Source organism: Mirounga angustirostris, unplaced genomic scaffold, assembly GCF_029215605.1.
Source record: "Mirounga angustirostris isolate CCGP_5_RB_7025 unplaced genomic scaffold, mMirAng1.0.hap1 SCAF_13, whole genome shotgun sequence".
In the NCBI taxonomy this organism is placed as follows: Eukaryota; Metazoa; Chordata; class Mammalia; order Carnivora; family Phocidae; genus Mirounga; species Mirounga angustirostris.
This window is the reverse complement of record NW_026991721.1, coordinates 13,187,827-13,259,915: the sequence shown is the minus strand read 5'-3', so window position 1 is coordinate 13,259,915 and position 72,089 is coordinate 13,187,827. Positions and strand designations below refer to the sequence as shown.

At 37.0% G+C, this 72,089-nt stretch overlaps 5 protein-coding genes and 1 pseudogene across 5 annotated transcripts; all 6 read right to left on the bottom strand.

Moving 5' to 3' along the window:
• Nucleotides 1–6,569: 6,569 nt before the first annotated feature.
• LOC123856412 (olfactory receptor-like protein OLF2) lies at nt 6,570–7,502 on the bottom strand. The gene is given in 3 exon segments (XM_045892614.1): nt 6,570–6,688; nt 6,691–6,878; nt 6,880–7,502. Coding segments are annotated over 3 exon segments (930 nt in total).
• A 6,374-nt stretch (nt 7,503–13,876) lies between these two features.
• LOC123856410 (olfactory receptor 5W2-like) lies at nt 13,877–14,812 on the bottom strand. Its single transcript, XM_045892613.1, has one exon. The coding sequence runs from the start codon at nt 14,807–14,809 to the stop codon at nt 13,877–13,879; it is 933 nt and encodes a 310-aa protein (XP_045748569.1). The 5' UTR covers nt 14,810–14,812.
• Nucleotides 14,813–23,900: 9,088 nt separating this feature from the next.
• Nucleotides 23,901–26,937, bottom strand: LOC123857981 (olfactory receptor-like protein OLF2; annotated as a pseudogene).
• A 3,698-nt stretch (nt 26,938–30,635) lies between these two features.
• LOC123856409 (tetraspanin-6-like) lies at nt 30,636–31,670 on the bottom strand. Its single transcript, XM_045892612.3, has one exon. The coding sequence runs from the start codon at nt 31,643–31,645 to the stop codon at nt 30,908–30,910; it is 738 nt and encodes a 245-aa protein (XP_045748568.1). The 5' UTR covers nt 31,646–31,670; the 3' UTR covers nt 30,636–30,907.
• A 7,811-nt stretch (nt 31,671–39,481) lies between these two features.
• Nucleotides 39,482–41,796, bottom strand: LOC123857980 (olfactory receptor 5W2-like). Its single transcript, XM_045895263.1, has 2 exons — nt 41,792–41,796; nt 39,482–40,418 (listed from the first exon to the last, which is right to left on the bottom strand). Exons 1-2 carry the CDS (start codon nt 41,794–41,796, stop codon nt 39,482–39,484), a joined length of 942 nt encoding a protein of 313 aa, XP_045751219.1.
• A 4,586-nt stretch (nt 41,797–46,382) lies between these two features.
• On the bottom strand, nt 46,383–47,283 carry LOC123856408 (olfactory receptor-like protein OLF1). The gene is given in 4 exon segments (XM_045892611.1): nt 46,383–46,789; nt 46,792–46,949; nt 46,951–47,162; nt 47,164–47,283. Coding segments are annotated over 4 exon segments (897 nt in total).
• Nucleotides 47,284–72,089: the final 24,806 nt, after the last annotated feature.

The window sequence follows — 72,089 nt, the reverse complement described above, 5'->3', positions numbered from 1 at the left end:
AGTTGTAGGTTGCTAACATTTCTATTCTATAAGCAAGCAACCCATTTTTAGTAACATATAGGACAATTATTTAATGAAATATTTTCTTTTTTTTTTTTTAAAGATTTTATTTATTTATTTGAGAGAGAGAGAGAGTGAGAGAGCACGAGAGGGGGGAGGGCCAGAGGGAGAAGCAGACTCCCTGCCGAGCAGGGAGCCTGATGCGGGACTCGATCCAGGGACTCCAGGATCATGACCTGAGCCGAAGGCAGTCGCTTAACCAACTGAGCCACCCAGGCGCCCTATATATATATATATATATATATTTTTTTTTTAAGATTTTATTTGTTTATTTGAGACAGAGAGAATGAGAGAGACAGAGAGCACATGGGGGGGGGAGGGTTAGAGGGAGAAGTAGACTCCCTGCTGAGCAGGGAGCCCGATGCGGGACTCAATCCAGGGACTCCAGGATCATGACCTGAGCCTAAGGCAGTCGCTTAACCAACTGAACCACCCAGGCGCCCTATATATATATATATATATATATATATATTTTTAAGATTTTATTTGTTTATTTGAGACAGAGAGAATGAGAGAGACAGAGAGCACATGGGGGGGGGAGGGTTAGAGGGAGAAGCAGACTCCCTGCTGAGCAGGGAGCCCGATGCGGAACTCAATCCAGGGACTCCAGGATCATGACCTGAGCCGAAGGCGGTCGCTTAACCAACTGAGCCACCCAGGCGCCCTAATGAAATATTTTCTAAAAGTTGCATGTTTTATTAATTTTACAGAAATATCTTGAAAACGTATAAAATAAACTGCTAGAGATTTTAAAAATTAATATGAAATTCTGCAGCTGTCTATAATCTGGTAGTAAATATCTTTAATTTTAGAATGAGTTTTGAAGTTGTGTATATGTGTATTATTAAAAAAAAATAGCTAGTGACTTTTCAGAAATAAAAACATCCCTGCACACATAACCTAGACCAAAACACGAACATAACAGCATTCAGAGACTATGAGCCTTAACACCAATTGATGTCCAATATGATAGTTTAGTATTTTTTTTCATATTTTGAAGTGAAATCATTTGGTCTGTAACCTTGTATGTCTTACACTCATTGTTCTGTATATGATTCCCTCATGCTGTTGCACCTGGTGATCGTTTATTCACTCTCTTCACTGTTTGGTATCCCAATGAACAAACATACCCTATGTTATTGTCAATTTCTAAATAATGCTACTACGATCATTTTTGTACAAGCTTGGGATGTCCATAGTCACTCATTTGTATTGGATGTAGAGGTAGGGATAGAATTTTGGGTCCAACTGTAGTAGATCCTGCCACACAGTTTTCCAAGGTTGTGCGTCAGTTCTGATCTCTGTTGTCGATGTCTGAGAGCTATTATTGTTTCACATCCACACAAGTACTTGATGTTAAGATCGTGAATCACTTTCATTTTGGCCATTATTTAGGTGGGTCAAGGTACAGCACTGAGGTTTTAATTTTTATCTACCTGAATACTAATAATGTTGTATCACCATTTCTGTGAAGTGTCTGTTAGATCCTGAATGCAGAATAGGAGGTCAGGAAAGAAGCCGTGTTTACAAGGACTCAGCCTTCTACTGCTCCTACTTTCTAGCCGATATCATTGCCATTCATGTCAAATCAGCCTTGAGACATAATGCCATTCCTTTGTATGAAGAGAAAGCCACTTGTTTGGTTTATTTACTTACCTTTTTAAAAAATATTTCCAATAGTGCAGATAGGTTTACACAGCAGAAGAACTAGAAGTGAGAGAAATCCTCTTTCCAGAGTGGGGGGTGAGGTCTAGTGAGGAAGAGTGAGTTGTTAAACACCACAGTGATTTCGAGTTGTATTCGATGTCAGGTTCACAGCATATTTCTGGAAAGGAATGTCCAAAGAGGTTTAAAGTTGCTGCCTCTGGTTTTCACACAGGAGCACCCACTTACTGGGTTACTGAGCTTTACCACTGTTGTATTCTAACACATGGTGCTAGACAGCCTACCACTAGTATGCATCTACCTGCTCACTGTGTTGTACAAATGCCCAAATCTACCATCACTATGTCATTTTTATCCTTAGGAATTCCAGTGCAAGGCTGAAGGAAAGGAGTCCAGATACAGAAACATGCCTATTATATCAATAGTCATTTGTAATATAATACTGGATAATGATTCTCTCATTAGTCCCTGGTGGCTATGTGAGAACCTTGTGATGTAGCCACACAGAGAGTAGAAGGCAACTGGTGAGGAAGGAAGTAAATGAACCAGAATACACAAAAGTCTTTTAATATTTTTCCTATTTCTGTAGAATCCCATATGGAAGGGTTAGTTCAGGCCATCTGTCCCAAGTTCCTATTTAAGTCACGAGTCGACTAGTCAACATTCCTAGTGAGTAATTTTTTACTCTCTAATTACATAATTCAAGGAGATGAAGCCTACAATTAATTAAATTGGTTTCTTCCATTTTTAGACATACATTCATTGAGCTTAAGATATCTCATTTAATTGGTTTATGATTTCCTTCTCGTCAGTTCAGACTCATTGGATGTGATTGAAGAGGCCAATATGTAGATCAGATCAGTCTTTACATGATATTACTGTCCTATGTCATTTGGAAGGACGATGGCATATTTACAACTTCTGAATTAGAAGCCTCTGATCCACTGAGACTCTGCTTTGTTTAGACTTTAATACATTTCAAAAAATGGCTTTTGCTATGTTGCTTCTCATAAGAAAGATTAGCAAGAAAATATGGTACAAGTAGAGACTCTTAAAACATTTTTCCCCAAAAACACCTTCCCCATAGATTTTTTTTTTCACCGCCATATTTTTCCCACAATCTGTCATAGTTTCCCACAAATACCATCTGCAACAGCAGAGGAGACTTTTGAGGTTTGCTTCTGAAATTCCTTCTGAAATTATTTCACCAAGGACAATTATAATTACTTAAGGGGTACAATCTAATAGATATTTAAGAATGTCATTTTGTCAGGGCACCTGGGTGGCTCAGTCGGTTGAGCATCAGCCTTCAGCTCAGGTTGTGATCCCGGGGTCCTGGGATGGAGCCCCGCGTCTGCTCGGTGGAGAACCTGCTTCTCCCTCTGCCTGCTGCTCCCCCTGCTTGTGCTCTCTCTCTCATTCTAGCTCTATCTCAAATAAATAAATAAAATCTTAAAAAAAAAAAGAATGTCATTGAGTCTTCCATGGTCCTGCAAACACACAACCATGTCCACTCTTTCTCAAGAAACCTGCTTCCAGTGGTTGACAGAAAACTTGAGCAGAGACAAATGAAGAAGAGCACATCCAGAAAGTACACAGGCGATTTTTTTTTTTACTTCCCATGTTATTAATATAAGTATCTTTATGGGTTTATTACTTTAATATCCACAATCATTTTTATGCATTTTCTTAAAAGTTATTCACACACACCCACACAAGGCATACATTATACTCTCATTTAATTATGTTTTGACAAATATCTAATGAACATTCAAAAATGTTATCAAGTGTGTGGTTTTTATTATTTGTTTTTCCATTTTGTGTTCCAGACAAGATAAAGGAACTGATAAGAATGATTGATAAGAATTGATACTCAACCTGCAGCAAAGAATGTTCATGGTCTTATATTGGAGACAATGGTCAAATCAACTGAGCCATAGGTACAGTGATGCCTTGAGGAGAGTATTATTTATAAACCACAAAGATGAGCATTTAACCAGGACTGAGAAGGCAGAAGAAGGAAAGAAAAGCCAAGTGGAAGTGACTGAGTTGAATTTCAACATAAGGATGTACTTTGCCAGGACCCTCCACTTTGCACTTTTATCCTTCTCTTGTTGGACATTGCAGGGGAGCAGAATACACCACTTCAAAATATACCACTTTGGCTATTGAGTATTTTATTTTATTTTTTTAAGATTTATTTATTTAGGGATGCCTGGGTGGCTCAGTCATTAAGCACCTGCCTTCGGCTCAGGTCATAATCCCAGGGTTCTGGGATCGAGCACCGCATCAGGCTCCCTGCTCAGTGGGAAGCCTGCTTCTCCCTCTCCCACTCTCCCTGCTTGTGTTCCCTCTCTCGCTGTGTCTCTCTCTGTCAAATAAATAAGTAAAATCTTTAAAAAAAGATTTATTTGTTTATCTTAGAGAGAGAGTGTGCATGCACAAAGGGAGTGGAGGGGGTATGGGCAGAGGGAGAGGGAGAGAAGCAGACTCCCTACTGAGCATGGAGCCGTCTTGGGGCTTGATCCCCTGAACCTGATATCATGACCTGAGTGGAAAGCAAGGGTCGGATGCTTAACAAGCAGACCCACCCATGCACCCGGGCCACTGATTATTTAAAATCAAATTTACTTAAGGAATAGCAGGTGCAAGAAAGACACTCTGAGCCGCCTTTGTCTTTCTGAAGGCAGGAAATAAATTTCCTATGTGAAGGGTACTCTCCCTGCACCAGGAGAAAGAGAGCCCTCCTCATCCCCAAAGAGGGAATTGAAGGCTGAGAATGCTGTATAAACAAACTCTGTTACTTCTTTACTTAGAAGTAAAGTTTGGTCCTGAGACCATACTTCTCTGTCATGTCAATTCTTCACAAATGTATTGTTTCTTTGTCTAAAAAATATAACAGATACTTTATTTGGCCACTTATTTGAGTTTCATATTTTTTTGAGATCCTATACATAAGAAGTTGAATTTGTTTTTCTTCTATTAATCTATCTTATATCAATTTAATTATTAGGTCAGCCAAAGAACCAGGAAGGGAAGAAAGGAAAGTTTTGCTCCCTTACAACTACATCACCTCTAAGAAGACATTGTCCTATCCACCTCAGGATCTGTAATTCCAGCTTCTCCATCTGGATTCCTTTTTTTCCTCCCATCCTCATTGTATCCCTCTTCACCATTTAGATCTGAAACAGAATTTCAAGGAATCTTTTCTTCTCCGCATTCTACAGGTAGACATTTTGCTTGAACTTAGAGTTTCTTGCCTTTTCACTTCAGGGAGATTTAGAGTTTCTCATGAATAGTTTGTAAGACTATTTAATTAATTTTACTTATTTTTATTACATTATGGAATTCATTGGAATATCAACTACTGGAATCACCATGAAACGCAAGATACCTATAGTGCAAAAGGAGTACACTAAAAACTCATAGGTCTTCGAATAATTAAATTAATGCATAAAATAAACAACTAATGCAAAATTAGCACACTAAGATGAAGAGTGGAAAGTTTTCCAAATATTAAGTGTGACTTATTTAAAATGGAGACATACGGGAAAAATGAAGGGGGGGAAATAGGAGGGGGAGATGAACCATGAGAGACTATGGACTCTGAGAAACAAACTGAGGGTTTTAGAGGGGAGGGGGTGGGGGGATGGGTTAGCCTGGTGATGGATATTAAAGAGGGCATGTACTAAATGGAGCACTAGGTGTTATATGCAAACAATGAATCATGGAACACTACATCAAAACTAATGATGTAATGTATGGTGATTAACATAACATAATAAAAAAAAACTGAGCAAATTGCTGTTAATTGTGTAAGACTGTAGAATCACAAACCTGTACCTCTGAAACAAATAATACATTATATGTTAAAAAAAAGAAGAAGATAGTAGGAAGGGAAAAATGAAGGGGGTTGGAAATCGGAGGAGGAGACGAACCATGAGAGACTATGGACTCTGAGAAACAAACTGAGGGTTCTAGAGGGGAGGGGGGGTGGGGAGATGGGTTAGCCTGGTGATGGGTATTAAGGAGGGCACGTACTGCATGGAGCACTGGGTGTTATACGCAAAGAATGAATCATGGAACACTACGTCAAAAAACAATGTGTATTGTATGGTGACTAACAGAACATAATAAAATTAAATTAAATTAAAAAAAAAAGTGCTGGAGGGAAGGAAAACCAATAGAGGAAGTGACTGAATTGTGAACTGTAGCACTATAATCCAGCCACACTGGTTGTCTTTAAATTCCATAGAAATGATTTGGTCTTGTTGCTGATCCATCAGCATAGAATGCTTTCTCTACCTACATGTATCCTCAGCTGATCCCTGCTTATCTGTTAGATCCCAGATTATCTCCATTACCAGAAGCACTTTTCAACGTTCTTTACTATATTTGAACATTAGGCATGGTTTTAGAGGCCTCAGTCTTTTTATTTTATGGCGTAATTTCAGTTTATTATAAATAATTTGAATGATTAATTAATATTTGTCACTTCCATTAGATAATGAGATTCATTAGCGTAAAACTACTGGATTAGCTATAAAATACAAATAGGTACTGAGAAAACTCTCAATAACATTTAGAAAATTCATTTCATTCATAAATGAAAGATTGAGGAAACAAATATTAGGCAAACTAGGAGTCCAGAAATTTTCAATTAAAGAGTGCCAATACAAAGTCAAGACATAAAATGAACCATGGAGCACTTAGGGAATAACACATTTGGGTATGGCTGGAACATATTATAAATATTTCTTGGATCACACCACGTTAGTAAAAACAATTTTAATTTTTATAAATTACAGTGTAAGTTTGGGAGAAAAATATGCACATGTAAGTTTTCAATGAAACCACTTTTTATTTTTAAGTTTTTTCAGGGCCTCTTTCACATCGTTACTCCTTAGGCTATAAATCAGAGGGTTTAGCATAGGAATCACAAGGGAGTAAAACAATGAGGTCATTTGTCTTGATCAAAAAAGTAGAAAGAACTTGGCCGGAAATACATAAAGAGCAGAGTTCCCTGGAAAATCACAACAGCAGTTAAGTGGGAGGTGCGGGTGGAGAAAGCTTTGAACCTCCCCTCAGCAGAGTTGATCTTTATCACTGCTAGGATGATATAGCAATAAGACATGCAAAGCCCTGACAGAATATAGTTCAATGAAGCCAAAAATGGTGAATATTACTAACTCATTAACTTGTGTATCTGAGCAAGACAACAAGAGGAGAGGTAGGACATCACAGAAGAAATGGTTAATCACATTCGACCCACAGAAACATAACCGGAATGTTAGTATCGTATTTGCTGAAGCATCCACAATTCCCACCATGTAAACCCCAGCCATGAGCAAGGAGCACACTCTGCTGGACATGCTGACTGTGTAGAGCAAGGGGTTGCTAATGGCCTTGTACCAATCAAAGGCCATCACTGTCAGAAGTAGACACTCAGAATCTACAAAGGAACAGCACACCAACCATTGCAGAGCACAGCCATAGAAGGGAATTGACTTGTTCTTGGCTATGAAGCTTACCAGCATCTTGGGTGCAACTGCTGTAGAATAACAGAAGTCACTGAAAGAGAGATGGTTGAGGAAGAAATACATGGGTGTGTGAAGGTGGGAATCCATTCTAATTAAAATGATCATCCCGAGGTTTGCAACAAGAATGATGAGGTAGACAATTAGAAATGTGATAAATAGAGTCGCTTTAACTCCAGGGTCATTGCTAATTCCCAAGAGAAGGAATTCATTCACAGAAGAGCAATTTTTTCCATCCATTTTTCTTGATTCTTCTAAAATGCTACAGAAATGATTAAGAAATGGTTTAGGTATGACTATGTAAAACTGTACATTTGCTAATGAAGGTTATTCCAAAACACCCTACTTTATAAGACATAAAATGAACCAATCTGCCACTAGATTGCAGATTATTACCCAAAGGAAGTAAGTAAAAATATATTAATTTACAATTTTCTACATATTTGACTCCTCATTTTTTCACATGGAAGGTTTTTGTTCATTATTCTTTAAATTTGGTGACTTGGAAGCCTACCTGTGATGAGCAAGTCTTTCTGTGCTTGCCCCTGGTAGCTGAATACCACAGACAGATTGCATTTTTTTTTTATTTAGTGTCATTTGGGACTGAAGTCTCTCACGCCTCTGCCCTCACACTTCTGTAGTATACAAACATGTGATTAATTATATTTCTAGCTCTGTATTTTCCCCGTGACTATTGCAACAATTTTATCAAAGGCTGATTTTAAATTCTTTGCACTTGCATCACATGGATCATCTTTAGGAAGGTAAAATGATTTTTATAATATGATTCATTGCTATCCTGAGTTTATACGATCTTCCTCCAGACTTCTAATGAAATTTAAATAGACCTCTTATTTAATTATTTTTATCTCAAGTATTATTCATTTTAATTTATTAAGTTAATAACTTTATTAAATAAATGATTATTTGTTAATCATTATTTATTATTAATTATTTTTATTCTGGTTCTTTCATTTCAGAAACAATCACTTTCCCCTTCCCACTTAGAAGTGTAACCATTCTTCAACCATTATATTTAATACTTTGTTTTCATAAATCACATTTGATGCCATTCTTAAAACCACATATTATCCAACAGGATTTCATTTAATTTATGACTATAACATCCATATACTTAGCACACTTTTTCTTGAATTATTTTTATTTCATTCAGATATGTATCTTTTACTACACCATAAACTCCTTAGAAATAATAGCTGGCCTTGGCTAATTTCTGTGTATCCTGCAGCCCTAGCACCAAGTCTGGTACAAGTATTGTCTAATTTAATATTAGTTGGTAAATATTTTAAGTGATTGGATGAATTGGTGACAGAGAGAAGAAGAAATAAAGAGGTTTTGCAAACTATTTCAACTCATATAGATCATACATGCATTTGTACATGGAGGAGGCTTTAGGGAACACCACGGTCTATTTGTGTGTGTGTTTTTTTTAATTAGTTTGCTTTTATTCATTGCAATTTTTACAAAATTAAGAAGTATTGAAGTGTAATTTTGTGTCCTCTCCAAATATTGTTAAAATAGCCTTCCTACCTAAAGCAATCTACCTATTTAATGCAATCCCTATCAAAATCCCAGTGGTGATTATCACTGTAATAGGAAAAACCATCTTAAAGTTTGTATGAAACAAACAAACAAAGACCTTAAAAAGCCAAAGCAATCTTGAGGAAGCAGAACAAAAATGGAGAACAAAACACTTCCTGATTTCCAACTGACAACATTAATTCCTCCAATGTATAAGCATGGAATATCTTTCCATTCATTTGTGTCTTCAACTTCTTTTATCAATATCTTATTGTTTTTAGTGTACAGTTCTTTCACCTCCTTAACTAAATTTATACCTAAGTATTTTATTTTTTATGTTATTATAAATGGCATTTTTAAAAAAAATTCTGTATCTAACAGATCACAGTGCATAAAAAAAGCAATCAATTTTTTGTATATCGATTTGATATTCAGCAAATTTCCTGACTTTTTTTATTGGTTCTAACAGTTTTTTGGTGGAGTCTTTAGGGTCCTGTATATATAATATCATGTCATCTGTAATTGAGACAACTGGATTTCTTCCTTTCCAATTTGGACGCTTTTCTTTCTTTTCTTTCTTAACTGCTGTGGTTAGGATTTTCAGTATTGTTTTGAATAGAAGTGGCAAGGGTGGCATCCTTACCTTATTCTTCATGTAAGAGGGAAAGTTTCACCTTTGCACTGTTGAGTATTATGTTAGCTGTGAGCGTGTTGGAGGTAAGTTCCCTCTCCACCCGGTCTGCTGAGAGTTTCATCATAAAAGGATGTTGAATCTTATCAATTGTGTTTGCTGCAACTATTGAGATGATCATATGATTTTTATCTCTTCTTTTGTTAATGTAGTCTAACACATAGATAGATTTAGGGATGTTGGAGCATCCTTGCATCCCTGGACTAAATCATAGTTGATTATGGATTATGATTCTTTTTATTCACTGTTGAATTTGGTTAGTGATTATATTGTGGATGCTTTTTGCATCTATGTCCATCAGGGATATTGGCCTTTAATTTTCTTGTAGTGTCCTTGTTTGGTTCTGGTATCAGGGTAGTGCTGGTCTCATAAAATGAGTTTGGCAATATTGCTTCTTCTTCCAATTTTTGGAAGAGTTTGAGAACTACTTATTACATCTTAAAGTGTTTGGTAGAATTCACCAATGAAGACATCTGGTCCTGAATTTTCTTTGTGAGGAGGTTTTAGATTACTGATTTAATCTTAGTAGCAAGTGGTCTATTCAGATTTTCTATTTTTGCTTGATTCAGCCTTGGTCAGTTGTATGTCCTAGAAACTTACTTGTTTCTTCTAGGAAGTCCAAATTGTTGGCATATAATTATTATTCATGATAGCGTCTTATGATTCTTTATATTTGTGTGCTATCGATTGAAATGTATCTTCTTTCAGTTATAATGAAAATCTTGGTAAGTCTAGCTAAAGATTTGTCTGTTTTATTTATTTTTCCAGAAAACCATCTCTTAGTCTGATTGATCTTATTTATTTTCTTTGTAGTGTCTCTTTCACTTATTTCAGCTGTGATCTTTGTTTGTTCCTTCCTTGTACTAACTTTGGGCTTAGTTTGTTTTTCTTTTCCAGTTCCTTGAGGTGTAAAGTTAGGCTGTTTATTTAAGATATTTTTTTTTCTTAATGGTAGCATTTATCACTATAATTTCCCACTTAGGACTGTTTTTGCTGCATTCCCTAACTTTTGATATGTAGTGTTTCCATTTTTTGTCTCAAGATATTTTTTGAGGTCGTTTTTGGTTTCCTCTTTAACCTGTTTGTTCAAGAACATGTTGTTTAATCTCTACATATTTGTGACTTTTCCAGTTTTTTTTTTCTTCTTTTTAGTTTCTAGTTTTATAGCATTATGGTTGGAAAAGACACTTGAAATGATTTTAAAATTCTGTGGCATTGCTGAATGGAAACACCATTGGCTATCAGAGTCAGGTGATCTAGCAACATAATCCTCAGGTGGCAGTTGTAAAAATGGGTGCAGACATGTGTACAAACTCTTTCCAAGGAGATATTGGTAACTTGGGGTCAGCAGGAGGGAGAGGGGGCATGTCCACAGGCTTCTCTGGTATCCAGGGAGGATCCCAATCAGCTCCTAGAAACATGCAAAATCAGAAGCCTGACCCTCAGACTTTTAAATTGTACCAAAAGATCCCATTCAGGAAAAGACTGAGAAATGGGCTGTTTTGTTATCTCTGCTCTGAGCCCTGGTGTGAGAACTGCAGCTCCTATTTTATTTGCTATAGTCTTATGAATCTTGTGATGTAAGACTCCAATATTGGTCTTTGGAGTAAGGGAATTTGGAGGTCTACCCCTTTAGTGGGACTATTAAATGTTGGGAAACTAGTTGTGGGGCATAAACCTTTTACTCCTCATGGAGAAGCTGAGAGCTGGGGGATCCCCCCCAACTGTATGTCCCTGTGCCGAGGGTGGGGTTTACGGCAAAGTTGTGCCTTAGCTTTCCCTCTGATTTAATGTGGGTATTTTCTCACTTGCCCGATGTGTAGTAGTTACTCAGATATTTTCTTGATTTCTTTGAAAGAGAATTGTACTATCTATAGCTGTAAATTTGGGGTATCCATGGGAGGAGGAGAATTTGAGGCCTCTTGTATTATCATCTTTGAAGACCTCCCCTTTTCTCTAAAAAACTTCATTTGGACAGTAATATTTGCTATCTGTCATTGGGTATATGTGAGAAGGATGTGATATAGAGATTACGGAGGGAAGGTAATGATGAGGATTGAAGTAGGCTGGAATACATCAAAGCCTTTTGATATGATGTTGCCTATTTAGGTAAAATAATAAGATAGATGTTTCATTGTAGTCCATCTACTCAAGCTTCTATTTGAGTTACAAATCCCCTAAAAAATTGTCCCATATAATGTGTTATTAAACCTCTGAAAATCAGGGAAAGGAAACCCACAATTAATTAAATTAATCAATTCTATATTTGGAACCCCACTATAGGATTAAAATTTATTTCTCTTTAAAATTTCATTTCCTCTAGTTCAGACCTACTAGATCTGGTAAAACTGTCAATATGTAGATCATATCAGGTTTTAGATGTTGTAATATATAGCTGTTGAAAGGGAGAGTGATGGGTTAACTAGATAACATATTTACATTCTCTAAATTACCAGCAATCTACTTCACCCAATTTTTTTTGGACAATGTATTTCAAACAGTATTTTCTACTAAGCTGCTGCTCATAAATTACAACTTCAAAAGAGTGTGTTAAGTGAGAACATATGGTTCAGGTAGAAACACTTAAAGCCTGTATTAAAAAAAAACATGCTTCATAGATTTTTTTCCAACAAGATCCTATGTGATAGGAAGGGGTCCCACAAATGTCTTTTTGAAAACCAAAGAATCTTCTTGGGTTTATGTCTTTTCTGAAATGTTTTCATACAAATGCATTTCAAAATAGCAACTATAAAATCTAAGACATTCAGTGGCTTTTTAAAAAAAGATTTATTTATTTATTTGAAGAGAGAGAGAGAAAGAGGGAGAGAACAAGCATGAGAGGGGGGAGGGGCAGAGGGAGACTCTTCAAGCAGACTCCTCACTGAGCACGGAGCCCAACAGGGGCTCGCTCTCACAACCCATGAGATCCTGACCTGAGCCAAAACCAAGATTTGGTCACCCAACCAACTGAGCTGCCCAGGTGCCCCTACATTCAGTGGCTTTTAATTTCTATAATTGTAATTGGTAATTAAGAGTGTCCTTGGGTCTTATATGATCCTTCAAATATATGCCATTCCCATGATGCCTCAGCAAGCTAATTCAGTACTTTAACCATTAGAAAGTAGAGCACAGACAGATTAAATTGACAGATATCAAACATGTACATGGAAAAATGCTCTTTACTTCTGGTGTAATTAATATGTAACTTTTTATTAGATCCATTACTTTAGTATCCACAACCATTTTATGTACTTTCTGAAGAGTTATAAAATATATATATTCAAGCCACATACCATACCCTCAGTTAATTGTGTTGTTGATACCTAATAAGCTCTTAAAAATGTTATCTAGTATTTCATTTGGTATATGTTTGTTTTGCCATTTCTTGTCTTTGGCACCATGCAGGTACTTTGGATAACAGGGATGGGATGCTCAATCCTTGAACAAAGAAGGCCCACCATCTTATTTTGGAGGCAGTGATTTAATAAACAAAGCAATATTAAAACAATACTTATAGGAGATGGTTGTCTGTGAATATAAAAAGGGGGCACTTAACCAGAGCTGAGAAGGAAGAAAGATGGGAAGGAAACCTTCCCTGAGGAAGTGATGCAGGACTTCTTAATAATTTCGGCACAATGATGTAATTGACCAAGGCACTTTACATTGCTCTTTATAACCTACACATGTTGGACTTTCTTAATTCTTAAGGTATAGAACTGTTCACCTCAAGACCTCTGTAACTGTCAGACGCTCTGCCTAGAATCTTTTACTTTCCCCAACTTGCCTTTTTTTTCAGATCTGAGACTGAATATCATCATCCAGATAAGCCTTTCTTTGCACACTAGTTTTTGACTTTTTTTTCTAGATTTTTTTAATTTTTTCTTGATTTTTTTTTCATTTTTTCTAGATTGTTAACCCCGAGTTTTTATTTCATGAAAGTTTTAAAACTTATTATAAACTATTTGAATGCTTAATTAATGTTTGTTTATTCCTCTAGATTATAGGATTCATTAATTTGGAAACTACTGAATTATTATGAAATGCAATGCACCTAAATGTACAAAAAGTACTTAGTGAGTACTCAATAATAAATCCAAGTATACTTGTAATAATGCTTAAATGAAAAATAAACAAGTAAATATATGGCAAAATTAGAAGGGCCGGGATGTTTGGCACAAAGAAGTAGTTTCATAAATAAATTGAAGACCATAGTGAAGCATAACAGGTTTGAGGAACTGCAGCATTTTTTTATGATTGAATTTTAGTATAGATATTTATTTAAGTATTTGAGAAAATTGTTTTTCATAGATCATACTATGTAATTTTATGAAAACACCACTCTATGTGTGTGAGTGTATGTGCACATGCAGAATATAAATACTTAAAACCATATTTTATTTTTCAATTTTTGTAGGGCCCCTTTCACATCCTTGTTCCGTAGGCTATAAATCAGTGGGTTTAGCATGGGAATCACAAGGGTGTAAAACAATGAAGTAATTTTGTCTTGATCTAGGGAGTAGGAAGAACTCGGCCGGAAATACATAAAGAGCATGGTTCCCTGGAAAATTGCAACAGCAGTTAAGTGGGAGGTGCAGGTGGAGAAAGCTCTGAACCTCCCCTCAGCAGAGCAGATCTTCAAGACTGATAGGATTATGTAACAGTAAGAGACAAGGACTCCTGAAATGCTACTCAGTTCAATGAATCCAAAAATGGTGAATATCGCTAACTCATTGACCTGTGTATCTGAGCAAGAGAGCAATAGGAGAGGAGGTACATCACAGAAGAAATGATTAATCTCATTTGATCCACAGAAACATAACTGGAATGTTAAAGTTGTGTGTATGAAAGCATCTGCCATCCCCACCAAGTAAACCCCAGCCATGAGCAAGGAGCACACTCTGCTGGACATGCTGACTGTGTAGAGCAAGGGGTTGCTAATGGCCTTGTACCGATCAAAGGCCATCACTGTCAGAAGTAGACACTCAGAATCTGCAAAAGTACAGAAGATCAAGAATTGCAGAGCACAGCCCATGATGGGAATTGATTTGTTTTTGGCAAATAGATCCACCAGCATCTTGGGCCCAACTGCTGTAGAATAACAGAGGTCACAGAAGGAGAGATGGCTTAGAAAAAAGTACATTGGTGTGTTCAGCTGGGAATCCATTCTAATTAGAGTAATCATTCCCAGATTTGCCAGGAGATTAATGAGGTAAATAACCAGAATGGTGGTGAATAGAGTCACTTTCATCCCAGGGTTATTGGTAATTCCCAAGAAAATGAATCCAGTTAAGGAAGAACAATTTCCTTTGTCCATTCTTCTTTGTGCGTGTTCTAAACTTTTTCAAAAATCACAAGCAAGTGATAGATCAGACTTTGACTTTACTGGGTACCCAAAACACTATCTGTAAGACAAAACATGGTCTTATATTATTTTCTTTACCCTCAGGAAAGAGCCCAATGAGAGTCACTTTTAAAAAAACATTGTTGTGTTATGAAAAAAACTAAAAAATGTTTGGGATAGAAAGTTGATAACTGTGGGTTCTAACTACATATGTCTTTCCTGAGATATATTACTTGTCTTGACTTCTATTGTCCAGTGTCAAGTACTAAATCTGAATAAACTGAACGTTCACTCTATATCCAAAATAATATAAAAGAAACTACAAAGTTGTTGAGAAAACACCAGAAGATACTGGACATTATGTGTTAGGGGGAAAAAAAAGAGAAAGAGAAAGAAGGAAAGAAAAAGTGAAAGAAGGGAAAAAAGAAAAAGAAAAAGAAAGAAAGAGAAAGAAGAAAGAAAGGAAAGAAAGAAGAAAGAAAGAAAGAAAGAAAGAAAGAAAGAAAGAAAGAAAGAAAGAAAGAAAGAAAGAAAAAGAAAGAAAAAGAAGAAAGAAAGAGAAAGAAAAAGTTATTATGGTATAGTGTTTGGTGTAAACTGATTTTAGTGTTTACTGAAATATGAACTTTTTTTTTAAGATTTTATTTGTTTATTTGAGAGAGAGATTGCAGAAAGGGAGAGTAAGAGGGAGAAACAGACTCCCAGCTGAGCAGAGAGCCCCATGTGAGGCTTGATCCCGGGACCATAGAATCATGACCTGAGCTGAAGGCAGACACTTAACTGACAGAGCCACCCAGTCGCCCCTGAACATGTTTTATACAATATTCTATCACTTACCCTCACTGATTTGCCACATTTAGAATCCATTTAGAATGGATTTAGAATCCATTTGTATGACGGACCTTCGCTATAGGACAAATCTTTTGAAAGACAAAGAGAGGTGATAAAAAGAAGAGGAAACAACAGAATATCATGTATAAATTTGTATACCTTTGGGTTTTAAGTTGTCTTTTTCATTAACATAAAAAAGGGAAGAAGAAAAATAAACGTTTCTGAGATGTATAGTCTCCTGTCTTGTGTTTATATACACATTTTGTACATATGTGTCTGTTGATATACGAAAATTGCAATGTGGGTGGTGGTCTCATTTTTATTTTTCTAGACTTAAATACTATGATAGGTGGTCTATATGGACTTGGATTTATTTGTAACATGTTAACTCTTTTATTTTTGATAAAACTAGAGCAAATCTTAAGTTTATATGTACAAAAACTGATGGTGTACCTATTGACCTTGGTTAAAATATAAATAAGCAAAATCTTTACTATCCTTATACAAATGACAAATGAGGTAAAATCCACACAGGTCTAATAAAGAAATAGGATTGCTTGGATGATAGGTTGCAGAATTTATTTAAATTAGTTAAGGGGCACCTGGGTGGCTCAGTCCTTAAGCGTCTGCCTTCTGCTCAGGTCATGATCCCAGGGGCCTGGGATCGAGCCCCGCATTGGGCTCCCTGCTCCGCGGGAAGCCTGCTTCTCCCTCTCCCACTCCCCCTGCTTGCATTCCCTCTCTCGCTGTCTGTCTCTCTGTCAAATAAATAAATAAAATCTTTAAAAATAAATAAATAAGTTAAGCAGGTATACAATGATTCATTTATAAATTCCTTAATACTTGATTCCTCATTTTTTCCAAAAAAAAAAGGTGTTTTCCAAACTATATTTTTTAAATTTAGTTGCTTAGAAACTTACCTGAAATGAGCATCTTTCTGTTCTTATTTCTGGCACAGGAGCATAAGCAGATGGCATTTTATTTCTACCTGATGACTGTTGGGATTTAATCCCTAAAGATTCTGCCTTCACTCTTCTGGGTTATGGGAATGTGATTAATTAGATTTCTGCTTCTGTATTTTCCCCCGTGAATGTTGCATCAAAGACTAAACTTTCAATTCTTCACTCCATACCAAATTGATCAATTATCAGCATTTTACTAGAATTTATTCTAACACTATGCTCATGGCCATGAATCTCCACTGACCTCCAGTGAAATCAGATGTCTAATTAAATTCAAATAGATTTTCTACTTAATAATCTGTATTGCCTTTTCATTGTTCACCCAGTTTCTTCCGTTTCTGAAACAACCCCCCTACTTCTCATTTAGAAGTATGATAATCTGACATACTGTTTTTTTTTTCATTAGTCATTGTTTGTTTCCTTTCTCTCAACCCACATTTCAATGTTTTTTTCACTGTGTAGAGGTGCAAAACTTTTCCCTTCTTCTAGGTTCTTTCAGTAACCTAATAATTAATTTGACATAAGACAGATTAACAGGAGAAAACAAATTTAATTTCATTCATATGGGAACCCCATAAAAATTATGAGACTCAAAGAAGTGACCAAATAAGGCAGCTTTTATGCCTTTTAGACAAGGAAATGATAAATCTGTGAAGAATTGACAAGACAAAGAGGTTTGTCCTTGGGGTAGTAAATTAGGAATTAACAAGATTTTTATTTATACAGCCTTCTTGGCCCTAAATTCCCTCTCTCTGGTCATAAGGATGCCACTTTATCACCTGGTACAGGGAGTGTACTTTTCATCTGGGAGATTAATTTCCTGCTTTCAGAGGCATATTCTGCTCTCCTTCCACTGTAAAACATCTACACCTAGTACATTCTTTACCGAATTATTTGTGTTACCTAATTATATTTGTGTCTTTTTACACTCCTACAATCCTTAGTATAGGATATGCATAAGTAATGACTCAGTAAATGTGTGGTATTAAATATTTTCCTGTTGTTAGTCTGGTAGATGTTCAACAAAGAGGATAATAAACCACCTTTCTACTTACATAGTTCACATGTACAAGGATGAACTTTTATTTATTCATCTTTCTTTTTTAAAGATTTTGTGTATTTATTTGAGAGAAAGAAAGAGCCCAAGTGGGGGAGTGGCAGAGGGAGAGGGACAAGCAGACTCCCCATTGAGCAGGGACCCCCACAAGGGGCTCCATATCAGGACCCCAAGATCATGACCTGAGCCAAAGTCAGATGCTTAACTGACTGAGGCACCCAGGCACCCTATGGGATGTACTTTTATTAAAAAATATGTGGTAATAATGCTCTTAAAACAAAGCCAACTTCTATTTATTTAAAAATAAGTTTTGTGTGCTATTATTTGTGGCAAATTCTCAAAATTATTTGAGAATTGAGAAATACTGAAGTGTGAATTTTGTGTCTACTCACATCCCTCCCATACAGATACAAATGTAATGCTCCACCTTCTTGTATCCTCATTACTCCTGTTGGTCCCTGACTCATTTGGACTTCTTCGTTGGGACTGAGAGCTAAATCCTATGTTGCCATTATTCTGCCCTATAAAATGTCTCTGTTCTGTCTTCTATAAACGTACCTTTAAGCACCTCTTTACTCAGCACTCAGATTGGTGATGCAAAAAGTATGGAGATCTTACCAAACTCTGTGTGGCTTTCATATATTATTTAACTTATCCATATACATTATCATATTTCTAATATTACCTCCTGTTTCCTGAGCTGTCTTTACCAATCTCATTATACAGAGACTGAAAGTGAGATCCAGATGTAATCAGTACTAACTTCTGGAGTTTCATAGCATTATGTTCTTAAGACTCAAAGAACTTGCCCATAATAGTTTCCTGACTACAGTGTAATGAACTGCAGGACATTATGCTAAGTGAGCTGAGCCAGACAGCAAAAGATAGACACCCGTATGATATGACTTATATGTCTGATCTAAAAAAGCCAAACTCACAGAAACTTGTAGAATGTAGAATGGTGCTTTCCAGGGGCAAGAATTGGGTGGAGAAATTGGGAGATGTTGGACAAAGGGTGCAGACTTGCAGTTATAAGATGACTAAATTCTGAAGATCTAATGCACAGCATTGTGATTATAGTTACAATACTGTATGAGATACTCCAAAGTTACTGAGAGACTAGATCTTAAATGGCTCAGTCGGTTAAGCAAGGGACTCTTGATTTCAGCTCAGGTTATGGTCTCAGGGTCGTGATCTCAGCATCCTGAGATCCCCATCTCCAGCTCTGCTCTCAGTGGGGAGTCTGCTTGAGATTCACTCCCTGTGCCACTCCCTCTGCTCTCTCTCTCTCTTTCAAAATAAATAAATAAATAAATCTTTTTTTAAAAAAGAGCCACACACTTTAGCAAAGTAGTGAGGATTAGTGCTGTGTTAGCAAATTTTCTAATCATCTTTCCACAGTATAGAACTAATTGCTTGTATCATTATGCACACACCTTACTCTGGATTCACTGGTTATGCCTATGTTTAAAGATGTCAGTGCCTGTGTGGAAGTCACGAATAATAAGAGGAAGGCATGGACCTATATTATTGACTCATTACATGCAGACATTGATAATGTCTTACTGGGACAGTTACATTGGCTGCTAACTGGTTGCAGGTACACTATGAGAAGCATATGAGTTACAGATATAAACAGTAACAGGAATGACAGGGATTGGATTAGATAAGTTAATATAAATTATTTTGATATAACTTTCTCTGAATTTCTGTGGAAAGTCAAGAGAGATTTCTGTAATGAACTTTTGCAAGTCATTAACCCAACCTCCTATTTTGGTCTTGAATTCCTAGTTTCCACGGAGTGGTTAGTCATCTTCCGCTCTCACAAACTTAGGCACATGGATTTCGCAAATTTTATAGGTCAGTCTATTCCATTTTTGGACACTCTTTTATTGATCTTAAAATGTCTCATTTAATACAATTCACATCCTTCTTTTTAGTTCACACATTAGACTAAGAATTGCTTTTAGGAGCCAAGATACAGATCAAATCTAAGCTTAAATGCACTCCAGTTGTCTTAAGGAAAAGCAAAGTGCTAGAAGCTAGGCATCTTTATGCTTCTAATATTGACACCCATCTGTGCTTTGGCTTCAGTCTGATTAAATTACGCTCCTGCCATGTTGTTCTTCATGACAGTACCTAATTTATAGGTAAAATGTCCAAATAGGGGACATCTGGGTGGCTTAGGTGGTTAAGCATCTGCCTTCGGCTCAGGTCATGATCCCGGGGTCCTGGGATCAAGCCCCACATTGGGCTCTGTGTTCAGTGGGAAGCCTGCTTCTTCCTCTCCCACTCCCCCCTGCTTGTGCTCTCTCTCTTTCTCTGTCAAATAAAAATAAATTAAAAAAAATGTCCAAATACTATTGGTTAATTGAGAGTATATTGTGACTAAAGGAAACATCCCCCATTTATTTGTTTGTTCATTTATTTTCTACCTCCAGATCTCCTGCTACTATGTCTTAGAATCTCAGAAAGAATTTCACCCTGGACAACGAGGAGTCTCATTGTCCCACTTGGGCTTTACTGGCCATCTGAAAGAGTTCCACAAAAGCCTTCTACAGTGGCACCTAGGTAGCCTTAGACATTGAATGACTTTTAGCTTGTGCAATTGTAGCAAACATTTAAGAGTGCCCCATATTCCTTCTTTTTTTAAAGATTTATTTACCCATTTGAGAGAGAGAAAGGGTGGGTGGGTGGGGGCTGAGGGGGAGGGAGAGAGAGAATCCCAAGCAGACTGTGATGATCATGGAGCCAGATATGGGGCTCAATCCCATGCCCCATGAGATCACAACCTGAGCTGAAACCAAGAGTCAGACACTTAACGGACTGAACCATCCAGGCATCCAAGAGTGCCCAGTATTCTTGTATGTCTGTCCTTCAAATGCATATCCTTATCCTTGTTTACTAAACAAGACACTTCAGTGATTTTGATGCAGGCAGGCTGCATCCAAGGGCCCAGAAGGGGGTCCTGGTCCTGCAGGATCAGCCAAGAGTGTGCTTGGCTTCACACAGTATAGAAATCAAACCTGAGCCAGCAGGAGGTAAAAGCAGACTTTATTGAAGATATATATAGAGAGAGATACAGATGGAGCATCCAGGAGACTTGGAAAAGGAATGAGGGAGTCTTGTCTTTGTTTGGGGTCTGGGATTTTTACTGGTGATTGTGGTCTGGTGCATGTGTCTTCTCGGGTAACAGGAACTGGTCAGAAGAAGGATGGGGTCTGGGTGTTTTTCATAAGTCACTCATTCCCTGAAGCCAGGGGTCTTGGCTTTGAGATAGTGACAGTGGTCTAGAATAGGCACATGATGGCTCTGCTCAGTCATCCTTATATATCATCTACTGTGCTGGAAGACTCCAGTGATATCATCACATCTTTGTCCCTTACAAGGAGGACATATGCTATTTGCAGTACCAGGCATGTGTAGAGTGAGGTAGGGTGTAGGTGCTAGAAGAAGAAGCCAGAAAAAAAGCAAAGGGAAAAACCCCCAGCTTTTTCTCTTATGGGGTCCCTTTGGTTTTCCTGTCTCAATTTGATCATCAGCAAACTAGAGCAGAGTCAAGTTAAGTTGTCAAATATCTTGTAAACACCCAGATAAGAGGTCTTTGGTAAAATTATTTTCCAAATAATTTGTAGGTCTTTCATCTTCCCCTACACCTAGCATCCACAACTACTTTATGTGCTTACATATATGATACAAAAATGTATTTAAGGCACATACTTGAACCCAGTGATTTATTTTGCCTCCATGAATTTAATAAAAATTAACTGTTTTTGATATCTCTTTCTTTCTTTACCCAGATGGTATGGTGGTGTTGAGTAAAGAGATAAAAATGCACAGTCCTTGAACTCTGAGTATTCATTGAGGGGAATGATTTAGGAAACAGTCATGATTCAACAGTGCTCTCAGGCACAGGGTGGTGTACGAACCAAGCTTAACAAGGGCTGGAGGGAAGGAAAGCCTGTGGAGGAAGTGACTGAGTTGTGACTTGCAGCACTATAATCCAGCCACACTGGTTGTCTTTAAATTCCACAGATGACTTGGTCCTGTGCCCCTGAGGACCCTCTAGTTGCTGATCCATCAGCATAGAATGCTTTCTCTACCTACCTGCAACTATCAGCTAATCCCTACTTATCTTTTAGATCCCAGATTAATTGTCTGCGTTTGAAAGAGGTACTTTTTAACTTCTGTTTTGTTTTGGGAGGCAAATTAATGCTCAGAGTCTGAGTGTGTCTTTGCTAGCAATTTATTTAGCACAAGTTCACTGTGCGAATTTCACTAGCCTACAGCATATACAGTGATGTCTTTTAAGAAGACAATAAAGGAATTACATATTCCAATCAATGATAGATTAATTGCACTATTGTTCCAGGCAGGGGGAGATGAAAAGAATGAAGTCCAAATTTAGTTGAAGTGGACTTTTATAGGAGTTGGTACTCAGGAGAGATAGCTTAGCCACCCCAGAGCTGTCGTCCAGCTGCCTGTGCAAAAGTAAAAGTCCCCTATTGCTAGAGGGCATTGCTAGGGAATGACAGAGTCAGTGTTGATGAGCAGGATGATCTTCATGGGCTAGTACCTGGCTCTCAGCTATCACCACTGCCAGTAGAAGAATGACATTTACCAGGCAGGAGCTCATTGCTCCAAGGTCATTGGAGAGCTAATTTTTTAAATTAAATTAAAATTTTAAAATGTTTTATTATTGACTATAGTTGACAAGCAATTTACATTGGGCTCAGATGTGCAACATAGTGATTCTACGCATTACTCACTGCTCACCGTGTGTTCCTGTTGCCAATAATGTTATTGCAACATTATTTACTATATTATCTATACTGTACTTTTTAATCTCTGTTACATAGTTTATAACTGGAAGTTTGTGCCTCTTAATCCCCTTCACCAATGTTGCCCACCTCCCCAGCTCAAAACCCCTTTGGGAAACACTAGTTTTTTTTGTATTTCTGCTTTTTGTTTCCTTGTTTATTCATTTGTTTTTTTAAAATTCAACATATAAGTAAAAGCATATGGTATTTGTCTTTCTCTGTCTGACTTATATCACTTAGCATAATATTCTCTAGGTCTGTCCACAGCTGCAAATGGCAAGATTTCATTCTTTTTTATGGCTGAATAATATTCCACTTCATCCATCCCACACCTTCTTTCTCTGTTTGTTTATTAATGGACACTGGCTTGCTTTCATATCTTGTTTACTGTAAATAGCACTGCATAAACACAGAGGTGAATATAGTAGCCTTACCCAGACAATACACATTCAAGGAGTCCTCACAAGTCTCAGTATTTATAGTCTACGTGCGCCTCTGCCAAAGTTGATTCTTCATGTATTTTTTATAATAAGCCTCCTCAGCAGTTGAGCTACTGAGTTATTATTATAAGTAAAAACAGATGAGATAACAAAATCCTGAAAAAAACATATTTCATTCTTATAGCAAAATAGCATTACTGTTTTATTTTTTTAAGATTTTATTTATTTTTTATTTGAGAGAGAGAGAGAGAGAGCTTATGTAGGGGGACAGGTGAAGAGAGGAGAGAAACTCAAGCAGACTCTGTGCTGAGCGCAGAGCCTGACATGGGGCTCAATCTCACCACCCTGAGATCATGAAACCAGGAGTCGGATGCCACCTAGGTGTCCCCAGCTTTACTCTTATAAACAATTTTATTTTCTCATAAACAAGTAAATTTGTCATTTCAAACAATTTCCTTCACTATATTTGAACAATGTACTTTGGGTTTATAGTGTCTATTATTATTTTTTTACATTATGGGTAATTATAGTTTATTATAAGTAATTTAGTATTACTTAATTAAAATTGTAATTTGCATTAGGCAATAAGATTTATTAGTAAATAAACTGCTAGATTCACCATGAAATTCAAAGCACGTAAAGGTACTTAGAAAATACTCAAGAACATATAGAAAATCAATTCATGCACAAATGAAAGATTGAGGAAACAAAAATTTTGCAAACTAGGAGTCTAGAAATTTCCCACAAATGGGGAGTACCAATTATAAATTCAAGACATAAAATGAACCATGGGGTATTTAGGGAATGACACATTTTGGCATGGCTGGTAATGGTATAAATACTCATTGAATCACACCACAGTAGCCAAAACAATTTTGATTTCCATGAATCATAGTGTAAGAATGGGAGAAAATATACATACATGTATGTTTTCAATGAAACTACTTTTTATTTTTAAGGTTTTTTTAGGGCCTCTTTCACATCCTTGTTCCATAGGCTATAAATCAGAGGGCTTAGCATAGGAATCCCAAGGGAGTAAAACAATGAAATAATTTTGTCTTGATCAAGAGAGTAGGAAGAACTCGGCTGGAAATACATGAAGAGCAGAGTTCCCTGGAAAATCGCAACAGCAGTTAAGTGGGAGGTGCGGGTGGAGAAAGCTTTGAACCTCCCCTCAGCAGATTGGGATTGATCTTTATCACTGCTAGGATGATATAGCAGTAAGACACACAAAGAACTGAAAGAGCAATCAGTTCAATGAAGCCAAAAATGGTGAATATCACTAACTCATTAACTTGTGTATCTGAGCAAGACAACAAGAGGAGAGGTAGGACATCACAGAAGAAATGGTTAATTACATTCGACCTACAGAAACATAACCGGAATGTTAGTATCGTATTTACTGAAGCATCCACAATTCCCACCATGTAAACCCCAGCCATGAGCAAGGAGCACACTCTGCTGGACATGCTGACTGTGTAGAGCAAGGGGTTGCTAATGGCCTTGTACCGACCAAAGGCCATCACTGTCAGAAGTAGACACTCAGAATCTGCAAAAGTACAGAAGATCAAGAATTGCAGAGCACAGCCCATGATGGGAATTGATTTGTTTTTGGCAAATAGATCCACCAGCATCTTGGGCCCAATTGCTGTAGAATAACAGAGGTCACAGAAGGAGAGATGGCTGAGGAAGAAATACATGGGTGTGTGAAGGTGGGAATCCATTCAATTAAAATGATCATCTGGAGGTTTGCAACAAGAATGATGAGATAGACAATTAGAAATGTGATAACAGAGTTGCTTTAACTCCAGGGTCATCGCTAATTCCCAAGAGAAGGAATTCATTCACAGAAGAGCAATTTTTTTCCGTCCATTCTTCTTGATTCTTCTAAAATGCTACAGCAATAATCAAGAAATGGTAGACCAAAGTTTTAACTCTTCTTGACACTCAGAAAACTATCATCTCTAAATTGAAAGGGATTTATTTCAGTACATCATATTCTTTATAGTCTTTTTCTTCAGACAGTCAGACAAGTTTCATTGTTATGTTGCTGACAAAAGCGAAATGTTTGGGAAAGATCTTAGAGAAAATTTGATTCCAAATTTGGATATCCTCCATAAGGTATATGATCTGTGTGCACCTGCATTGCTTTGTCCCAGTGGGCAACCATGAATGAAACTCATTACAGGTCAAATGTAATATGAAAGCAATACCTAAATTAAAAACAAGGTTGGAAATACATTCTTATATTTTAAAAATAAATAGCTAATTGAACACAAATGATTACATTTTCTGAGTTCTTTAAGTATCATGATTTTTTTAAGCCTCTGTATTAAATTCAGAAACAATGAACGTATCTCTGATTTAAGAATAATGAGCAATATGTTTGTGACTCTCCCCATCCACAATGTTTTTAGTATTTATTTAGACATTAGATATATTTTAATAAACTTTTCTCTAGTAATATATTACTATTTTGCCATGTTTTTATTTTTTACATGCAGGAGTGACCTGGTGCCAAAGGACATTTCTCTTGATTAGTAAAAAAAAAGAATACTAAAAACAAGTGGAAACTACAGTGTTTCACACATACTTTTCCATCTCTTTGGATTTTAAACCTGACTTGCTTATTAAAAATAGAGATGGGTGGGCACCTGGGTGGCTCAGTTGGACACCTGGGTGGCTCAGTTGATTGGGCGACTGCCTTTGGCTCGGGTCATGATCCTGGAGTCCCGGGATCGAGTCTCGCATCGGGCTTCCTGCTCAGCGGGGGGTCTGCTTCTCCCTCTGACCCTCCCCCCTCTCATGTGTTCTCTCTCATTCTCTCTCTCTCTCAAATAAATAAATAAAATCTTTTAAAAAAACAGAGATGGGAACAAGAGTAATAAATGTATCTTTTATAGGGGTGTGTGTGTGTGTGTGTATACATGCCCCTGTCTTTTGTTGAAAGGTGAAAACTGGAATATGGATGATCTGATTTTGTTTTAGCTTTGAATAAATACAATATGTGGTTCATATGGGGTTGAATTTACACAAATTAACATTTGTGTTTTGACACGATACTTCAAATATTACAGATAAAAATAGAAAAAAATATTAACTTTGCATATACCCTTTCGTAGATATTAAAAAACCCACTGTTTTTTTTTAATTTTGATTAAGATATAAATAAGTAAAATTGTTTATTTGCTGATCAAAATGGATGTGATTCACCTTGCTTAAATGAGAAATACCTCCTTTTTTGCCATTAGATTGCAGAGTATTAACCACAGGAAATAAGTAAAAAATCATTTATAATTTTTTAAAAATTTGATTCCTCGTTTTTCCAAATATAAGCATTTTTTTCTTGATTTTTTAAATTTAGTGACTCAGAAACCTACTTGTGATGGGTAACTGCTTCTGTGCTTGCCCCTAGCAGCTGAACCATACAGACAGATTGCATTTTATTTTCACTCAGTGTCATTTGGGGCTGAAGTCTCTCATGCCTTGGCCTCACACTTTTATACTATACAAATCTGATTAATTAGATTTCTAGTTCTGTGTTTTCCCTCATGAATATTGCAACAATTCCAGCAAAGGCTGAGTTTCAACTCTTTGCACTTGCACCAAATGGATCTTTAGGAAGATAAAATGATTTTATAGTATCATTCATTGCTGTTCTGAGTCTATACCATCTTCCTCCAGTCAGATGAGACTTCTAATGAAACTCAAAGAGACCTTCTACTTAATTACTTTATCTGTTAATTATTATCTATTCTGTTTAATTTATTACATTAATAAGTTTCCTGTTAATTATTGCTTACCCTTATTTTTATCCTGTTTCTTTTATTTCTGAAACAAACTCCTTCACCTTCCCACTTAGAAACAGAACACTTCTTCAATGGTTATATTAAATACATTTTTTTTCATTAAGTACGTGTGATTCCATTCCTCCAACCACATCATCTAACCGGATTTCAATTATTTTATGACTATCATATCCACTGTGCATAGCACACTTTTCCTTGCATTATCTTTACTTTATTCAGCTATGTGTCTACATTGTTGTTTCTTTAGTAATAATAGCCGCATTAAGCTTATTTCTGTATATCCTACAGCCCTAGCACCAGCTCTGGTACAAGTAATGTCTAATTGAATCTTTGTTCTGAAGTATTTTAGGTGGATAGGCTCATGGGTGATAAACAAATAGTTGAAATACAGAGATTTTACAAACTGTTTCAACTAATATAGATCATATATTACATGTGTGCATGGAAGAGGGTTTAAGAAAAACCAAGGTTCTATTTGTTTCTTAAAAATTTTGTTTGCTTTTATTTATTCCAATTTTTACAAAGTTGAGAAGTATTGGAGTGTAATTCTGTGTCCTCTCCAGATCCCTTCCAACGGTTGTGATGCAATGCTCAATGATCCCTGAACCTTTTCCTGTCCTCTTGGTCCCCGTCACTATTGATGACCATCAGCAATAACCAGAGCTAATCAGTCCTTCACAATGACCTGACTGGTATAAACTTTCATCTACCTTTCCTTTCTGTAATGTGAAATTCAACTCTCTTTTCAATCAGTGCGTTTTGTTCTGTGTGTGCTTGCAAAGAATAAGAAAAATTCATTCATACATACTTATGTATTTAATTTGAATATATGAAAAGCTAATAACAAAATAATGGGAAAATGAGAATTTTCAAGATTCCACTACTGACTGATGGTAGTTGTGTCTAATTAAAGATGGTTTCAAGTTCTCTGACATTTCTCCCATGGACACATGGTGTCTTCCCCCACTCCCCCATTAAGTTGGGTTAGCCTTTGACTGCTTTGATGAATACAGTATGGAAAAGATAATTATCTTTCTGGAACTAGTTTTCAAGAGGCATATACTTTTTTACTAATACATTATTTTAACAAAGTTAATAATAATCAAAACTAGAAACAAAGAGATAATCATGAATAGGGGAACAAATTAATGGATTAAGATAGTTCCATGATATGGATCATTATAAATCATTAAAAGGCATATATTGGAGTCCTTTATATTGGTGCAGAAGGATTTGCAAAAGACTAAAGTTAATTGGGAAATTTAACATGCAATGAATCATATATACACTATTTTCTGAAAAGCAAGTGATGACCATATGTTTACTAATGAATGAGCATAGTGAAAAATAAGAAACTATAAAGAACGAGCTGTTAGCATAGGTCATGGGATTTTTGAAGTGTACATTAGGAAAAAAAGATGTAGCATACTGGAGATGAATGTGTGAAATAAAGTAATGAAGGGAAAGATTATCCACTAAGAAAGTAAAATTCAAAAGTCTGTAAGATTATCTCATTTTAAAAAATTACATGTTTGTGTATGTGTGTGTGCATTGCGTCTGTGTGTGTGTGTGTTTTCATTTATGTATTTCCATGAGGCTCTTATTTCCTAGTTTTACTGAGATACTGACATGTAAGATTGTACAGGTTTCTCCCACTTTTTGAAAGTTTGTGTCATACCACTTCGTTTTTACAAAGACTACATTTGTACCTGTTTTTGCTAACTTGCCTGATGTGTGGAAGTCACTCAGCTATTTTCTTGATCTCTTTCAGAAGGAATTGTAGCTAGTTGTTTGGTGTGTCTGTGGGAAGCGAGGTGTTGGAGCCTCCTATGTTTCCCTATTTAAAGACTTCCCCTTAGTGCAATTGCTGGGTCATAGGGTAGCTCTATTTTTAAATTTTTGAGGAACCTCCAAACTTTTACATCAACATGGATGGGACTGGAGGAGATTATGCTAAGTGAAATAAGTCAAGCAGAGAAAGTCAATTATCATATGGTTTCACTTATTTGTGGAACATAAGGAATAACATGGAGGACATTAAGAAAAGGAAGGGGAAAATGGGGGGAGGGAATTGGAGGGAGAGATGAACCATGAGAGACTATGGACCTGAGAAACAAACAGGGTTTTAGAGGGGAGGGGGTTGGGGGGATGGGTTAGCCTGGTGATGGGTCTTAAAGAGGGCACGTACTGCATGGAGCACTGGTGTTATACGAAAACAATGGATCGTGGATCACTACATCAAAAACTAATGATGTATTGTATGGTGACTAACACAATATAATAAAATTAAAAAACAACAACAAAAAAAACAAGATAAAAAGGAGAGACAACAGGCCCAAAATGGAATCACTTATGCTAAGCCCACATCATCAAATAAAGACTTAATACCTAACCTAAAAAATAAAAAAATAAAAAATAAAAAATAAAGACTTCCCCTTGGCCCTGATACTACTGCCTTTGGAAATAGCTATTTGCCATCAGTCCCTGGGGATAGGTGAGAAGGATGTGATGTAGAGTGACTAAGAAGGGAAGGGAATGATGAGGATTGAAGTAGACAGGTGAGAATACATAAAACCTTTTGATATGGTGTCCTCTATTTATGTAAAATACCTATATAGTCATTACAGGCCATCTGCCCCGGCTTCTATTTGAGTCACGATTCCTTAAAAAAAGATTTTTCCATAATGTTATTCAATTTCACAAATTCAGAGAGAGGAGGCCCACAACTAATTGAATCAGTCAATTCTACTTTCGTAATTCTATTTATAGGGCTTAAAATGTCCTATCCTTCAGTTTAAAACCACTAGAGCTGATAAAACAACTAATACATAGATCAATCAGTTTTTAGATGCTGTAATATATAGTCGTCATAAGGCAGAGAGATAAGTTAGTCGTATTATAGGTTTACACACTCTTAATTGGTAGTAGTCCACTGAAACCCCATACTTTTTGGACAATGCATTTCAAACAGTGTTTTCTACTTAGCTGCTACTGATAAGTAATAAATCCAAAAGAGTATGTGTTAATTGGAAAAAGATCATACAGGTGGAAACCCTTACAGCCTTTTATAAAAAAATAATAATAATAAAATTCTCCATAGGCTTTTTTCCAGCATGATACTTTGTGAAAAGTCAGAACATCCAACAAGTGCTCCTTTGAAAACCAGAGGATCTTCTTAGGCTTTACTTCCATTCTGAAATGTTTTCACACAAAGGCATTTTGCAATAGCAGCTAGAAAATCTAAGACATTCATTGGCTTTTTTTAAAAATTATTATTATGTTATGTTAATCACCATACATTACACCATTAGTTTTTGAAATAGTGTTCCATGATTCATTGTTTGCGTATAACACCCAGTGCTCCATGCAGAACGTGCCCTCTTTAATACCCATCACCAGGCTAACCCATCCTCCCATCCTCCTCCCCTCTGGAACCCTCAGTTTGTTTCTCAGAGTCCATTGGCTTTTAACTTCTTTTTTTGTGTGTGTGTGTGTATGAAAGATTTATATTTAATCAAAGGCACAAACCAAAACTAAGACTATTATAGTTGACCATGATACTGACAAGTCACATCAACCTGATAAAGAAATAGCAGCTAACGCTAATGAAGATGAATTGCTTTCAATTCCTAAGGAAAATACAGTAATTCCGACACCATTAAGTAATAATTAGAACCTTTCAAATATAAATTTGAGAGCAAAACAGAGAGTAATGAAAATATCTTAACTTGATGAAAATTATACAATAATTTTAACTCATCTGGGAAGAGGCCAGTTCGGAAGGGTCAATTTTCTATCACATTACATCAGTCAGCAAATTCAGAGCGGTCACTTTGTAACACTACATCAAAATAGCAGATTCACAATGCGATTTTGAAAAATAAAAGTCAAGAGGAACACGGTATTGCATCATTTGCAATTTACTAGCTCTTCCAGTGTTTCACAGTGATACAGGGGTTTCAATGATCTAACATCAATGGGACAAAAGGTGGACTTAAACTGAACACGTCTTGATTGAATCAGACTACTTATATAAGTTTTTGGTCTATTGTAAGCAGTAGTAGCTAGTCTTCCATCCAGGCAATTTCATAGCTTACAGGGGGGATGTAAATGTCCTTAAAGTTGAAGAGGAATAGGCCCATGGTTTGCTGTTTACACTATCTCATACTGGTTATTTGTTATGGCGCGAGAGAGACAGTAGGCTAGAAAGATTCCAATCAGCTGGAAGCAAGCAACTCCAAAAGAAATCCCAGCAACCACTCCCATTTCTGACTCTATAATGGTCATCACCTTTATAAAACAATCTTCATTGTTTACTTTATCTGCATCTCTCTGTGGAGAACAATTTTCAAGTTTGCAGCAACTCTTGGGAAATCCTTTTTCTGAGTAATAATTAGTATCCTTCCAATCTCTATAGTCGGTGACACCACAACAGTGCAACTTATTTTGAATCTTGTCTACTGCATTGCTTCTATAATCTCCCGTAGAGTTATACTGCTTTAAAATTTTCTCATAATTATTCTTAAAACTGTTCTTAATCTCATGTCTGAAAACAAATCCTACGATGGCAGCGACCAGTTCAACCAAAAAAATGAGAGTCAGAAACATTGCATACAGTTTTAACATCCATGCAGAAGCTCGGCAGGTAGCAAAACAGCCAAAGGTGCCCAACAGAATAATGACGGTACCGGTACCAATGAGCACGAAGGGGACATTGGTGGCCTTCTCATTCAAAAGGGAAAAATAATTCTCCAGGCTCACCTTGCCCCAAATACCAACGGCAAGAAGGATAACACCAGTGATCCAGAAGATGAAAGTGTAGATCAAGAGGACGCTCTTGAAGCAAGTAATGACTGGTTTGGTCTGTAGTCTCCGAGACGGGGACGCCATGACTAGCCCCAGACCCTGCCCCGCCGCACCGTGGCTTTTAACTTCTACAATGGTAATGGTTAATTAAGAGTGTCTTTGAGCCTTACATGGTCCTTCAAATATATGCCATATATATGTTGTCTCAACAGGCTGATGCAGTGCTTTGATTATTAGAAACTAGAACAGAGACAGATGAAATCAATAAATAGCAAGAATGCACTTGGTACATGGTTTATAGATATAATTGTTAGAATATTCTTTCTATTCTGCTTAAAAATTGGCAGGGATAGTGTTTTTTGTCATTTCTCTTTCTCTTTCACACACACACAAACACACGCAGATATATCTATATCTATCTATGTCAATCTATCTACATCTCTCTCTCTCTATATATATATAGAGAGAGATATCTATATATACATCTGAATTCAAATCAAATATCTTTTTTGGTCGTATTTAACAGACAGTGATTGCTTTTAAAATTTGTAAACATGCATTAAATAGGGTATCACCATAAAACCCTTATTTTGAGTTCATGTCTTTATTATAAAAATAATATGGACCTGTGTTTAACTGGAAAAAAGTCAACCTGAATAAAAATGACTGATAATGTGTTATTTCTTTTTGAAACTGAATAAGAAGAGAGTAACAATTTTTGTTCAATGACACTTAGGACTTAAATCTCTAAAGTCTATTCTAATTCACTATGTGGTAAAAATATGCAGTTAATTAAGATTTTCTCCACAATAAATGAGACAACTTTGTTTATGTGAACTGAACATTTTTATTTTTATGAAGAAGGAAATTAACTAAAAAAAATTAAATAATAAAACCACAAAAAACATATGTTAATATCTACAACTGAACTAGTGATGTTTTTCTTAGATGCAAGAAGGACACACTGACCCTCCTTTTTCCTCCTGAAAGCAGGAACTAAATTTCCCGAGTGAAAAGTTCCCTCCCCCGTACCAGAAAGGAGAGAGACATCTTTTTTTTTTAAAAAGATTTTATTTATTTGACACAGAGAGAGATAGCGAGAGCAGGAACACAAGCAGGGGGAGTGGGAGAGGGAGAAGCAGGCTTCCTGCCAAGCAGGGAGCCCGATGTGGGACTCGATCCCAGGACCCTGGGATCATGACCTGAGCCGAAGGCAGACGCTTAACGACTGAGCCACCCAGGCACCCGAGAGAGACATCTTTATCGCCAGAGAAATTCAGATTCGAAAAGGATATATAAATAACCCTTGTTACTTCTTTAGTAGTTTACTTCCTAAAGCCCAAACTTCTTTGTATTGTTTCTTTGTATAGAATGCATAAAAGCTGCCTGCTTTGGTCACTGAGTCTCATATTTCTATGAGTACCCGAGCATACGAAATTAATTTTGTTTTCTCCTGTTAATCTGTTTTATGCTAATTTAATTATTAGAACAGCCAGAGAACCTGAAAGGGAAGAAAGGGAAAGTTTCCCTTCCCTATAATATACAATCTTTATATCATAAATAGCTTGAAATGAGTGAAAGTGTGCATATATAATTCCTCTTATGCTGTGTTTCTTTATGGAAATCCTTAGAAATGGACTTACGGGAGAAAAGAGACCATTTTGGGGAGTTACTTTCAAATGCTAGGAGTTTTCATAAATTATTTCTTTCATTACTGTAAAATATCACATATTTACTACGTTATCTCCTATATTCCAACTGGTTATTAACAATCTCCTCATACAGATACAGACATTGGCATCTGAAGTCTCACAGATACTAGGGTTTTCCGGCTGCAAACCTCTTGCTCTCAATAGATTCCTGATGACAGCATCATGAAATAAATCCCTCTTAGGAAATAATTCTCTCAGTTAATCTCAAGGAAGACTAATGGGCGCCTGGGTGGCTCAGTTGGCTCAGGTCATGATCCCAGAGTCCCGGGATGGAGTCCCACATCGGGCTCCTGGCTGGGTGGGGAGACTGCTTCTCCCTCTGACCCTCTCCCCGCCCTCTCATGCTGTTTCTCTCTCTCCCTCATTCTCTCTCAAACAAACAAATAAATAAAATCTTAAAATAATTCTTAGGGCGCCTGGGTGGCTCAGTTGGTTAAGTGTCTGCCTTCAGCTCAGGTCATGATCCTGGAGTCCTGGGATCAAGTCCCGCATCGGGCTCCCTGCTCGGCAGGGAGTCTGCTTCTCCTTCTGACCCTCCCCCCTCTTGTGCTCTCTTTCTCTCTCATTCTCTCTCTCAAAGAAATAAAATCTTAATCTCATGGAAGACTAACGTGTGTTTACCTTAAATTCTCGTTTGAAAAGTAACAAAACCAGTGATGACAGATTTTCAGGGTCTAAACCACTGAGAGTTCCTCTAAGTGTGCTCTGTGATGCAGCGGGATTTCAGCCTGCGCAGTTCATGACCGAGGGAAGCATAGAAGGAGGGTCACCAGATGGGGACATGCTCTGTGCTATATATTACAACTGACCACTAGAACATCACTGACATTGGTATGAAGAGAATGTAATGTGGAGGGGGCTGCATTGCATAATTCCGGAGAGTAAATCGAAAATAAGAGAAGTGGTGGCCATGAGGCTGTGCACCATGGCAGCCCCAGGGGATGCTCTCTGGACTGGTCATATCCTGAGTGACATATTACAATATGCTAATCAGGACAACACACCTGACACCACAGATTGATACTGTTGATAGATATTTCCAGATAATGTGTAATAATTATGCACACCCACTATATTTTCTGAGTCTTAATGTAGTTAATTTAATTGCTACTAAACCAGTAAATGCATAAGCTAAGGAGGGAAGAAAGTAAGCTGTATTAGGCATATACGAGTTTCTGTTCTTGAGTCCTCCGGGTACTCTCCTATTTATTCAGAAACTTCACCTGAGAGTTAGCAGGGGCACAGGATTTCTTCTTGTTTGATTTCTTTTTTTTTTCTCTCTCTCTTTTATTAGTATGTTGTTTTTGTCCGTTACTTTCTATAAAGCTAGAACAATCCTCAACAAAATTAGTACACTTTTAAATTTGGAAAGTGTGATGGTCCCAATACTAAGATACCAAAAGTATTGCTGTGGGAGATATTGTGTGGATGCAAGGCGAAACCATGTAACCAATTGCTACTAATTGCCCAAGAGTTAAACTCAAGAAACTGATGCATTTGTGTTACCCAAGACATTTTCTACCATTGTTTACTTCTTTGGTACATATTTGGAGGATGTGGAATTGTCCTTGGTCCTTTCTTCTGATTCCTTTCAAATTAATTGTTCCCTCAGGCACTCCTCTGCCTAGAGGGATGTGAAAATCCCTCAGGTTCCATTTTTGTTCAACCAGGACCTAACTTTAGCCTCTCAAACAGGGCTTCTCCTTAAGATCATGTAAACTAACTTCCCTTCAGAATACTCCTTCCCATGATTTACACCTGAGCTTATGTGACTACACGTTAGATAACTTAATTCCCGATGGATCTCAGTTTTCATTAAGAATAGAGTTATAAATAATTGAAAAAAAGAATGTTTTTAGGAGAAATTCTATACATGAGCTACAAGCAACTGAGAAAAGATTATCTCTAACTACGGGTTTCTGGACAACCCTGGTGATACTAAAGCAATACTCTGTAGGCAAGCAACCACCCAGGAGATCACACTTTTCAGAATATAGTTATCTGTCCCTGAAACATTGAGTAGCATGACAAAGGGTTCCTGGCATGATCTGGTGCCAAAATACGCTAACTTTCCCTGCTGCTGGAGGAAAGACTAGAAGTGCCCGTAGGTGGATAGAGGCATCGTTCTCTAAGCAAGTCAGAATTTTTAATAACATGAAGAATGTGCACAGAGGTATTCTATGACATATGTGCATTACATCAATTTTATGGATATATTATGAACATCACTTCCTGTGTGCAAGGAATACAAGATTTAAGAAAAACCCTGTGGTTGCTTACAATCTGATAGAAAATATATTTTGTTTTTGGAAAATATATTTATAGAGTATCATATATATGATATATATAGATAGATAGGTATAGATATAGATATTTCTAGAAAATTTTTATTTGAGAAAGCATACTGCAAATATTTTCAGAAACAAAGATTCCCTTCACTCAGAACCAGGCCAAAAAAAGAACACTACTAGCATCTTCAAAAATCATCCCTAGAACCACCACAAAGTGATGTGTAGTGTGATAGGTTAATTTGTAAGTTGTTGTTTTTTTTTTAATTTCATAAGTTGGTGGTTACTTTATTTCTTAATGTTTCCAATTTTTATATAAATTCTAGTTAGTTAACATATAGTGCAATATTAGTTTCAGGAGTAGAATTAAGTGTTTCCTCACTTCCATATAACACCCAGTGCTCATCACAAGTGCTCTTCTTAATACCCATCACCCATTTAGCCCATCCCCACTCACCTCCCCTATAGCAGCCCTCAGTTTGTTCTCTGTAGTTAATAATCCCTTTTATAATTTGCCTCCCTCTCTTTTTTTTTTCTTTCTCCTATGTTCATCTGTTTTGTTTCTTAAATTCCACACATAAGTGAAACTATACGGTATTTGACTTTCTTTGACTGACTTGTTACACTTAACAAAACACTATCTAGCTCCATCCACATCGTTGCAAATGGCAAGATTTTATTCTTTTAGATGGCTGAGTAACATTCCATTGTATTTATGTATAATATTCCATCATGTTGGGATATATATATAACCTCACTATAGGTGGAATTTAAGAAACAAAACAAAAGAGCAAAGGAAAAAAGAGAGAGAAAGAGAGACAAACCAAGAAACGGACTTCTAACTATATATGGAGATATCTTAGTTGTTTTCAGTCTAATACTATGATAAATAACAATGATGAATGTTTTTGTACATGTCTTTGGGCAGACAGAGTCACTCATTTCACTTCAGTATAAATCTTGGAATAGAATTTTATGTCATAAGACATTTCTGTGTTCAGCATAGACAAGCATAGAGCTTTACAAAGTAAAATGCCAGTTCTTCTCCCTACTGTCCGTGTGTAAGAGCCATGGGTGCTCCAATCCTCATCAATACTCAGCATTTCAATTGTTTACATATTTTGCAATTCTGTAGGTGAGTCATAATATACTACATTTAAGTATTCATTTTTATTCTTTGAATACCAAGAAAGTTGGATATCCACTCGAGAAGTGTCTATGAAATTCTGAATTTGCATAACTGTCCACTAAAATGGGTCATATTTACAAGCACTTGGCCTTCTGAAATTTATATTACCTGGCTTTAAATTTAGGGAGAGGAAGCCCACAATTAATTGATATCAGTCAATTCTACTTTTGGAATTCCATTTCTATTTCTCCGTTCAAACCCCCTAGATCTGATAAAACAGTCAATATGTAGATCAAATCAATCTTTAGAGGCTGTAAAATATGGCTGTCACAAGGAAGCAAGGCTGGTTAATCAGATTACATATTGAAATTCTCTAAGTTTAAACAACAATCCACCCACACTCTATTTTTCTTGGACTTGTGTATTTAAAACAATTTTTTCTTCCATTCTGCTGCTCATAAGTAACAATTTCAAAGTGTATGTGTTGAGAAAATATGGTACAGATGGAAATCTTTAAAGCCTTTATTAAAAAATAAATTTCTTTGCAGTTTTTTGGTTTTTTTTCCCCCAGCAGGATACCTAGTGACAGGTCAGTCTTCCACAAATGTACCCTTAAAAAGCAGAGGAGCTGTTTCATCCATGCTGAAGTGTTTCTGCACAAAAATATTTAAAAATAGCAGCTACAAAATCTAAGAAATTCAATGGTTTTTAGCTTCTACAATTGTAATAGATAATTAAGAGTGTCCTTGGGTCTGATATGGTTTTTTATTTATTTTTTATTTATTTTTATTTTTTTAAGATTTTATTTATTTATTTGAGAGAGAGAGAATGAGAGAGACAGAACATATGAGGGGGGGAGGGTCAGAGGGAGAAGCAGACTCCCTGCCGAGCAGGCAGCCCGATGCGGGACTCGATCCCGGGACTCCAGGATCATGACCTGAGCCGAAGGCAGTCGCTTAACCAACTGAGCCACCCAGGCGCCCCGATATGGTTTTTTAAACATAACGGTATTTCCATGTTATTTCAACAAGTTGCCTTTTGCTTTAACCATTAGAAACTAGAGCAGAGAAAGATGAAATAGACCAATATCAAGAACATACACAGATGAATGCTCTTTACATCTAGTGTAATTAATATGTAGGTCTTTATTGATCCATTACTTTAGTATCCACAACCATTTTATGATTTTATGTACTTTCTTAAAAGTTATAATATATATAACATAATATAATATATGATATGTATATTCTGGCCCCATGACTTACAATCATATAATTATGTTTCTAACTTATAACAAATACTCAAAAATATTATCTGGTGTTTTTAATTTATTATTTATTTGCTTTTCCATTTTGTTTCCTAGCGTGTATGCAGGTGTTTTGGATAATGGGGATGAAATGTTCAATCCTTGACCAAGAATGCTTCCAGTCTCATATTAGAAGCAGTGATTTAATAAACAGAATGATATTAAAACAGTGTTTAAAGGAGATGTTTTACTGTGCATTACAAAAATGGACATTTATCCAGGACTGAGAAGGGACAAGGAAAGAAGGAAATTTCCCTGGAGCATTGATAGAGGAATTGATTTTTGATAATTATAGGACAATGAAGTATTTTACCAAGACCCCTTCCACTACTCTTTACAACCTAACCATTTGACTTATTTTCTTCTTTTTTTTCCCCAGCATTCTTAGGATAAAATTGACATGTGGCATTGGGCCTTTTTAAGATATACAATGTGTGTTTTGATATATGTATAATTTGTGAAATCATCATTGCTGGTAAGGTTAATAAATTCATTACCTTACTTAGTTACCAATTTTTTGTTGTGTTGAGGACATTTAAGAGCAAATTTTTAGCAAATTTCAGTTACACGATACAGTATTGTTAACTATAGTCACCATGTTGTACAGTACATTCCCCAAAACGTATTCCTCTTATAGCCAGGATGGCTGTATTATTTGACCAACATCTTCCCATTTCCCCCACTCCCCAAGCCCCTGGTAATCACCATTCCACTCTGCTTGTATGAGTTTAACTTGTTTAGATTCCACATATAAGTGAGATCATACAGTATTTGTCTTTCTCTGTCTGACTTATTTCACTTAGCATAACTTCCGTCCTCAAGGTCCATCCATGTTTTGGCAACCATACTTCTTTACTTCTAATAAGTCACCACTTGTCCACCTCAAGATGTCTCTAATTGTCAGATAGTCTGCCTATTATCTTTACTTCTCCCAACTTGCATCTTTTGAGATCTGAGACTCAGTATCTCTAGCCAAAGAAGCCTTTTTTTTACTCTAGATTTGGACATTTTCTTTGGATAAAAGCCCCATGTTTTTACTTCATAATGAGTTTGAGACTCGCGAATTACTTGGTGTTTAGGTAAGTAATGTTGGTTACTTTGAATAAACTATAAGATTCATTACGATGAACACTACTAGATGTACCATAGGATATAAAGCACTTACATACTCCAGTTCACTTAGTAAACACACAATACATCTAAGTGTAATAAATTGATGTTTGAAAGAAAGAATGAACAAATAAATATCTGGCAAAATTAGAAAGGTCAGAAAAGCTTTCCACAAAGTGGGAGTACTATATATAAAATGTAGACACATAATAAAGTATGATATATTTAGGGAAATGCAAAATTATAGTGATAGGGCTTTAAAACAAACTCATTTTGTTAAATTAAAGTTTTTGAGACAACTTTGTTTCTCTTGTGTTATGCAATATAATTTTACAAAAACAACAACCACAAAGCATGTGTATGTGATATAAATACTTAAAACCACTTTTTAATTTTCAGTTTTTTCAAGGCCTCTTTCACATCCTTGTTCCATAGGCTATAAATCAGTGGGTTTAATGTGGGAATCACAAGGGTATAAAACAATGAGGTCGTTTTATCTTGATCAAGAGAGTAGGAAGAACTCGGCCGGAAATATATGAAGAGCATGGTTCCCCTGGAAATCGCAACAGCAGTTAAGTGGGAGGTGCAGGTGGAGAAAGCTTTGAACCTCCCTTCAGCAGAGTGGATCTTCATGACTGATAGGGTTATATAACAATAAGAGATGAGAACTCCAGAAATGGTACTCAGTTCAATGAAGCCAAAAACGGTGAATAATGCCAACTCATTGATCTCTGTATCTGAGCAGGAAAGGAGGTAGAGTGGAGGTAAATCACAGAAGAAATGATTGATCTCATTCGATCCACTGAAACATAAGTGGAATGTTAAGGTTGTGTGTATCAAAGCATCTGCTGTTCCCAGCATGTAAATTCCAGCCATGAGCAGGGAGCACATTCTGTTGGACATGTTGGCTGTGTAGAGTAAGGGGTTGCCAATGGCCTTGTACCCATCAAAGGCCATCACTGCTAGAAGTAGACACTCGGAATCAGCAAACATACAGAAGATCAAAAATTGAAGAGCACAGCCAAGGAAGGGGATTGATTTGTTTTTGGCTAAAAGGTCTACCAACATTTTGGGCCCAACTGCTGTGGAATAGCAGAAGTCACAGAAGGAGAGGTGGCTGAGGAAGAAGTACATAGGTGTGTGAAGCTGGGAATCCATTCTAATTAAAATGATCATTCCAAGATTTGCAACAAGATTAATGAGACAAACAACAAGAAACATTGTAAATAGGGTCACTTTCATCCCAGGGTTATTGGTAATGCCCAAGAAAATGAATTCTGTCAAGGATGTGCAATTTCCTTCATCCCTTCTTCTTTATTCTTGTCTAAAGTTTTGAGAAAATGATCAATAAAATGATAGGTGCACATACAGCTCTTCTGACAACCACACAATATCTGTAAAGCAGAACACAACTTCTTTCTGCAATTGTCTTGTATACTCATAAAATTATTTGGTCAATAGTCACTCTTTAAAGACACATTACTATCTAATGTGACAATAATAAAAAATATCTATGGTAGGTGGTTGAGGGACTTTGATCTAAATCTAGATGTCATTTATAAGGTATGAGACTTTCTACAAGCTCTTTCATTCCTCAGAGCATTATCTCCCTTGTGTCAAGGAAGATATTTGGATGAATTGATATCTCATTACATCTTCAAAAATTATATGGAAGGGGGCGCCTATGTGGCTCAGTTGTTAAGTGGCTGCCTTCGGCTCAGGTCATGATCCTAGAGTCCTGGGATCGAGCCCCGCATTGGGCTCCCTGCTCTGTGGAAAATCTGCTCTCCCTCTCCCACTCCCCCTGCTTGTGTTCCCTCTCTCTCTGTGTCTCTCTCTGTCAAATAAATAAATAAAATCTTAAAAAAAATTATATGGAAGAAACACCAATGTTAGAGAGACCAGGCTATAAAATGTAGTACTAAGCAATTTTGTATGCTTGAAAATGTTCCATGAACACACAAAAAAGAGTATATTTATTATATCTTCAAAAAACATGATCAGGTTAAAAGATTTTTTGTATTAGTTTTAGAAACAATGATCATGTCCCACACTAATAATAATGAAAATAATTATGTTAATGATCCTGGTCTGAGTTGTCTTTATTGTTTCCTGAGACATGAAGTAAGCATTATTGACCTTTCTCTAGAAATGTATTATTGCTTTGCCACAGTACTCATGACCTATTTGTGGAGTGGTCTGGTGCTGAAGGAAGAGTCTTTTAACCAAAGAAAAGCTCTAAAAAAAAAAAAAAAAGTAAAAACAACAGAATTTAACACATACATTTGCATCTCTTTGGATTTTGAATGGACCTCTATATTAAAAAATGGAAATAAGATGGGGAGCCTGGGTGGCGCAGTTGGGTAAGCGTCTGATTCTTGATTTTGGCTGAGGTCATGATCTCAGGGTTGTGAGGTTGAGCCCCAAGTAGGGCTCCCACGCTAAGCATGGAGCTTGAGATTCTCTCTCTCCCACTCCCTCTGTCCCCACCAACCCTGCTCTCTCTCTCTTAAAAAAAAAAAAAAGGAAACAAGATGAGGAACTATAAATGCTTCTGAGAGATACAAGCTTCTCTTCCTTGTGTGTGTGTTTATGTGTGTCATGTGTTTACATGTACATCTGTCTCTGTTGTACATGAGAATAGAAAGTGGACAATGGACTTGTTCTTTAGACCAAAGTAAATACGGCATGTGGTTCACACGAAGAAGCATTTGTGCATGTTGTTACTTGTAAAGTGGTGCCTATTAAATATAAACAATATTTAATTATAAAATAAAATAATTAAAAGTTATATTGGGAATACTAAGTTTAGACAGATGCTTTCAGTTTTGAAAAGAAAATAATTTTGGCCATTAAATTGCAGAGTTTATTTAGTTGAGTAAACAGGCAAAAGATGCTTTATTTAAAAAAAAAAAAACAACTTTTTTTTTTCCTAAAAGGTAAGTTTTTTCCCCCCTATATTCTTTAAATTAGAACCTCAAAGCCTACCTGAGATGAGCAGATCTTTGGTGGCCAAACAATAGGCAGCTAGCATTTTATTTTAGCAGGTGCATTTGGGACTCAAATCTCTGAAGCTACTGCCCTTAGGTTTTGATGTTACACAGACATGTCATTAATTATATTTCTGGTTCTGTATAGACCCCTGTGAATTCAGAAACAACTTTAGCAAAGGCTGAGCTTTAATGCTTCACTACTGTCACCAAGTTGATCTACGCCAGGAAGAATACCCCAAATTATTTTTATAGTATGCTTCAGCTTCTCTGAATTTATATCATTCTCCTCTAGTTTCTAATGAAACCCAAGTCAATCCCTCTTTAATCATTTCTAGCTCCTTTCCATTGTTCATTTTGTTTCTTCTGTATTTGAAACACTCTCTTTCACACCACATTTAGGTATGTTACTACAATTCGATGATACTTTCTTTTTTATTGAAGTGTCATTGATTGCTGTAAAATTCACCCTTTCAGAGTATACAGTTTTTTTGGTTTTTAACATATTTTCAAGTTTGTTGAGTCATCACCACTATCTAACCCCAGAACTGTGAGAAACCCATACCCATTAGGTGCCATACCCCTCACCCCCTCTCCCAGCTCCTGAAAACCACTAACCCACTTTCTAGTCTGCACACTGCTCACTCTGGGCATTTTGTATGAACAACGTTATATACATGCATTAAGTCACCTGGGGCTTCTTTCCTCCGGCCTAATTTTTTCAAGGTTCATCCATGTTGCTGCTTGTGTCAGAATTTTGTTTCATTTTATGGCTGAATAATATTTCATTTTATGGAATTAACATTTGGTTAATTCATACATCAATTGCATGAACATTTGGGTTGTTTCTGCCTTTTGACTATTGTGAACAATGACACTAAAAGCATTCTTGTCAATTGCACCTTGCTTGCCAGGCTGCTCTCCTCAGGGAGCATTTCTTCCCATCCGCCGACTACATATCATTCACCATTTCATTGGCTTTGGGATTCCATCACCTTCTCTATACTTAGTACATTCTTTATTGAATTACGTTCCTTTTTGTATGGGTAAAAATTATATATGAAAATATATAAAATATACTACATTTGAGACTTCAGGAATAAGACCAATGTTTAGATTTTGTGTTCTCTAAACTCCCTAGCACAGGCATTTGCAAAAGTGGTTGCTTTCTAAATATTCATTGCTGAGTCTTTCTGGCTATTTGAAATGGAAGGTGATGTGCAAAGAATAGTGGTATGTTGGATTTGGAGATTTTTCTATTAATATATCTCATATGTGCAGGATAAGGCATTTAAAGAAGTTCACCTACATGCTGATAATTCTGAAAAAGCAGAGAAAAAGAGGTAGTCCCTCTCTTATTATTCCTAATGACCCACTAAAGAAAAGTTTGCTTCTGGTCCTTACAATTTTAGGGCTGTTGGTCTTTGTAAATAAATAAATAAATAAATAAAAAGTAATTCTTACAACAGGGAACACATTAGTTCCATTCAACTAATACCAAGACTGTTATCTGGTCACTTTGAGACCCTTATGCTTCTTACTCAACAGGCAGAAAGAGGTTTCTTTACCAGTTGGGATGATCATTCTTGAATATAAAGGGAACAGGTGATCATTACTATAGAGTTGGGGTGGTGGGGTGTGTTCCTGGAATGCAAGAGAGCCTCTAGGAGCACCTTTTAGAATTCCATATCTAGGAATAAAAAGTTGACAGAAAACTGTAACTGTCCCCGATAGAAAGAACTAATAATGTTGCCTATACTTGAGGGATAAAGGTTTGGGCCACTTCACAAGACAAGAAGACAAGGCAACTGGGATGCTTACTGAAATTAAAGGGAATATGGAAGACGTTGTGGAGAAAAGGAAATTCTATGTGCCAGCTATGATCATGTGGCCAGTCGTGAAAACAAGACTGTAGGAGTTATGGTTGTGATTTTCCCTTGTTTTGATATAAATATATTAACCAATATTTCCACCTCTCCCATCCCCCTGCTTCTTAACACAAGATATGGTGAGAAGGTTTAAACTTCTATCTTAAATTTTTTGTAAGTTATAGGATATCAAAGGCGTGCGACTTAGCTAGAAGGACACTAGACCACCCCATAAGGATAAAATGGCATATAAAACTTTGTGTAGCCTCTTTTTCTTTCAGTTGTATGCATGCATCTGTTAAAAATAAGCACACTTTTGCTGTTGTCTTATTTGAACGTTGATTGTGATTATAAGATGTGTCTCTGAAGAGCATGTTGAAAAGGGATGGATTATTTGGGATCCTGCTGCCAATGTGGTTATGGCTGGGATCTGCATATCCCAAATCTTTCCAGTGTGGTTTCAGGTTAGAATTAGTAAAAAGAAATTTGCAGGAGGTTCAGGCATAAACTTCCTATTTCCATAATGTTTATAGTGGTTCTGCTTTTATTACCTAAATGATGATTCAGCAGCTTCAGGAATACGGGGACCACACAGGCCTCAGCAAAAACCATAGAGGAAGGCCTAGCTAAGTGGGTGGCCTCGGAAAGTTCTGACTCTGCTGGACCTAAAGTACAAATTCAGGCCTTGCTGGCTACCACGCAGTCTTGGAAATTTAGCAGGTGCCCGGAACCCCCCGGGGATGAATATAGGATGCTCCCAGTGGGAGAAGCCATGTGGGCCATCTAGAAAGCTCAACACATAACAACAGCCCTTCTGACCTTGAAAAAATCCTGATACCCTGTATTTTTAGTTATTTCTTCCCTTGGAAACAGCTATATTTTCTCCTAAGTGGTGTAATATTTAGTGATATAATTATTGAGCATGAAAAGGCAGTGGTGTTGCAAAACTAAGATTTTCATAGGCAGCTGGATGTATAATATTGCACTGTGAACCCTCTCACCAATAGATGCTTGCATATGTTAAGAGCTTACCGAACATGAAAAGCTGTTGATAGATACTCATCTGTATGGCTCTGTGTGAGTCTCTATAATCTTGGCCAAGCAAATCTTGGCTAAGTAAATATAAATTTAATATTAGAATATATTGGTGGGTGTGTAGTTGTGAGTGATGCTCTTTTCTTAGTGAGTGAAACAACAGAAATGCTCAGGAGAAGGCTTCTTGGTCTGAGATGCAAAGATTCCTAGGGGAATTTAAAACTGACAATGATTTGGGCTGTATCTTGTGGGGATTTTTGCAGCAAAGATGACATGGATTTAAACATACTTTTTAAACCTTGATATTTCCGGGTCAAAGCTTGAATTTATTATCAGAGACAAAAATAATATAATAACAAAAAAATAATGTACAGTATAAAATATCAGTTACTGAAATACATTTTGCCAAGACATGCCTCTAATTTCAGTCTTCAGATGTCCCACCAGGGCATGTGGGTTGATCTCTTCATGGCGATCCAGGTGATATATTGGAGAGCTGATTCTGTTTCTGAGATGCCAGAGAAAGATGTTCCATCCCTCTAATAATACTTTGGTGTATAAAATATGAAAGATAGACAGGGAAACAAATCCAATAGTTTGTCTTGCAATTAACTTATATTCTTCAAGGTGCTATTTAGAAAAAGTTTCCAAATTCCTTTGGAGTAGATTGCGTATAGAAGGTTAGCATCATATTACTGAACTGAACTGAAGAAAATGGATTTGATTTTGTATTATTGCTTCCATTACATCCCTGCCTCTTATCATCTCATTGTACAATATACATTTTAAATAATGTGAACTATTATAAAAATATATATAATTAACATCTATCAAGGGCCAAAAGTGGTACAGATACTATTCACAGCATGTGTTCAGTTAATCATCCAACAATTGATGACATGTGTACTATATTCTCCCCATTTTACAGATAAGTTAATTGAGGCATAGAAAAATGAAGTAACTTGTTCAAAATGCCACTCACTAGCCGGATACGGAGCTGGCATAAGAACCAAGGGAATCTGGCCTCCTCCCTCATCCAGTAATCTACCATGTAACTGAGATATATTTCACATGAACAAACACATGAGCACACACACACACACACACACTTTTCTGATTTATTTATTATATCCTTGAGACAACCTGATAAAACACCTTTTAGCATTAACTCCAAGTGAGTAATCATTGAATGGTAGTCTATTATTTAGCAGCAATTTTGAAACTTTTAAATGTTTTCTTATGTCACGGGGTTATGACTTGAATTTGGCTGTATGAAAACCAGGTGCTGGATAATATCTCTTGTGGGTCTGCTAGTAGGCATGTTGCATGTTCCTAATTACAATTTGTAACTGGGGATTTAGATGAATCTCAGAACATTATAGTTCATGAAGAATCCACCTTTAACCTTAGAGCTCTCTTAGCAGCATCCTTTACATCTTTATTTCTCAAACTATAAATCAACGAATTCAGCACTGGGATGATAATGGTGTAGAACACGGAGATAATTTTATCAGTGTTGGGAGAATACAGGTAGCTGGGCCGTGAGTAAATGAAGAGAAGGGTCCCCTGATAGATGGCCACAGAAGTCAGGTGAGAGGCACATGTGGAGAAGGTTTTCTTCTTCCCACTGGAAGAGCGGATCTTCAAGACTGAATGAAGGATGAAAAAGTAGGAGATGATGACAATGAAACAGATAAGTTCCACTGAGCTGCCGTAAGCGGAGAGAAGCCACTCGTTAACTGATGTGTCTGTGCAGGATAGCTTACGCAGGGGAGGGTGGTCACAGAAAAATGATTAATGACATTTTTATCACAGTACTTCAGAATAAAGGCAAAGGATGTGTGAACCAGGGAACTCATGTTACCTCCAATGTAGGACAAGACAATCAACCATGTACAGAGGCTCCGAGACATCACAACTGTATACAGTAAAGGCTTACAGATGGCGACTTTCTGCAAAAGTGCAGAAAAAATAAAACTGTAAGGCACAGCCATAATAAGAGATACCTTTGTTTTCTGAGAGGAAATTGAACAGCATTTTGGGAACAATGACTGAGGAGTAACAGAGGTCTGCAAAGGAGAGGTTGCTAAGGAAAAAATACATAGGGGTTTGAAGGTGAGGATCAATCCTGATTAACATCATCAGTCCAATGTTCCCTGTTAAAAATCATACCATACAATATCAGAAACATAAGGAATAGGACAATCTGCAGTTCAGGGTGGGTCGGAAACCCTAAAAGAACAAACTCAGCCACCAACGTGTAGTTTCCATCCATCAATTCCATATTCCGTGTTGTTTTCTTTCTATGAGAATTCTAACATCCTAAAATGGTACATTGAGGGAAAGAGAAAAAAAGGTATAATTACGTGGTTATTTTACTGTTGCAGTGAACAAACAAACAAGCAAATAGACTCCAAGCCCAAACTTCCTTTCAAATATAAACCCTGAGAGATGTATTTCAGAATTTAGTAACTATCAGATCCCATGTTCAATAGTTTTATCTTATTTGTTTGCTGAATAACTCTGTCTTCCATTGGATAGTTGGCTTCTGCATGTAGGGATCTGATTTTGCTTACTTTTTTGTACCCAGATATAGCACAATAGCTGGTTCAGGGGATTAAAGTGATGGATTAATGGATGGACTAATAATGATATGAAGAGAAGAAAAATACACTTATTATTAAACATAAATTGACTTTAGAGTCTGCCTTAGAATGATAACTGTAGAGCAATTTGCTCTTTCTTTCCAGGATTTAATAGATAGTAGTATGCTGTACTCTAGGCAGAGCAGTGCTGGTTATTTTGTTAATATGAAGTAAAGGTGATATTAATGAAGTGAAAACAAATGCCATTAAAATCAGCTGTGAGTATATTTTTGATAGGAAAGTGTTTAGGGTGACTCCACAAATCCTACCAAGATAATAAGCCAAAATGGGACGCCTGGGTGGCTCAGATGGTTAAGCGTCTGCCTTCTGCTCAGGTCATGATCCCAGGGTCCTGGGATGAGCCCCATTTGGGGCTCCCAGCTCAGCAGGGAGTCTGCTTCTCCTTCTCCCTCTGCCTCTTCCCCTGCTTGTGCTCTCTCTCTCTCTCTCTTTCTCAAATGAAAAAATAAAATCTTCAAAAAAAAAAAGATACTAAACCAAAATGATTAAATTAATCATTTCTCTATCTTTGGCATTTATTAGAATTCTTGGCTTCTAGTGAGTGCCTGATGAATATTAGTTGACTGACTGAATAAAGTGGGCAAAAAATTTAGTAATAAGTTGGCTTCTAATTCAAAAATATTACTGTATATGGCCTCCTCACTGATTATATGTTCTGTGCAAACAAAAATAGCTCCCATTTATTTTTATGCTAGTATAATTCAGGGTGTTGAGTCTAAAAATTCTGTCAATGCTTGCTTCAGGGATCTCAGAATTTTTCCAGGAGTAGAAAAAAAAATGGAGCTTGAGCTTGAAGTACAAAAACTTTTCTCTTAACCTCAAAAGATGTCCTTGGAAATACATAAAACAAACAAGCCAAGTATTCAATGATCCATGGTAATATTGCCAGGAAGGGAACAAAATTGTTTTGGGTTGTTCTCTCATTTATGTAAAACCTATTCTTTCAGTGACAGTGGTGTGAACTTCATTTGTGTGTGTGTGTGTCATATAATCATTCAGACACCCTAGGGCACAAGCACAGAGGAGCCTAAGGGAACCAGAAGGATTAATATACTGTCATGTTACTTCCTCAGACTGTGAATGAGATGCAGGACTACAATAGGACAGTGGTTCATTTATTCCTACGTCTGTTTCCAAAGTCATCAAGATATTGGGAAAAGATAAGATTTTACTTTAGAGTTAGTAAGAATTTGGTTAGAATCTCATCTTGGCCACATGTGAGATGTGTGACCTAGTGCAATTTAATGTATATATCTTCATCCATACTGTAAAAATGACAGGTATCTCAGACAGTTGCTTCATGGGTTAGAAAAAATTATGTCTGTCTCTATCTATCTATCATCTATCTATCTATCTATCATCTATCTATCTATCTATCTATCTATCTATCTATCTATCTATTTTTCTATCTATCTATCTATCTATCTATCTATCTATCTATCTATCTATCTATCTATCTATCCATCTATCATCTATCATCTATCTATCATCTATCTATCTATCTATCTATCTATCTATCTATCTATCTATCTATCTATCTATCATCTATCTATCCATCTATCATCTATCATCTATCTATCCTTCTATGTGGTCACACTTTAGAGAAACTGACACATGGTATGTAAACAGCACACAGTTTCAATTGCTCCCTTGTTCTCTTCCATCCTTAGTTTATGAGCAGTGCTAGGTGGCAAGGCTGTCACTTATACAATGATTACCACATGCAATGCAATATTCTAAACACATTATATATAATTTGTCTCACACACACACACACACACACTAAGAAAATTACAGTGCAGTTTTTGTCAATGTCCTCTTTCTTTTACAGATGAAGAAACTAAGGCACTGAGAGTTTGAGAGGTAAGATGTGATAGAAAAAGATCGAAACCCAAGCTCTTGACTCCAAAGCCTTGTGATATATTGGCTCTCTATAAAGCTGCATTCTTATTACTAATTTCGTATTTTGGATAAGAATATTGAGAGTAATATGTCATGTCATTAAGCTACTCATTGGTGGGCATAATTCAAGTCCAGGTGTGTCCAAGCCAAAGCTCATGAGAGTGACCATGAAGGTGGTTGGAATATTAAGGGGGTGGCCACCATGAGACAGGCTGAGTTGCTGAAAGGGGAAAGAAATGCTTACATGTTCCAAACTCAATAGGAGATTGAAGAATAGAATAGCAGCAACTCTCTGAACAGAAAAGCAACCACTTTCTGGAAGGTAGGATGTGCGGAGAAGTGAATCCAAGGTGATATTTGGGAGGATAGATGGCAGGGAGGGGGCCTCCATTGGTCAATACCGGCAAGTGATAGAGCCGCGGAGCACAAAATCGGAACTTTTAGAAGTCGGCTCCGCTGAGGGTCGTCGCTCCAGTGGCTAAGCGGGGGGTGGAACTCTCACGGGACAGTGTGGTCTCAGGACCCTCGGGGTCACAGAAAGACCGGGGGTGCCTGAGCGCGGCAGAGATCCCAGGTATGGGAGCGGGGAAGCTGGCTGCAGAGATGGAGCCGAGGCTCAGGCTCTCAGCTCAGGGTTGCCATAAACCGTGATCTGCGGCACAGTCGGGCCACTGCTCCTCCAGCAGGGACCCAACAAGCGGCAGATCCGGGAGACTCCCCTTCCTCCCCCAGGAGGAGCGGCGGGGGAGTGCACTGCAGGGATCTGCTGGGTTTGGAGACTCCACACGGGTCGTGAGCCAAAGATAGAAATGCTTGGTCACTGGTCTGGTGAGCACGGAGTGCGGCCAGAGACCAGAGAGATGGGAGTGACTGACTGCTTTTCTCTGGGGGTGCATTGAGGAGTGGGGCCCCGAGTCCTCTTATCCTCTGGGGTGGAGATGGGGAGGCCACCATTTTTACTCTCATCCTCCAAAGCTGTACAGAAAGCTTGCAGGGAACAAAAGTTCCCGAGAGCAAACCCGAGCAGATTACTTAGCCCAGACCACACAAGGGCAGGGCAATTCTACCTCCGGCAAAGACTTTTGGGAACCATGGCAACAGGCCCCTCCCCCAGAAGATCAGCGAGAACAGCCAGGCAAGACCAAGTTTACCGATCAATGAGAACGGCAGAACTCCAGAGCTAGGGGAACACTGCACATAGAATCCATGGCTTTTTTATCAAGATTCTTTAGTCTTTCAAAGTTAATTTTTTTAATTTTCTTTTTTTTCTTTTCTTTTCTTTTTTTTTGATTTTTCTTTTTCCCTTTTTCAACCAACATCTTACCAATCCCTGTTTTAAAAATCATTTTATTTTTCATTTTTAGAGTCATATTCTATCCCTTCATAGTGCTTAACCTTATTTTTGGTATATATATAAGTTGTTCTCATTTAAATTTTGGGGATACAGTTTCTTCTAAAAGACCAAAATATACCCTAAATCTCTAGTGTATGGCTTTGTTCTAGTCTCCTGCCTGATCATATTCTCTCCCTCTTTTTTTTTTTATTTACTCTTCTTTCTTTTTTCAACCAACTTCTTATCTTATCAATTCCTTCTATAAAATCTTTTATAATTTTCATCTTTACAGTCATATTCCATCCCTTCATCGTATTTACCCTTATTTTTGTACATATATAAGCTTTTCTTTCTTTAAAATTTCGGGAGGCAGTTTCTTCTAACAGACCAAAATATGCCGAAAATCTAATGTGTGGCACTGATCTATTCACCAGCTTGATCATATTTGATCATATTCTTTTTTTATCTTTTTTTTTCTTTCTTTCCCTTTCTTTTCCCCCAGTTTCAGGTCTCTTCTGATTTGTTTAGTGTATATTTTTTAGGGATTGTTGTTACCCTGTTAGCATTTTGTTCTCTCATTCATCTATTTTCCTCTGGACAAAATGACAAGACAGAAAAAATCACCTCAAAAAAAAGAACAAGAGGCAGTATCAACTGCCAGGGACCTAATCAATACAGACATTAGTAAGTTGTTGGAACTAGAGTTCAGAATGACGATTATAAAGATACTAGCTGGGCTTGAAAAAAGCATGGAAGATATTAGAGAAACCCTTTCTGGAGAAATAAAAGAACTCAAATCTAACCAAGTCAAAATCAAAAAGGCTATTAATGAGGTGCAATAAAAAATGGAGGCTCTAACTGCTAGGATAAATGAGGCAGAAGAGAGAATTAGTGATATAGGAGACCAAATGATGGAAAATAAAGAAGCTGAGAAAAAGAGAGATAAACAACTACTGGACCATGAGAGCAGAATTTGAGAGATAAGTGATACCATAAGATGAAACAATATTAGAATAATTGGGATCCCAGAAGAAGAAGAAAGAGAGAGAGGGGCAGAAGGCATATTGGAGCAAATTATAGCAGAGAATTTCCCTAATTTGGGGAAGAAAACAGGCATCAAAATCCAGGAGACACAGAGAACCCCCCTCAAAATCAATAAAAATAGGTCAACACCCGACATCTAATAGTAAAACTTACGAGTCTCAGAGACAAAGAGAAAATCCTGAAAGCAGCTCGGGACAAGAGATCTGTAACCTACAATGGTAGAAACATTAGATTGGCAACAGACCTATCCACAGAGACCTGGCAGGCCAGAAAGAACTGGCAGGATAGGTTCAGAGCACTAAATGAGAAAAATATGCAGCCAATACTACTATATTCAGTTAGGCTGTCATTGAAAATAGAAGGAAAGATAAAAAGCTTCCAGGACAAACAAAAACTAAAGGAATTTGCAAACACAAAACCAGCCCTATAAGAAATATTGAAAGGGGTCCTCTAAGCAAAGAGAGAAACTAGGAGTAACATAGACCAGAAAGGAACACAGACAAGATACAGTAACAGTCACCTTACAGGCAATACAATGGAACTAAATTCATATCTTTCAATAGTTACCCTGAATGTAAATGGGCTAAGTGCCCCAATCAAAAGACACAGCTGATCAGATTGGATAAAAAAAACAAGACCCATTGATATGCTATTGGCAAAAGACTCATTTTAGACCCAAAGACATCTCCAGATTGAAAGTGAGGGGGTGGAAAACCATTTACCATGTTAATGGACATCAAAAGAAAGCTGGGGTGGCAATCCTTATATCAGACAAATTAGATTTTAAACCAAAGACTGTAATAAGAGATGAGGAAGGACACTATATCAAACTTAAAGGGTCTATCCAACAAGAATTAACAATTGTAAATATCTATGCCCCTAACATGGAAGCAGCCAATTATATAAGCCAATTAATAAGAAAAGCAAAGAAACACATCAACAACAATACAATAATAGTAGAGGGCGTTAACACCCCACTTACTGAAATGGACAGATCATTTAAGCAAAAGATCAACAAGGAAATAAAGACTTTAAATGACACACTGGACCAAATGGACTTCACAGATATATTCAGAACATTCCATCCCAAAGCAACAGAATACACATTCTTCTTTAGTGCCCATGGAACATTCTCCAGAATAGATCACATCCTAGGTCATAAATCAGGTCTCCACCAGTATCAAAAGATTGGGATCATGCCCTGCATATTTTCAGACCACAGTGCTTTGAAACTAGAACTCAATCACAAGAGGAAAGTCAGAAAGAACTCAAATACATGGAAACTAAAGAGCATCCTACTAAAGAATGAATGGGTCAACCAGGAAATTAAAGAAGAATTTAAAAAATTCATGGAAACCAATGAAAATGAAAACACAACTATTCAAAATCTTTGGGATGCAGCAAAGGCAGTCCTAAGAGGAAAGTATATAGCAATACAAGCCTTTCTCAAGAAACAAGAAAGGTCTCAAAAACACAACCTAACCTTACACCTAAAGGAGCTGGAGAAAGAACAGCAAATAAAGACTAACCCCAGCAGGAGAAGAGAAATAATAAATATCAGAGCAGAAATCAATGAAATAGAAACCAAAAGAACAGTAGAACAGATCAACGAAACTAGGACCCGGTTCTTTGAAAGAAGTAATAAGATTGATAAATCCCTGGCCAGACTTATCAAAAAGAAAAGAGAAATGCCCCAAATAAATAAAATAATGAATGAAAGAGGAGAGATCACAACCAACACCAAAGAAATGCAACCAATTATAAGAACATATTATGAGCAACTATAGACCAGTAAATTAGATAACCTGGAAGAAATGGATGCATTCCTAGAGATGTATCAACTACCAAAACTGAACCAGGATGAAATAGAAAACCGGAACAGACCTGTAACCACTAAGGAAATTGAAGCAGTCATCAAAAATCTCCCAAAAAACAAAAGCCCAGGGCCAGATGGCTTCCCAGGGGAATTCTACCAAACATTTCAAGAAGAATTAATACCTATTCTTCTGAAACTGTTCCAAAAAACAGAAATGGAAGGAAAACTTCCAAACTCATTTTATGAGGCCAGCAATACCTTGATCCCAAAACCAGACAAAGACCCCATCAAAAAGGAGAATTACAGACCAATATCCCTGATGAACATGGATGCAAAAATTCTCACCAAAATACTAGCCAATAGGATCCAACAGTACATTAAAAGGATTATTCACCACGACCAAGTGGGATTTATCCCTGTGCTGCAAGGTTGGTTCAACATCCACAAATCAATCAATGTGATACAATATATTAACAAAAGAAAGAACAAGAATCATATGATCCTCTCAATAGATGCAGAAAAAGCTTTTGACAAAGTACAGCATCCTTTCTTGATCAAAACTCTTCAGAGTATAGGGATCGAGGGTACATACCTCAATATCATAAAAGCAATCTATGAAAAACCTACAGCGAATATCATTCTCAATGGGGAAAAACTGAGAGCTTTCCCCCTAAGGTCAGGAACGTGTCAGGGATGTCCACTATCACCACTGCTATTCAACATAGTATGGGAAGTCCTAGCCACAGCAATCAGACAACAAAAAGAAATCAAAGGCATCCAAATCGGCAAAGAAGAAGTCAAACTCTCACTCTTTGCAGATGATATGATACTTTATGTGGAAAACCCAAAAGACTCCACCCCAAAACTGCTAGAACTCATACAGGAATTCAGTAAAGTGGCAGGATAGAAAATCCATGCACAGAAGTCAGTGGCATTCCTATACACCAACAACAAGACAGAAGAAAGAGAAATTAAGGAGTCGATCCCATTTACAATTGCACCCAAAACCATAAGATACCTAGGAATAAATCTAACCAAAGAGACAAAGGATCTGTACTCAGAAAACTATAAAATACTCATGAAAGAAATGGAGGAAGACACAAAGAAATGGAAAAACGTTCCATGCTCATGGATTGGAAGAACAAATATTGTGAAGATGTCAATGCTACCTAGAGCAATCTACACATTCAATGCAATCCCCATCAAAATACCATCCACTTTTTTCAAAGAAATGGAACAAATAATCCTAAAATTTGTATGGAACCAGAAAAGACCCCGCATAGCCAGAGGAATGTTGAAAAAGAAAAGCAAAACTGGCGGCATCACAATTCCGGACTTCCAGCTCTATTACAAAGCTGTCATCATCAAGACAGCATGGTATTGGCACAAAAACAGACACATAGATCAATGGAACAGAATAGAGAGCCCAGAAATGGACCCTCAACTCTATGGCCAACTCATCTTTGACAAAGCAGGAAAGAATGTCCAATGGAACAAAGACAGTCTCTTCAACGATTGGTGTTGGGAAAATTGGATAGCCACATGCAGAAGAATGAAACTGGACCATTTCCTTACACCACACACAAAAATTGACTCCAAATGGTTGAAAGACCTCAATGTGAGACAGGAGTCCATCAAAATCCTAAAGGAGAACACAGGCAGCAACCTCTTTGACCTCAACCAAAGCAACTTCTTCCTAGAAACATCGCCAAAGGCAAGGGAAGCAAGGGCAAAAATGAACTATTGGGACTTCATCAAGATAAAAAGCTTTTGCAAAGCAAAGGAAACAGTCAACAAAACCAAAAGACAACCGACAGAATGGGAGAAGATATTTGCAAATGACATATCAGATAAAGGGCTAGTATCCAAAATCTATAAAGAACTCATCAAACTCGACACCCAAAGAACAAAGAATCCAATCAAGAAATGGGCAGAAGACATGAACAGACATTTTTCCAAAGAAGACATCCAAATGGCCAATAGACACATGAAAAAGTGCTCAACATCACTCAGCATCAGGGAAATACAAATCAAAACCTCAATGAGATACCACCTCACGCCTGTCAGAATGGCTAAAATTAACAAGTCAGGAAATGACAGATGATGGCGGGGATGCGGAGAAAGGGGAACCCTCCTACACTGTTGGTGGGAATGCAAGCTGGTGCAGCCACTCTGGAAAACTGTATGGAGGTTCCTCAAAAAGTTGAAAATAGAGCTACCGTATGATCCAGCAATTGCACTACTAGGTATTTACCCCAAAGATACAAAAGTAGGGATCCAAAGGGGTACGTGCACCCCGATGTTTATAGCTGCAATGTCCACAATAGCCAAACTGGAAAGAGCCAAGATGTCCATCGACAGATGAATGGATAAAGAAGAAGTGGTATATATATATACAATGGAATATTATGCAGCCATCAAAAGGAATGAGATCTTGCCATTTGCAACAACGTGGATGGAACTGGAGGGTATTATGTTGAGTGAAATAAGTCAAACAGAGAAAGACATGTATCATATTACCTCACTGATATGAGGAATTCTTAATTGCAGGAAACAAACTGAGGGTTGCTGGAGTGGGGGGTGGGGTGGGAGGGATGGGGTGACTGGGTGATAGACACTGGGGAGGGTATGTGCTCTGGTAAGCGCTGTGAATTGTGCAAGACTGTTGAATCTCAGATCTGTACCTCTGAAACAAATAATGCAATATATGTTAAAAAAAAAAAGAAGAAGAAGGTAGCGGGAGGGGAAGAATGAAGCGGGGGAAATCGGAGGGGTAGATGAACCATGAGATACGATGGACTCTGAAAAACAAACTGAGGGTTCTAGAGGGGAGGGGGGTGGGAGGATGGGTTAGCCTGGTGGTGGGTATTGAGGAGGGCACATTCTGCATGGAGCACTGGGTGTTATGCACAAACAATGAATCATGGAACACTTCATCTAAAACTAATGATGTAATGTATGGGGTTTAACATAAGAATAAAAAAAAATTAAAAAAAAAAGAATAAAAAGAACTTCTTAAACTCAACACCCAAAGAACAAATGATCTAGTCAAGAAATGGGCAGAAGACATGAACATACATTTTTCCAAAGAAGATATCCAAATGGCCAACAGACTTTGTTTTTTGAAAAGTTTTAGTGCTCTTTGTCATTATATTCTGAAGTTTTGAATTTAGAAAATGTCTTGAATAGAAAATCTACCATTTGTTTGAGTTTCCTTGCATCTTCAGTTTTGATATTCCAGCACTATGTAGCTGTCAAAAGTTCTAGAAAAGCCTATATATTTCAGTTTCTTACCCATACTTATACTTGATAAATTCCTACAGGGACATCTGTAAGTTTTCAGCTCACCTCTAAATAGGTATAACTTTTCTTGAAGGTTCTCTAGTCCATAATGATGAGTTTATATATATGATGCAAAAGGTGGATTTCCTCATATATCACCAAAGTAAACAGTTGATAAGACAAAGCTGAGTTTACTACTTGCCTTAATAAGGGAGAACACCACCTCACAGAGCTTTCACAGTTTCAGTGGAGAAGGGGGAAGCAAGGAAAGAATTTAGGAAGTTTGGTTTAAGGTAGATCTTTCAAAGCAAGATTTTGATAGGATTGGCTAGAGATCAAGAGACAATGGTTCAACATCTTGCCATTTGCAACGGCATGGTTGGAACTGGAGGGTATTATGCTGAGCGAAATAAGTCAATCAGAGAAAGGCATGTATCATATGATCTCACTGATACGAGGAATTCTTTTTTTTTTTTTTAAAGATTTTATTTATTTATTTGAGAGAGAGAGAATGAGAGACAGAGAGCATGAGAGGGAGGAGGGTCAGAGGGAGAAGCAGACTCCCTGCTGAGCAGGGAGCCCAATGTGGGACTCGATCCCGGGACTCCAGGATCATGACCTGAGCCGAAGGCAGTCGCTTAACCAACTGAGCCACCCAGGCGCCCGATACGAGGAATTCTTAATCTCAGGAAACTGAGTGTTGCTGGAGTGGTGGGGGTGGGAGGGATGGGGTGGCTGGGTGATGGACATTGGGGAGGGTATGGGCTATGGTGAGCGCTGTGAATTGTGTAGGACTGTTAAATCACAGACCTGTACCTCTGAAACAAATAATATATGTTAAAAAAAGAAGAAGAAGATAGTAGGAAGGGAAGAATGAAGGGGGGGAATTGGAGGGGGAGACGAACCGTGAGAGACTATGGACTCTGAGAAACCAACTGAGGGTTCTAGAGGGGAGGGGGGTGGGAGGATGGGTTAGCCTGGTGATGGGAATTAAAGAGGGCACATTCTGCATGGAGCACTGGGTGTTATGCACTAACAATGAATCATGGAACACTACATCTAAAACTAGTGATGTAATGTATGGTGATTAACATAACATAATAAAATAAAATTTTTTTAAAAAGGGAGACAATGGTTCAGATTGGTGGAAACAAAGAAAGGATTTTGTGGCAAGAGATCCAAAGAATTTGAAGAGTAAACTGTTGATGTTTTCCATTAAAGAGTCTATGGGTTGTAGAAATTTTTGTAATGAGCAATCAAAATATTTGCCTGGGCGAAAACTCTTAGATGAATTTAGTCATGCTATTAAAAACAGAGGAATAGCTAAGTCATCTTAATGTAGATATTAAGGTATGGTTTATGGGACACCTGGGTGGCTCAGATGGTTAAGAGTCGGCCTTCAGCTCAGGCCATGATCCCAAGGTCCTGGGATGGAGCCCCATGTCAGGCTCCCAGCTTGGCGGGGAGTCTGCTTCTCCCTCTGCCTCTCTCCCCTGCTCATGCTCTCTCTCTCTGTCTGTCTCTCTCTCTCAAATGAATAAATAAAATCTTTTTAAAAAATCTCCCAATTTCTTAGTGTTTAGGATACAAAAACCTGCTATGAATTTGGGTTCTGAGAATAAAAAAAAAAGTGTAAAACCTTAGAGGGATTTCTCATTTGACCTCACAATCAGAAACCACATTTCCCTGAGAATCTAATCTGAGAATACAGGTATGGTCCCTGGAACAGGGCTTCAGCTGGACTCAAAAAAACTTGCCAAACTTTTGGTAATTGCACACACAGGAATAGTGCAAAACTGGACATTTGTATGGCCTCAAACACATAGTGATCTTCCTTTCAAGGCATTTTCCCCAAATTCTAAAGTTGGTCGGGGTGGGAGGTTAAAGATGTAAACCAGAAACCTCTGAAACACAGGAAATTCTTTCATTCTCTTCTTGCTGAAGAGACAAAGAGAGTCCAAGTTCTTAAGTGTAAGCCTGGAATGTCATTCCTTAGAAATAGGGGTGAACTGGAGGTACACTCCATCTTGCCAAAACTGTAAGGAAGATTCAACTCAGATCGGTTTCAGACTGAATTGAGATTATCAGCCTTAACTTCATCGGAGGAATGATTGAACAGTCTTTGGTGGGTGAAGTCATCTGGAACATTTTTCTTTGTAGTCACTATATGGCATGAAATAAGCAAATACACAGAGGGTGGGCAAGACTTATGAGCAATAAAGAAGAGGGAAAAGGCTAAAAGCAAATGAAGATTGAACCGCCTTTTGGAGTTGGCAAGTAAGGACTTTAGAATAATTGTAAAAGTAGGTTTAAAAAGAATTAATTGGAAAAATGACTGAAGAGTGGAGTAATTCACCAAGGAATTGGAATCTATAGAAAAGAATTAAATTAATTGAAAAATATATCTATAATGAGCAACTTACTGAACGAATTTAACTTAATGAATTGTGAATTGAATATTAGGAAACATGAATGAATGAAAATTGATGAATCAGAGGGTTTATATTAGGATCTTTTGCTTGGAACCTGAAGCCAACGCGGTATAGAAAGTCATCAGAAAAATATATGCTCTGTCACGCAAATACCTAGAATGCCCACCTTGAACCAGTTCTTAGGAAATCAGACTTTCCCAGCAAGTGCTCTTTCACCCTGGGCCTGCTTGGGAAAGAATAAACACAGTGTTTTCCTTTTGCCCCAGAATCTAGAGAGTTGTTACATCTTCTACACACTGGATGGCACCAGAGACAACTATGTGATCACCCAAGGAGTAAGTCTAAGTCCTGAAGGCACCCCTAATCTTCCAGTGTTCTTAGAGACCTTTGGTGTAATTGTTATTTCATTCAACTGGACAGTATTTGATTTCTCACCCTGTGGGAGTGTTTTTCAGATTTCGTTATTTTCTTTTAAGAAACACTTATGTTACTTCGGTAAGATGTATCTCTTCTCTCTGCACATGATATTCTGACTTTCAGCCCCAATAAAGCATCATTAAATAGTAAATCCTGATTCTATACTTTCCCACCCTTGGTATCAATACCCCAATAAGTTGAATTAATTTTATGGCAGACCAATTGAAATACAGTTGAATTAAGATTGAACTCATGTTCTAAAACAAGTATCAAATTAGCAAAAATTAATGGTAATTTAACCATTAATCAGTCCTACAGAACTGCCAAAACAAGGGGGAAAGCTAGTTTAATTTACATGAATGAATAAATATCTTGTAAGAAAGGAGACTCTTCTTTTGGGACTATGACAGCCTAAGATGCACAGACCAGCTATCTTACTGAAAACAAATAAAATAATGACTAAAGCTATTTCGAATCTACACAAAAGCACCAAAGAATGGACAAGAAATTCTATTTTTACCAAACTGATCACTAAAGAAAGAAAAATCCTTATCACTTCACTATGTATAAATAATAGAAATATTTAGAGCCAATGGAGAAATGAATCTAATTAAAGCTGCAGCAAATTCCAGACCAAGCTCAACTATAGGTTTGATTGACTCAGCCCCTTATCCTAGCAGCTACACAGAGAAATTGTTCTTAATTCTAAGGGCAAATATTGTCTACTTAAGTCTCTACTTTTTTTATGCAAAATATCCAGTGTAAAATAAATTTTAAAAATCATGAGACATATGTAGAGGCAGGAAAATATGATCCCTAAAAAAATAATAAATAATAATAATAATGATAATTCTATAAGAACACAGAGAAATTACACCAACACTCAGATCTAGAATCTCAGTGAACATATAATGAATGCAAAGTGAATTACATCTAGGCATAGAATAGTTAAAAGAAAATGAAGCAAAACAGCAACAAAAATAACTATAAAATAGACAAAGAACCCAAACAACCATCAAATGAAACAAACATAAAAATGAGTGATTTCTCATCAGAAATAAAGGATTTCAAAAGACATTAGAATGACAACCTTAGAAAGATGAGGTTTAAAAAGTCAAACTATTATTCTGCATTCAGAAAAAAAATGACACTCAAAACTTTCTTACAAAAATGGTACCAGCCCAAATGGCTTATCTGGTGAATTCTAAATATTTTAACAAGAAACAGTTTCAAATTATGCAAAATTGTTCAGAGACTAGACAAATATAGCATAATGTTATGCTTTTTGTATGAAACCATAAGAACCTTAAAACCAAACCTGAGAAGAATTTTTTAAAAATGAGAACATTATAGTCTGACTTATGGAGATAGATACAAAAAGTCATTAACAAAATATTAGTAAATCAAATCCAATGTTACTTAAGGCAGGTAATATAACATGACCAAGAAGGATTTATTTCAGAAATTCAATGTTGGTGAGCATTTAAAAATCAATTTATTTAACCATATGAACAAATTAAAGGAGAAAAGCCACAAGATTATCTCAATAAATGCAGAAAGGAAATCCAACAATGTGACATATTTGATATACATTCCGAGTAAATTATCTTAATAAATTAGAAAAAGGAGCCTTTCTCAAGCTGATAAAGGACATATATATTAATTATCTATTGCGGCATAACAAATTACCAAAAAGTTAGAAGGTTAAATCAGTACCTATTTATCAGCTCATAGTCTCTGTAGGGCAGGAGCATGACCAGGGTTTAGCTGGGTCCTCCAGCAAGCTGTGGTCAAAGCCTTGGCTGGAGCTGGGGCATCATCTGAATGCTTGCTTGGGGAAGGATTTATGTTCATGATCATTCAAGCTGTTGGCAAAGTTAATTTCTTTGCCACTGTAAGAATCAGGGCCTCATTTCCTTGCTGGCTATTTGCCAGAGACTGTGACAACTTTATATAAGGAATTATTTTTGCAGCCATTATGCTAACCAGACAGTTAAACTATTGGCAATGGTCCAAGAGTCTATAAAAAGGTAAAGATGGAGCTGATTATTGGTCAGAGTATCAAGATGACTGCTTGAAGTCTGAGCAATTGTGCCCATCCTGGGTTCTCATCTGTGATCAGGGATGTCCTGATAAGGGGCAAACAGCAACTCCTCTAGAGAGTTCTATCATGTACAATGGTAGGAATGTTGTCCGTATTAAGTGTAAAAACTCCCTTTCCTGTACATTCACTTGACTCCAACTGCTCCATGATTATCCAAAGGGTCCAGGAGAGAAGTAACTCACTCAGCACCTTGGTCTCTGGCAAGGGACTGAGGCCAGGGGAGACCACACACTACTGAAAGTGGGATATACCTGTGGGCCCAAGTTTAGCTTTATCCTGTAGCACGGAGGGGTCAGTAACTGCCCTAATCTTGTGGGGGTACTGTTTCCATGACACAAAACACAGTGGTCAGCTAATAGAGGGTCATGGGATTAGGGCCCGTGAGAGCCCCTATTTTCAGGAGAGCCCAGTATGCACTCACAATTACCACTTTAATGGTGGGTAGCATAGAGCTGAGGAGGGCGATTTCTTGTACCAGAAGTCCTTGGGAAACTTCTGGCCACTTAGAATGAAGGACCCTCTGGGAGGCACTAACAGGACAGCCAGTTGTAATAGGGGCAGATTCTAGAAACTCTTTTTAAAAAGCCCTATTAACCATGGGCAACTTTGTGAGTCAAAGCATAAATTGGCTTAAGTAAAATCAAAGATTTGTTTCTTCCAGAAACCCCATAAGTCTATAAGACTTTAGTTTTGTTTTAATATTGCAGGTGCTAAGATGATCAATAGCTGTTTCTTTATAGTGGTAGGGATGGAGCAATCTCTGGTTTACCAAATAATCTTCAGGGGTGGGGTCTTTTACTGTGAGGGATAATGGTCCACCCCCTTTTTATGAGCTCCCTTGTAAATGTTTGTATGTCCAAAACGAGTCTGTCAAATGAATCTCTTTGGAGGAGGATCCTTTATACACAATATCATACCTATGTTTGCAGAGAAAGCTGAATGCAGTTAATATCTTGCCTGAAAAAATTGTGTGGGATGGCAGACCTATTGAGATACTCAATGGATGGCTAAGTAAAGGTGAATTATATCCCTTTAGAGCTGAAGGCAAACTACCTCTGAGAGACTGTTGAAATAGGCACTGAACAGAATATATTGGTCTAATCGATGGCTACAAAATATTTAACAGTTGTTGATTGATGGAGTCAGTAATTTCAATAATATTTCATGTGGGTGCCTTAATGAGTGGGATCATGGGATTAAAGTTGTGGTAATATAATGACATCCATTATTTCCAAGTTTAAGAACAGGCCAAATTGGGCTTTAAGATGGAGAAGTAGTGGGGATAATCACCCCTTCTCTAAATAAGTCTTGTATAATGGGTTTAAATCCTTGAAGACCTTGTTTTATTTTACATTGGGCTATTTTAACGGTGTTTGTGCTATGATGAAAATCCTGTCCCCCTAAAGGTGTATATGTTGAGGCCCTCACCCATGTGATGGTATTTGGAGATGGAGACTTTTGGAGGTATATTAATCAGGGGTATCCATCAGAGCAGAACTGATAGGATAAATAATGATACATAGATATAGATAGATAGATAAATAGATAGAGATAGATGATAGATATAGAGACATACATAGAAAGGAAGAAAGAGAAGTAAAAAGAAACCCTGTCTTGTAACATTTGATGATTTCCATGTTGCAAACATCCCCACTGTTTTTATCTATTTATTTATTTATTTTTTGGATTTTATTTATTTATTTGACAGAGACAGAGAGAGAGCACAGATAGGCAGAGCGGAAGGCAGAGGGAGAGGGAGAAGCAGGCTTCCCGCTGAGCAGGGAGTGGGAGAAGCAGGCTTCCCGCTGAGCAGGAAGCCTGATGCGGGGCTTGATCCCAGGACCCTGGGATCATGGCCTGAGCCGAAGGCAGCGCTTAACCGACTGAGCCACCCAGGCGCCCCCATCCCCACTGTTATTAGATGAAAGAATAGTATTAGGATCTATTGCCAGTGTACCTGCTCTAGAAGATATACTAAGGCAGTTCTTCAGAATGAAGGAAATGATATAAGAGGGAAATTTGGAACACGTGTATGTGTGCATGTGTGTGTACACACAGACACAATTGAGTACAGGTAAAACTGGGGAACTTGGAGGAAGCCTCAGTGGCTCAGTCATTAAATGTCTGCCTTCGGCTCAGGTCATGATCCCAGGCTCCTGGGATTGAGCCCCACATCGGGCTCCCTGCTCCGCGGGAAGCCTGCTTCTCCCTCTCCCACTTCCCCTGCTTGTGTTCCCTCTCTCGCTATCTCTCTCTCTTTGTCAAATAAATAAAAATAAAAAAATCTTAAAAAAAAAAAAACTGGGGAACTTGGAATAAGACCAGTGAATGTATTAATGTCAGTATCCTGGTTGTGACATTAAGTTATAATTTTGCAAAATGTTACTATTGGGAGAAACTGGGAAAATTGTAAAAGGGAGCTCTTTGTATTATTTCTTATAAATGCATGTGATTCTAGAGTTTTCCCAATTTAAAATATTGGTAGGGGATGGAGACATCTGCCCTTTCTTATTCCTGCAATCCCATTCCCTGATGATACCAGAGAGCTGCCATATAAATCCTACCATAATATTCTTTTAAAGAAGCAAGAGAAATAAAAATGTATCTGTTACAGCAAAATAATTAAATAAATCTTACATTTGAAAAGCAAAGAAAAAAGAAATCCCAATAATCTAAGCTTCCACATTGAGAAATTAGATAAACAAAATAAAAATAAATTCAAAGCAAACAGACCAAAGGAAATAATTAAGATTAGAGCAGAAATCAATGACATTGAAAACAGAAAAAAAGCAGAGAAAACTAATGAAATAAAACACTTGGCTTCTTTGTAAATATCAATAAAATGGATCATAGATGTAAATATAAAACCAAAACTGTGAATACTTCAGAATAAACATAGGAGAAATTATATGACCTTGGGTTAGGCAGAAAGTACAGAAATATAAGCCCAAAAGCATGAATCATGAAGGAAGAAAAAAGGAAATTTAATTTCATTAAATTAAATATTTTTGCTAAGTAAAAGATACCATGAAAAGATAGAAAGACAAAGCATAGTCTGGGGTATAGATTTGCACAACACCTAGTAAACAAAGTACTTGTGTTTAGAATATACATAAACTCTCAAAACTCAATAATAAGGAAACAAATTAATTTAAAAATTGGCAAACAACTTGGACATCTTATCAAAGAAGATATAGAGACTGCAAGTAAGGCTGTGAAAAGATGCTCACATCAGTTTTGATTAGGGAAGGAAAAAAAACAAAGAAAATGATATATCACTGAATGCCTATTTGAGTGATAAAAAACCCACAATAACAACAACAAAAATGAAACGATTCATGATAATGCCTAATGATAGCAAGGATTCAAAGCAACCAGAGCACTCATGCATTTCTGATAAGAATGCAAAATGAACATCCACACTGGAAAATGAGTTGGCAGTTTATTGTAAAGTTAACTATACATTTACCATATACATTTACCCTAAAGTCCCACTCCTGACTATTTATCATAGAGAAATTAACGTTTGTGTTTACACACACAAAAAAAACTACAGACAAAATATTCAGGGTAGCTTTGTTTAAAACAGCAAAAACTGGAAACAGCATGAATGTCCTTCATCTAGGGAATGGATAAACAAACTCCAGAACCTCATACATTGGAACACAACTCAGCAATAAAAATGAACAGACTACATTAATGCATACAACAACATGGTAAATGCCAAATGCTTTATGCCAAATGAAAGAAGCCAGATTTAAAAGACTTTACTGTCTGATTCTATTTATATGACATTCTTGTGTTTGTTTCAACTTTTTATTTAAATTCTACTTAGTTAACATATAGTGTAATATTTATTTCAGGAGTAGAATTTAGTGATTCATCACTTATATATAACATACAACGCTCATCACAAGTGCCCTCCTTAATCCCCACCACCTATTTAGCCCATCCCCCACCCACCTCCCTCCATCAACCCTCAGTTTGTTCTCTATGGTTAAGAGTCTAAGAGGTTTGCCTCCCTCTCTCTTTTTATTTCTTCCCCTATGTTCATCTGTTTTGTTTCTTAAATTCCACATATGAAATCATATGGTATTTGTCTTTCTTTGTCTGACTTATTTCACTTAGCATAATACACTTTAGCTAGATGGCAAGATTTCATTCTTTTTGATGGCTGAATAGTATTCCATTGGAGATATATATATTTATATTTATATTTATACTTATATACCATCCATTCATCAGTTGATGGACATTTGGGCTCTCTCCATAGTTTGGCTATTGTTGATAAAGCTGCTATAAACATTGGTGTAAAAGGGAAAACTATATGGACAGAGGAAGGTTGCCTAGTGATAAAGTTGGTGGGAATTGTCAACTGCAAAAAGACAACAGGTGAGAAATTTGGGGAGTACTGGAACTGTTCCTTAATCATGTTTATGATTATATGTCTCCATGAATTTATCAAATCTTGTGGAACTTAAACTGAAAGGAGTGAATTTTACTTTGTATGTAAATTTAAAATTTATTGTATATAAATTAAAAATAAATTTTAAAATGCTACCAACTAACAAAGTCATCATTAAGATGTTACATATGTCATTTCCCTGGTCTAGTCTAAAGAATATATTTTATCCTCATTAAACAAACAATCTCTTTTGGCAACTCCGTTTAAGAAACTCCCTTCCAAGGTCAGCCTGCATATTTAAAAATAATCTCAGATACTGGCAAAAGGTCTTTCTTGGTCCCTAGAAGTGACTTTTGTTTGTCATAGACATTCTTATGTACACAGTCAATAAAGCCTGTAGAAGGGGACTGACAGACAATAGTGAAGGATAGAATAGAATACATGTGGTTTTTATGTAATGAATATTACTAAAATATTTGCACACTACTGTTAATATGGCCTTATATTTCAAATACAACAGACTGAAGCCTGTTCAGACAAGATGATAAATCATACTTCCTTGTGAGATCATTTGTAAGTGTTTAGCAGACTTTATCTTTTTTTTTTTTTAAGATTTTATTTATTTATTTGACAGAGAGAGACACAGCGAGAGAGGGAACACAAGCAGGGGGAATGGGAGAGGGAGAAACAGGCTTCCCGCCGAGCAGGGAGCCTGATGTGGGGCTGGATCCCAGGACCCTGAGATCATGACCTGAGCCAAAGGCAGACGCTTAATGACTGAGCCACCCAGGCGCCCCTAGCAGACTTTATCTTAATGATGAAATATTAGTTATAGGAACTTATCATTATGGTCATATGAATCTTCAAAGGAAAGATAGATTGAAACATAACCATGAGTCAATACTGATAGAGGTACTGTGAATCATAAGCTCTTGAAATAGTTTTCCCTACTTTGGGATACTATTTCAAATAATGGTGAAGAGTCATATTCTTTGTAAGCCAAGTTATAAAGAATATCTTCAAAGTCATAGGTTTAACCATGCTTTTCAATGCCAAAATCATACAGGAGTAGCAGCAAAGCTGATGAAAAAGTGAAAATTTTTTTTTTAAATATAAGAGATTTGTGAAGAAACTCCTTGCAAATTATCAAATGTCTGGCATATGATATAATTATAAGAGCTGCACCTAGATAAATATAAAACTCTTTTCTTTGAAATATCAATGGATGATTCTTAGACCTTTCTTGTTACTCCCCCATTGTTACTTTGAGTATATTAAATTCTTGCAAATTACTAATAAAATGCATTTGTGGGCACCTGGATGGCTCAGTCAGTTAAGCATCTGCCTTTGGCTCAGGTCATGATCCCAGGGTCCTGGGATCGAGCCCCATGTCTGGCTCCTTGCTCAGTTGGGAGCCTGCTTCTCCCTCTCCCCCACTGCTTGTGCTTTCTCTCTCTCTGTCTCAAATAAATATATAAAATCTTTTTAAAATATTAAAAACAAATAAAATGTGTTTGTATTTACAACTGTCTATCACCTCAGAAGTTCATACATCAGATGAAGGTGCAAAGTGAACATGCAAAGTGAAGGAAATCATCCTTTAAACACCTGAAGTGTTCAATCATACCACATTATTTTTAAGTACCAAAACCTGCATTCCTGGAAAACATTTCCTACCACAAAAGGACTTCCACACCAGCTGAATATATACTAAAGAGATACTATCCCCTTCCACACATTGTGAAACATTATTATTGTAGATATTTTCTCCTTTAGAATTTCATGCATGCATACACCATAAAACATATTTATTTGTTTCACACAACAAAATTTATGAGGAATAAATAGTCCAGGGCTTTTAAAATGACATCAGAAGGCTACATTTTTGTCATCTTCCTGATTTTCCATTCTTAGATATGACATCTGCAACCTTCCAGGAATGAAAGAAAATGGAAGCAAAAGAGCACTTGCTGATACCTACATTCATCTCATCAGCCAGCATTGAGTTGTCTGCTCATACTTAGCTGGAAGGGGGGCTAGGAAGTGGAGTATTTCAAATCCTCAAATTCTATAGTTAAATTGATGTAAGATAGAAGATTAAGATCAGTATGTTCTGATCCAGTCTACAACAACTCCCACATCAGTTTCTGTGTATCTGTGGATTCGTTTCCTATTGCTATTGTCATAAATTACCACAAATAGATTGACTGATAATAGCACATGTTTATTATCTTACAGAACTGTAGGTCATAGGTCCAACATGGATCTCAATGAGCAAAAGTCGAGGTGTAGGCAGGGTTGCACTTACTTCTGGAAGCTCTGGTGGGGATTCCATTTCCTTGCTCAATGAGATTATTAAGAGAGTTCAGTCCCCTGAGGTTGCAGGACTGAAGACCTCTTGCTTTGCTGGCTATCAGCCAAAGGTCATGCTTAGCTTCTAGAGGTCACCAAAGAAAATAGGCCACATACTACTTTGTGACTTAAAGTGTTAAAATCTTTTTTTAATTATTATTATGTTATGTTAATCACCATACATTACATCATTAGTTTTCGATGTAGTGTTCCATGATTCATTGTTTGTGCATAACACCCAGTGCTCCATGCAGAATGTGCCCTCTTTAATACCCATCACCAGGCTAACCCATCCCCCCACCCCCCTCCCCTCTAGAACCCTCAGTTTGTTTCTCAGAGTCCATAGTCTCCCATGGTTCATCTCCCCCTTTTTGTTTGTTTGTTTCAGAGGTACAAGTCTGTGCTATGGTGAGCAAAGTGTTAAAATATTTTATATATCCTCTAAAGACATATTTTTCAGATGTCATGCAATTCTTTGATAAAATAAGCTTTTTTAAAATAGCTTTTGTAAAATATAATCACTACTACATTCTTACAGGTAATTGTACTTTTTTTTTTTTTACAAGTATTTTCTTCAGAGGAACATTATGCCCAAGTTGTTACTTTGTTGAGGAAACAATGTGTGCAATCACTTGGGAAGAGGCAATCTTTTACATAGAACAACACCCATCCAAAATGAATTTAGACAAGAATGTGCATGTTTCCTTTCTCATTAAATATATATTGTTGATGATGTATATATTGACCCAGCTATTTTGACACGACAGAAAGTATAAATCTTCAGCAAATGGTACACCAAGTCATGTACTGCATTTCCCATGTATTGGGTGGCCAGAAGGTGGTAAATGGTACTATCTAGAAGACTGGTGTAATATAAAAATTAGAAAAAAAGGAAAGATACATGAGAATAATTTCTTGGTCTCTACTTCAAAAAATATGTGCTGCTCTCACTAGCAAACATGGGCTAGTCAAAGAATTATATGTAAGGTCAGATGACCATTTTTATAAACTATGTCATGGTTTCCTTTTATTTTTAATTTTAATTTTATTTATTTATTTAAGGGAGAGAAAGAGAGAGAGAGAAAGCACAGGAACGGGGCGGGGAGGGGGCAGAGAGAGAGAGGGAGAAACAGACTCACCACTGAGCAGGGAGCCCAACGTGGGACTCCATCCCAGGACCCTGAGACCATGACCTGAGCCGAAAGAAGACACTTAACTGACTGAGCCACCCAGGCATCCCTCACAGTTTCTTTTTAATCAGCCCCAATTACAGTAGCTAATAATAGATAGCATATATAATTAAATGGATCCAGGGAGTAATTTCTAGAGGCTGCCTCATTGTGAATTACCAGACTGGGAAAATGAGGGATAGAGATATAAAAAGAGAAAATACAAAGGTCTCAAGGAATTTTTTTAAAGTATAAAGGAAGTCATAATTCTACAGTTGTTAATTGGCACTGAATTCATAATGATATAAATGTTCATTAATATTTTATTTGAATACTAAAGAATATTAGCTCGGTTCCATAATCCTTGTTTATATGAGCAAAGAGTTGAGTAGCACATTTTTGAAAAACTAAACATAATATAATGCAAAAGGAAAATAATCCCAACGTGTAAACAAGTAGGTTTTTCTTCCCTAGATAGTTCATACTGTGCAATGTCCCCTTTCATCAAAACTAGCACTCTATTGATTATCTCTATGAATTTGAGTATAAAATATAACACAACTAGAGATTTCACTAAGAATTATACTGAAATACAGCCAACACTTCCATTTTTGGTGCTTTAAACTTTTCCAAATGTTTCTCCATGCCAGGTGGATATTGACCCTTATAATAATCCTGGGAGTTCATAGAAAATAGTGTGTTTTGACATTTTATTAATTGTGAATTGTTAAGGACAAGACAACAGGCTCTAAATGGAATCGCTTATACTAAGCCCCACATCACCAAACCAAAACTTAGCTCCAGTTTTGACTCTTCCAAAAAATGGAATCTAAAACCACTCAATCAAGAATTACCTGGTTAACATAGGTAACCTGCCTGGTACATCACTGCCATGCCCTATGAGGAAAGTAACTTTGCAATAACAAATTCAATCTTTTGCCCCATAACTTCCTTGTTCCCGCTTCTTTCTGCCTGTAAAATCCCTTGTCTTGTATAGCTCTTCAGAGCTCCTTTCCACCTGTTGGATTGGATGCTCCCTGATTCATGAGTTGCTGAAAAAAGGCAATAAGATCTGTAAGGTTTACTTAGTTGAATATCTGTTCTTTAAGAGAATGTAATAAAAAAAAAAAAGTAGCTGAACGAATTGCTCAAGGTAATGGTAAAGAGATTTAAATTAAGTTATCTGAACTCCTGGGATAACACTGTTTCTGTGACATCATGATTCCTGCTTTACTAAATCTCAGAAACAAAAAACACCATCACTACTGTCTTTACCATAATCATCATCTTTATCATCACTCTCATCCCCACCATCATCATCATCACCATCATGGTCTTTATCATGGACATACATAAAATTCTTGTATAAAACATTTAATGAGAAGGGATGTAAACATATATACTTCCATGGATAAAATACAGAAATAAATAAATGTGGTACATTATGTTAGATGAGAGAGGATGTAAATGGCTTGATGAAGTAAAATATAACCATCTAAAGAACAGGAGCTAATATTGTCTTATAAGGCATATGTACATTTATAGCTAAAACTACAAAACAGCATAATTGTCATAGAACTGCCAACAGAAGTTCTCAGGGACAGATAGCACTAAATAATCTCTTCATGCCAGTGACTGACTTGAGAATCTGGAACTGGGAAGGTAGGTATTAGTGGATCTGTTGACAGGTGCTCTCTTTCCTTGATAAAACCTGTTCAAAGGTTTAATAATTTCAGACACCATAGAAAGGGTTAGAGGCATGAAAGTTTAAGCACACTAACACAAATGCAACTGTGCGGACTTCACGTAATTCTGCAAATAACTTCTAACACATTCCTTCACTTTCAAACTCATGGATAGTTTATTTTCAAAATATAAATTGGTATAGGAGTAGCTGCTGGGAGTGCCATTAAAGAAGAGGTGAAATAATTCAAAGCAAATTACTTTGGGGCCAAAATTTTAAGTTAAACATAGAAGGAAGTTATTAGGAAGAAAACTAAGTGAATATAAGACTTTCTTTCAGTATTATGATTGGAGTAATTCCATATGGCTTCATAGTAGGTTAAATAAATGTGCTTTCAATATTTATTGGTGCTCTGAAATCTCTCAATTTTGCCAGGAGTCTGAGGCATATCACAGCAATATTCATTTACCCATTAATTTATTTA

What these genes read in the sequence shown, in the direction of transcription:
- LOC123856409 (XM_045892612.3), bottom strand. Translation starts at nt 31,645, where the DNA reads ATGGCGTCCCCGTCTCGGAGACTACAGACCAAACCAGTCATTACTTGC.
- LOC123856410 (XM_045892613.1), bottom strand. Translation starts at nt 14,809, where the DNA reads ATGGACAAAGGAAATTGTTCTTCCTTAACTGGATTCATTTTCTTGGGA.